This window comes from Emys orbicularis, chromosome 11 (assembly GCF_028017835.1).
Source record: "Emys orbicularis isolate rEmyOrb1 chromosome 11, rEmyOrb1.hap1, whole genome shotgun sequence".
NCBI lineage: Eukaryota > Metazoa > Chordata > Testudines > Emydidae > Emys > Emys orbicularis.
In genome coordinates, this window is record NC_088693.1 from 30,678,017 (window position 1) to 30,749,814 (window position 71,798).

The 71,798-nt window shown below is 41.6% G+C and overlaps 2 protein-coding genes across 2 annotated transcripts in view; one reads left to right on the forward strand and one right to left on the reverse strand.

Moving 5' to 3' along the window:
* Nucleotides 1-29,925: 29,925 nt before the first annotated feature.
* Nucleotides 29,926-60,060, forward strand: GALNT5 (polypeptide N-acetylgalactosaminyltransferase 5). The gene is made up of 10 exons (XM_065413724.1): nucleotides 29,926-31,436; nucleotides 38,967-39,133; nucleotides 41,478-41,597; nucleotides 43,005-43,140; nucleotides 43,514-43,633; nucleotides 45,254-45,371; nucleotides 46,597-46,920; nucleotides 52,068-52,148; nucleotides 54,959-55,120; nucleotides 59,920-60,060. The coding sequence occupies exons 1-10, from the start codon at nucleotides 29,926-29,928 to the stop codon at nucleotides 60,058-60,060; spliced, it is 2,880 nt and encodes a 959-aa protein (XP_065269796.1).
* Nucleotides 60,061-70,596: 10,536 nt separating this feature from the next.
* ERMN (ermin) overlaps nucleotides 70,597-71,798 on the reverse strand; it is a 9,201-nt gene continuing 7,999 nt past the window's right edge. The window contains exon 3 of the mRNA XM_065413843.1: nucleotides 70,597-71,087. Within this exon, the coding sequence (XP_065269915.1) occupies nucleotides 70,597-71,087 (491 nt within the window). The remainder of the gene's footprint in view (nucleotides 71,088-71,798) is intronic.

Consider the following 71,798-nt stretch of genomic DNA (forward strand, 5'->3'; position numbering starts at 1 on the left):
ACATTTTACAAGGAATTTTAAAAGTTTTTTTCACTGCCAAAGCCTGGGCTCAGAGTTCTGTGTAGAGCTGGTCAAATGATTCATTGTGAATTACAGTCATTGTGAATTTGGCAGTTCTTCGTTGAATAATTATTCACAAATTCATTTTCCTGATATTCTCTATAGCTGGTTAGATAATAATCAAATCACTCATTCACATTTATTTTTCAGTCAATCACTGAATAATTTATTTGTAAATAGTTGTTTGCACTATTTACTACTGCTACTTCTGTGTTTCTCCAGAAGGGGCTGAAAACTTCACCAACAGCTAAGGCAGTGAAAGGAACTGTTGTTGACCCATAGGTCTCAATCCTGAACCCACTGAAGACAGTGAGAGTTTTCATAGTGATTTAATGGCAGTGGGTCTGGGCCCCTGGCCACCATAATAGATAGATAGATAGCATCACAAAACACAAAAACCAGGGATCATCCAGTGAAATTAATAGGCAATAGGTTAATAGGTTTAAAACAAACATAGGGAAGTACTTCTTCACACAACTCACAGTCAACCTGTGGAATTCATTGCCAAGGGAGGTTGTGAAGGCCAAAACTATAACTGGGTTCAAAAAAGAATTTGACAAGTTCCTGGAGGATAGGATAGATAGTCAGGGATGCAACGCCACACTCCGAGTGTCCCTAAGCCTCTGATTACCAGATGTTGGGACTGGAAGACAGGGGATCATTCGATAAGAGACCTATTCTGTTACTTCCCTTTGAGGCATCTGGCATTGGCCACCGTCAGAGGACAGGATACTGAGCCAGATGGACCATTGGTTTGACTCAGTATAGCTGTTCTTATCCCTTACAGTGTTCCAGGTATTTCAGTTCACCTTTAATTCTGCTAAACCAACTTCTGTATAAGCAATGCTTGCTGTATAGTTACCACTATGTTTATAAAGAGAGAGTTTAAGAGGCACAAAGAGCACTGAGGCACCTAAATAATGGGGGATAGGTGCCTAATTGCCCTTTTGACTTTGAAAACCTCCCCATAGTTAACACCGAGAAAAAGGATAGTACTCCTGCTCAAAACAAATAAAGAAAAATTGAAAAAAAGTCTGGTACCACTATGGTAGTGCCTTTGATTCTAGTATTGCTGTGAATAAATAAACATGGTAGGTTTGAATTTAGTGGCTGCTCTTAAACAGAGCTGCACAGTTCAGCTTAACATATATGATAGCATATATTTGACAACAGATTACATTTTAAATGGAGATTTGACATTTTAATTTCAGCTGTGCCTTTAAATTTGTTCAGGTGGAAAATAGAACAAATGACCATCTCAAATAGATCATTAAACCATATGCTCTTATTCTTATTCTCCTGTAAAAAAACTAAAGCTAAAATACATGCAGAGAACTCAACTAGCTAACCTGCTTGATTTCCCATTTAGGGGACCAGTCAAATAACCTACTTATGCATAGGTACGGACCTGTGAACATCCAGGAAAGAGAGGGGCACAGGGTGAAAAGGAGGAAAACAGGGTATCTTTGAATACTGAAGTAAATTTTGTACTTATGAAATAAACAATTTGATAACCCTGGAGCCTGAAGTCCAATATTTATCCACAGAACAAGTGCAACTCAGACAGTAGCAGTACAAACTTCCTTACCTGCTCTGCCAATGTGCTGCAGTTCTGATGGAGATGGACCACATCCAGGTGAGAGGTGGCAGTGAAGTCTATGGGGTAGATTGTCTAAGGCACAAATGGCAGTTAGGCACCTAAATGCCATCTGTGCCTTTGAAAAATCTACACCTATCTTCCCACGTAGGATGAGAGTTTCAGAAACACCTAAGTGACTTAGTGGCACAAATTCCATTGACTTTCCATAGGACTTGGGCACCTAGGTCACTTAGGTACACCCATAGTCTCTGCTGAGACACATAGCATGGATAGCAATTGTGAGGGTAATCTGGTCTGTTGTCAACCGGCACAGGACTGAGGCAGGGATTTTCAAAAGCACAAGTGACTTAGGAGCACAAGTCTCATTGACTTTCAGTAGGACTTACTCTTCTAAATCCCCTAGGCATTTTTGAACATCTCCCCTGAAGGCCACTAACTCCTTTTATACCAAAGATCACCAACCATTAGTAAGAAAGTAATGACTTTTCTCACCATGAACCTCAGCAAGATTTGAATGAGTGACAAAAGTGTGAATTAAAGTCATTACCAATCCCCTGCGTCATCCAGTTCACCTAGGCAAGATGTTTTAACATCACTTTCAAAAGCACCATTTCTACAAATTGATACTTCCATCAATGACAACAACAATTCTTCATTAATTCAGTATAATGTCCTCCCAGGAAGTAGCATTTTGGGTGGTCAGGATTTTATGGAATGAGGATATTTAGCATGGTAGTACCCATTAAATGGATGGTAGCTTTTGACAGACCGAATAAATAGGAATAAAGCAATATAATTCCACATATGAAATACAGCACCTACCTTTGGATCCCAAACATCTCTTTGTTCAGCAGAAGGCAACCTTCACTAAACTGGTTTGATCCAATTCCAATATATGATAAAGTGACCACCCAAGAGCCAGAAAATCTGTTTCCTGGTAAAGTTGGGTTTTCTGTAAAATCAAACCATACTGTACTGGACACCTTGGGCATACTTTAAGGTGGTCAATATGGGGTTTATTAAAGAAGGCATTAATATAATTTTAATTGCACTGATCCACTGGTTCAGGCAAAGCAGACTGGTATGCTCTGCGCATTGTCAAACAATTTACCTTCATTGGTGAGCAGTCTTATAAAAAAATAAAAATAAAAGTAATGCAGTCTGGATTGTTAAAATGGTGATACAGCCCCTTAAAGGCCCAGTCCTTCAGTTCTTACCTTGACAAAATTTCTATTGAAGTCAATTAGAGACAGAAGGCTCAGGCTCTATGGAAACAAAACTTAGTTCCCAGATCAACACTAAAGGGTGAGTATGCAAACCAGACTCGTCTGTGACTTCATGAGGAAGCCAGGCCTTTTATTAATGCAACACAGCTCCAAAGGGGATGAGCATTTCTATGGCAAGATTGAATGCTGACCCTTACGATCCCTTACCCAAGCCAACCAAATCTGAAAAGGATAAGAACCAGTTTTGCTCCATCACCTCACAGTAATCATTTCTGCAAAAGAGCAAAACAGAATTGCTTTGTTTATGCCTTGAAACAAATACAATGTAGCACCTACACCCCTTCTGAACAAGTCCAATAAAATTTACTAGAAAATGACAACATTTCTATAGTTTTTTTTAAACCGTCATATAGAAAATGAATAGAGGATTATATCCCTGCTATAGAATTCTCTAAGATGGTTCAAAAGCATATGGCAAAAATATCATGTTTTATGGGTTTTAGAGTAATATCTCTAAACTCCTATTGGTTTTATCACCATTACATTTTATAGGACTTTCCCAAAAGAGATAGGATGTGAGATTCATTTTTAAAGATAAATTAATACATGTGTATAGCTATGTAACCCATATCTATGTATGAATATACTGCATTGCCTGTATATTCATGAATACACTTTTTAAGAAGTAAAAAGAAAATAAGCTGCCTTAATTGTAAAGTAGCAAAGCATTCATTGTTTTCACAGAGATGTATGGGAGAGAATGCTGCCATGTCGTCCCTCCCAAGCTACCCACCCAGCAGAAGCTTGATGCCAGGAGCGTGACCAGCATTTCAGATGCTTCAGGTTGGGACCTGTGATACAAGATCCTCTGCCATGTTGGGAGAGCCATATAGCGACATCCAGGTGATAGTCACAGAGAGTTACCGGCTGCTGTTCTTACTAGAATTAATGTACTCTGATAGCTGCCGTCCAGAGAGGGAAGGGAATAACATGAGGAGTCCCTGTGGATAAAAAGAAGCATTTCACTTTCACCTCTACATTAGCATTGGTTACCGCAGGGTGTAGTGGGGAGTGTTTTTGGAAATGGTATGTAACAAGTGCTTTGAACCCTAATGATTCTTCTAAAATTAAAGACTTTCGTCAACTGTTTGTGAGCTATTTTTGCAGTTCTGCCAAAAGATAAAGAGGGCAAAAGCACCACCTTGTGGCTAAAGGACAAATATATTTCTAGACAAGCAATTCAGCATTATAGTACACAACTCTTCTGAAATATTTTTCATTCTTCTTTTCAAAAAGCACATTATGGCTTTTTTTCCCAAAAGAATTGTCAGCTACAGTAAATGAACATAATTGAATTCCAGATTTAAATCAATATAACCGAATTCCAGATTTAATCTGTTTCCTCTAAGATTATGAAATCAGAGGCCAAACCATGTGAAAGAAAAATGTCATAATCTTATCATAAAACAAAATGCCATTTTAACTTTAAACTCAGATTGGGGTTCTGTTACTTACCTGTAACATTAATAAAATCATCTCTATGGATAATTTACAACAAAGGTCCCGATCCTGCAATGACTTACATACATGCCTACATAAGTGACTTTACTCACTGTAGTTCCATTGATTTAATTGGGACTGCTCATGGGCTTCAAGTTAAGCAAATGTGTATGTCTTAGCAGGATCAGGGTCTAAGGTTTCTGCCAACAATTTGTAAAAGGGGTAGGAGGGAAATCCCTGTGGATTGTTGAACTCTTATTGTTAAAACAAATTCTTCATGCCAGCCTTGTTTCAGCATCCCATAATTGCACTTATTATTTCTTAAGGGGGAAATTTCATTGGTCTCATCCTCAGCTTAACAAGACAGGGCCTGGTTCTCCTCTCACGTATACTAGCTGTACACCAGTATAAACCCATAGATGGCATTGGAGTTGCTCCTGATTTACCTCAGCATAAGAGAGAGGGAAAACAGGCCGACCCCCTCCACTTTCCAAATACAAATAAGCCTGTAAATTTACATGAGATGTTTTAATAGCAAACAAGGCAAGTTTTAAAGCAGAAAATCCACATACATTTCTGGAAGATTTGCCCTTTAGTCATAGTTTAAAAATACCAGATCTATATCTGATCACCTCTAATAGGAAGGATCAACTCATTTGTCTATTGTTCATTTCCTCTTTCTCGGGTTATTATCACTGTTATGATAAAAATTCATGAAAATCAATGGAATATGGATATTTATTTCTTCGTTCCTAAGAAACAGGATCATACATTTAAGTCTTGAATGTGACTTCTGCTTCCTATCGACACCTACATGTGGTGTGGGCAGGATTGGGTTTCTTTATGTAGACACCATACACTGGGTTATTTAAATTACTTTGAAGAACATTCTGATTGCCTTTGGACATACCAGTCAGATTCATATTACTAATTACTTTCTCCTGGTTGTAATAGATTAAAGATTGTTTTTACTTTCATAGGCATGATGCATGTGAATTGCACTGCAAGGCTGGGACATACAGTCCTATGGCTGTCACCCTGATTGCCAGACCATGACATATTGTTCCATTGTTATCAAAACTACCAACACATCATCGCTCATTCTCAGGACAGGATTGTGAAGTCGAATAACTGCCCGGTAATTCAGGATCCGATTTTTGAAAATTCACCTATTTACGTAATCATTCAGGTTAAAGAGATCAAATTATAGGTATCTCATTGTTAGTGTCAGTTACTTTAACAATCATGAGGTTTGTGATCTATTAAACCAGGATCAGATTCTGCGCCTTCATACTGAGATGGAACGCAAGAGTAACTCAAATGAAGGCAATGTCATGACTCCAGAGTTGTACTAGTGTAAGTGAGATTAGAACCAGGCTCCAGAGCTTCACTATTCCTGTCGAATTTTCTCAGGAAAACATTTTCCGCCTTGCTTCAAAAGAGGAAAAGGCAACAGAGAGTTGCCTACGTCCAGACTCTGACTCAAGTTTGAGCCCCTCTTCCATCCACATGCAAATCAATCTGACTCGGGTCAGCAAGCAATTGGGTCCCGAATCCTAGGACTCTGCCGGGGGGTAGGTCAGAGCCTGAGTCCTGCTATGATTTGGAATCTGCCCTGTCATTTTGCAGCATGAATGTAGCATAAGATGCTGAACTGAATCAGTCTGTGTAGTGCAGTATGGATACATTAGCACAGTGTGGGTATGTCTACATGGCGCAAAAAAAAAAAAAAAAAGCCATGGCAGAGACTCTCAGTGCCTGAGTCTATGGGACTCCCATTACAGCACTAAATATAGCTGTGTAGACAGTCAGGCTTGGGCTGGAGCTCGGGCTCTGAAAGTCACGCGCCTCCCCAGGCTTAAGAGCCTCAGTTCCAACCCAGGCCCGAACCTCTACATGACTATTTTTAGTGCTACAGCATGAGACCGAGTCTGTCGACCCAGATTCTGAAACTCACTGCCTTGTGTGTGGGGGGAAGGGTCATGTGTTGTGTAGACATATCCTGAGAGAGCCAGGTCAAGATTTGCAATGCACTGTAAAGGCTCAAGCATGGGCTTGGAAGCACTGAGTCCATAAACCCGGGTCCCAGAGATCCAGGTTTACAATAACTTCAAATGATTATGATATACAATAGGCCACAAATAAATGCAGTAAATGACAGATAGTTTATAGACATTTGCTTGCCTCTAGAGTGAGACAAATACTGCTAAAAATATTTCCAAAACTATTTGAGTTTTTAATGAATTCACTTTGGTTCTGTTTGTACTCCTTTCCACAAGCATTCTAGCAAAATGGGTTTACTGGCAAGAATGTTGGCTCAAACATTAAATTTTAAGTGAACATTCCATAATATTTATGATAAGCAAATTCAAAATTCAAATTCATAATTACTGAATTTGCACCCAAAACCTGAGTTTAAGGGTTATGCTCATCCAATCAGAAAGCAGAAACATATCATGAGACCAACATGTCCAACTAAACTGGCTCAAATTTCACATATCAAAGACTCACAGAAGGCTGGTCATGAACAAGCTACAGACTAAGAATTGTGCACACAAATTATCTGGCAAATGATTTCAAACAACAAGTAAATTCAGAAAAATCTTGACCCATTCACAGAAATTTGTCAAGAGAAAAAGCTTAAATTAATCAAATAAAAATTATTCTGTCTGATTTATTCACTCAGCTCTACTTTTAATACAAAAATATTAATAAATTCTGCATTAAACTGTAACAAAAGAACAAGATAAGATATAGGCGTACCTGAAACAAAAAGCCTCATGGGATGCTTAGAGCAACTCACAGATAGAAACTCTCCTATCTTGGACCCAATAGAGCCTACAATCTAGTCTTTCTTGGGGCATCAGATATTATAAGAACATGTTTTTACTAGACTTCCCAACTGAGCAATTCACCAGCATTTAGAACAATATTTGCTATATGTTATTTGTTATACCTTAAAAAAATGTTTAGTCATCCAATCAGGAGGCAGAAAATACCATGTAAGTTAGGTGACCAATCACATACCGCAAAGAGCAAATAGTTGAGCTGAACAGTTTCTGCACACCCCAATTATTACTTGAATAACAAAGACTTTTACACTTATCTAGATCAGTTTGTGTATTAATCCCAAATAGAATAAAGGGTTGACTTAATCGGATAATGTATTTACAGTGAAAAATTCAACAAACTCTAGAGACGATTATTTTTAAATTCTTATCCTCTTTTAGTGGATGATTCAAGACATTAGTATCACACATGAAGAATGGAGAAGGGGAAGTAGAATGGAGAAGGGGAAGCAGAAAAGGTAAAATTAACTGCTATTTAATATTTATCTGTTGTTAGGCAGGCAGGGGGGACATTTTGTAGGGGAGGAAGTGCAGGATAAAACATTACTTTTAAGTTAATTTCTTTCATCTGGAAATGTATTTTGGAATATTATTCAGAATCTGGCACCTCTCAGATCACAGTATATTCATTATAGTTCATACTAGATCTCACATCCTGAAGCAGTGATTTCCAATGGTCTCTAACCTTATTCTTACTCTCACTGTCTGTCTTTGCAACTGGTATATCACTTGATTCTAATCTTATTTTCTGAACCTTCTTTCAAAAGCTCACAGTCTGAGAGAGAGCTCAAGTAAATCTGAAGCAGAAGAATAAAGATGGTAAAATCATTAGAGCTTGGCCAAAGAGGTCATGTTTCCATTTTGGTTTTGGAAAATTAAAAGAGGTGGTAATATCCAGGTTCCTTTTCATCAGAACCACCAAACTTTGGAGCAGGGACTGCATATGGACAAAAGAATCTGGTTAAGGTTAATGGCCACAGCCTTTGTCCTGAGTCTTATGCCCTGAAAGCTCTGCATTCTCTGATCTAAACTTTGTTTATGAGGCAGGGTTTTGTTGCGTCTTTCAGTATGAAAGTTCATTTTGGAATTCTTCAGATGACAAACTCTCTCTTGAATAGTAGCACAATATCAATATCAAAATAGTAGCACAATATGATCTCTTCCTTCGCTGAAAGAAACATTGAAAGACTAAGTTCAATGGCCTGCCCTTGTGCTGAAAAAATTGAATTACAATGCTGAGCAAAATGTTGTGCCAAAATGGTAAAGTGTAACTTCAATCAATGCCTTTGCAAATATATGAAAGTGCATATGTGGATCTCTATGTGGCTGTGGCTTCATAAGTGAGAAAAAATGTATTTACATCAGTGCAAAGTGTAGCTCAGATACTCAGCCACAAAACACACAGGATTCCAAAGTATTCATTGTGTCCCTTCTCACAAAAGCTAGCCATTTCCAACTCCTGCCATGCACAGCTGTCAGAGAAACACAGCATTACCACTGCATTGTGTTCCCACTCCTATAATGCCTCCCACATGGAAAGAATCTCTATCAGTACATATGAAACACAGTCATCTCTCACATATGACTCCAATACATATTTTATGTTGCATCTTATTAATTGCAGATGTCACAGGAGTGTCTCAAATATTGTATAAACATATGCTTATAGCAATGCCAACCCAGAAACGGCTAATACAATTTATCCTGGCCACATGCTCACATGTATATTTGTGCAGGTAAGATTGTCTGATGTTCATAATCCCCAGTGTGAATGTGAATGTTTCATTATAGACTGTTAAGACTTCATGCTGGTAGCATCTCTCAATTAATGTAATATCAGTCCGTGCTCAAAATCAAAGCAGACAAGATAGCGGGTCAATGTGCTTCTGCACACAGTACCCCTACACATGTGCTTCTGCATTGTACCCCCTAAAGTGCTGTGTATTGTGTTGATTTTTCAGTGAACAGATTGTACTATCAAAGCAGTGACAAGTGAATGTTGGTATTTCACATTAGTGCAGAGAAATATGACAAATTATTGCTTGCTATGAGCACCCTTTATTTGGATGCTATCATTCTCTCTCTGATCTGCAATTTTCAATGGGTATCATATAGTTTAGCTAATTTGTTTATTAACCATACCTAATGTTCTGCTGCTCACACCTCTTTGGCTTATCAGTCATATGCAAGTCACTTCACCATGACAGCACCAAATGGCCACAAGATAGATTTCGTGCATAAAAGGATGTGTAAACAAAAATCAATTAAACTATAGCACACTCCTGAGATGAGTAGTGCATAGCTCATATTACCTTACAGCCCTGTGATCTGTTGTACTGATATCACAAACTTCTGGCAGGTAATGCAGGAAGAATGGTAGGGAGAGTAGTACTTGCAAGCAATAAACTTGATTAGCTCACTATAGTTGCCAGTCAGGAGATCTCTTTCTCTGGACCAAATTAAGTCTTGGCAAAGCACGTGCAACCCCAACGACTTTTAAAACACCTGACTATAAGTTCAGAATGGTTTTTTTAAAGCATTTTTAACACAGATGTATCTTTACCTGTAGAAAGGTTCAGACCAAGCCAGTCAGAACCTTTGGAACTATTTATAATATTTGATGTCAAATTTCTCATTCTTCATAAATTTATGAAGCCCCAATGATGACTAATACTGTTCAAAAATATATGGAAGGCATGGTCTGTTGCCAGAGGGGCTCACAGTCTAGCTCAGGTACTAGGCTACACCAGAAGGCAGTTGAAACACTGAATAGTGCAAACTGAGCAGCTGAAAAGCTCTCCGGAAAAGAGTTTTTATGATGGGATTTGAAGTGGGAAAGGAAGATTGTTTAGATCGTGAGAAGTTGGAGGCAGATCTGGGTGTTGGAGAAGAATGGAAGAAGGTATGATACCAATAATGGTTAAAATATACAAGGAAGGTGGCAATTAAGAGAGAACATAGGGAAGGATGGAAGAGTGAGAGGGATTTTTTGAATATTTAAGAGTGATTGTCTTTACTTGGAAGCTGGACATGAAGAAGGGTGGCTCTGGGATCTAATTAATCAGTATTACTGCATATTGGACTGAGTGTTTTTCTATACTGCATAGTAGAGATGGGGCACTTGCATTAGACATGTTTGCCTATGTGAAAATCTTATAATGAAGTTGTCTGTATAATAATGGAGTTGCTAACCAGCAGATCTGCTAGTGTTGCTCTGATCACAATGAAATTTGATTATCTTTCTCCCTAATAAGTGCCATCTTCTTTGTATTGCATGTTGGGGCATGTATGTGACTGGGAAAGCCCTGGGGAAGCAGAACAAAGGATGAGTCAACTTTCAGTTCTCCAGTTTGCTGTGATAAAATGATTTTACCTGAAACGAAAGCATTAACCACGGCAGGAAGTTGTCAGCCTGAGTTTCGCCCAGGGTTATATCTGACACACCTTGCAAAGGTATGTCAGGATTTGTATTAAGCTCAGAACCCTGAGAACTCTACCTGAAGGTGCTGCGCACAGTAAAAATGCGGAAGAGAGAGAGACGTATTCATCCTCAGGATCCTACGGTGAGGGATTTGAATATCAGGATGTGTTAACTTTTCTCCTCTCTTTTTTCCTCTATCCCCTGCCTTAGCACTATCTCCCACTCAGATTTTGCTCTGTGCCTCTCCCTCCCTTTGTAGAACGACACCGCCTCCCTCTCTCTAGCCTGCCCTCCAAGATGTATTTGAAAGCCACCCCTCTCCGGGCATGTGGAAAACCCACATTATCTCCTTGTCCAATCTCCACCTCTAGGCTGCAGGAAGCCCCCACATCCTAGTCACAGCCACTGCTGTGATTCTTCTATTTCCTAGAATCTGGCTGGATTTTGCAGCAGGGGGAAGCAGGCCAGATAGGAAGAAAAGGTACCAATAGGTTGAAATGGGGCTGGACTTTTTTTTCCTTTCAAGGGTCCTAACCTGGACCCTCCTCAAACTGGTCATAAATTTTCCCTCCTCTCCTAGCAGAGCAAATACGCAAGCACACATAAAGCTTAGGAAAATGGCCAGTCTTAATGTTATAAGATATTTCTAAACTATCCAGTATCCTAAGGGCTTTATGTATTTTCAATTCCATTTTCCCTATTACTCATCAATCTTTTTCTCCAGTTTTGGAGGAGAGAAGGCTTGGGACTCAGGAAGGAAGTATGAATATTTCAGCTAAGCTTACAGTTTTTCAACTTGTTGCAATAAATGTGCCAGAGAGACAGAAGAACGAACAAGTAGTTGGTGGATTTGAGCCTGTAACAGTTTGCTGCTTGCCCACTCCTTTGAGTTGTCACACTGTGATGATGATTCCAAAAATCTCCAGCTCCTCACCGACAACTTGACAAATTTAGTTTAACTATTTTGATGTAATAATCTAATTAGGTAAACGGGTTCAGCAACCGATTACGTTTTGCTAATTTCAACCATCTGCTTCAACATTTGTTCTTATGTGTACTAGATTTCAGAGCGCCTTTGCTCTAACAGTAATTAATGAAACTGTTAATAAGCTACATATATCATATTATGCTGCAATAATTTATCAAAGGATAATGTTACAAGACAAATTATATTTAACAATTATAGAAAATGGCTTACATCACTAAATGTTGCACACTGCTAACTAGTTTCTTACTCTCTTCTTAATGAATTCCCTAATTAATTTAATGCACACTTTATGCATAATTTGAAATTTAAAAACATTGCTGGGTCAGGTTTTACCATCCTCTTTTACATGCTGTCTGCTTCTACAAGATATATATTAGCAAAACATGACCTCTATGCAAATTACAGAGACCTGCTGTTATTTTTATTCTGAATCCTCATGAACACATTCTAAACTGTACTCGCTTTCTCTCTCTCTCTCTCTCTCACACACACACACACACTACTTAGATAATGCTCTTTGGTATTCCTAAGTTGTTTCTGTTGCTGACAGGAAGAATCTAGCATTACATAATATTGGTCCATGCTTACAAACACCAATTTAGAATTAGGTAATTATTTATACTAAAAAACATAGGTGGCTATTTTAATCCTTTCGTATATAATCATTTCCATTTTGGGCAAGGATGTTTTCAGTCTTATGTTGTACTGCCAGCTACCTACGAATGCAGCATTGCCAACCCCCACAGTTCAAAAATCATGAGTCAGGCCCCAAATAATCATGAGATTAGCTTTAAAATCATGACATTTTGAAAAAAAAAAACATTTTGCATTCTGTTTCTCTGCCTTCTCTTTTATGAGCCTTTAGGATACACTCTAGGTCACATTTTCAAGCTTTTTTTCACAACCATGAAGGCTAGATTTTTTTTATTTTATTTTTTAATGAAAGCTGATGTTCTCACCTAATCACATGGCTTCAAGAGCTGGGGCTTTAACTAGACCACCAAATATTTTGTGATTCAAGAGAAAATCAGAGGCAACCTTAATTTTGGCATTTCCTAACTTTTGAATGTTTGACTTTGCAACCTTCATGTTAACAGAATTAGAGTTGCCCATTCAACTAATCCCTTCCATAAACTATTTGACAGTTGCACACTAGGTTTAGCTAGATCCATCAATATAAATAAAGCACTTCTTTCTAATAGACATATTATGTATATAAAATGTAATATACTTATGACAAGTCTTGAGTTCTATCCCATCATTTGTAAACGTGCTCTAGGATTTATCTGTGTTTATATATTGATTTGTGTCTGTTCTTTAGTTGGGTAAACAACCTGTATTATAGAAATTATTTAATACAAATCTGTAAATTTTGGTTTTGGAAGACAACTCTGATACATTTTCACAGTTAAGTAGCAGCCAGATGTTTGTTCCTGTAACAAAAATCTCAGGTTCCTAAACATTTGTCAAAGAACTAAATTATCAGCTTTGCCCCTGACTTCATGGCTAACATTTAGCAATCTTTGCTACTTAGAAGTACAGAAGTTTCTGGAACAATATATGAATGCTGCTTACCATAGAAAATGCACATTACAGTTTTCTGCTATGCTTAAAATTACTTTGTTCCTGATAAAGACTGTGAAGGCTGAGCCACTGAAGGAAACAGTTATGTAATGCTGTGCTTAAATAAAACCTTGACTTAATGTTAAATGACAAAACTATTTCATTCCACTAAAAATAAGTATTTTGGTATGTTGAAAAGGTTTTATTTGGAAGGAAATAGTCTGAACCTTGGAGTTATCATTGCATCCAGAAGCCAGGAACTGAAGAAAACGTATTAAATTCTCTTTTCATTTTATAAATATCCATCCTAACTCAACCAGTGACACAGTTCAAACACTTAGAATGTATTCCTGGGGTGTGTATGTAAAAAGTCCACGTTGCTGAATGCTACAGGTATTTTCTGTTTCTTTTCTTACAGTGTTGACCCCAGAATTGACTACCAGGGCCCATTTTGGAACTTTGACATCTCAGTTAAGTTGCCCAGTTCCACATTTTCACTTTAATAAATAACAATAATAATTCATGCTTATCTAATGCCTTTCACCCATACATCTCAATACACTTTAGACAGGTGGGTAGAAATCCTTATTACTGATTGGGAAGCTGAGGAGCAGAGTGGCTAACTGAATTGAACAAGGTCACACACCACACATTAGTGGCAGAGCTGGAAAGATTAAGGCCTAGCTTAAAAAGCATCCCCCCGAGCGACATAAGTTTCAACAGCATAAGTGGTAGTGTGCACAGCGCTATGTCGGTGGGAGAGCTTTTCCTGCCAACATAGCTACTGCCACTCGTTGGAGGTGGTTTAATTATGTCAATGGGAGAGCTCTCTTTTGTTGGCATAGAGCAGCTACATGAGAGATCTTACAGAGGCGCAGCTGCATCGGTACAGTTGTGCTGCTATGAGGTCTGTAGTGTAGACATAGCTTTATACCCCTAAACCATGATGGTTGGGGGAATGAACAGCAGAGATGAATGACTTATAGCCTACTGGGTGAGTGCTGAGTTCAGACAATGCTGCCAAATTTGTAGCCATGGGAAACCCTAGGTCATGTGGCCCCACCCCACTCAGGACTGGTTAAAATGCTAGCATGACATCATGCTTCAATGCAACTTTGTGTGAAGTATGAGCCGTTTTGTGCTGAATGAGATCCCTAGAGTGATAACTTGTGTATCTAATTGGTATGTCTTTCTCCTCTATCATGGCATTACAAAGTCTCCTTCTCTTCTGTTTAACTGGAAACCTCCATCTACTATTTCCCTATCTTCCTCCACAAATGCATAACAAGTCTGGACACATTCCCTGTTCTCACCTCCCACCATGGGATGGACTCCCTCGCTTCCCCCTACCCCACCTCCACCTCATCTCCAGACAGCTGACATGGCAGAGCAGTTTGATGGTAGGAAGACAGAGTTGCACACTGAATTTTGAGCCTTTCTGCCAGGAGCCTAAATTGAGTGGCTTTTCAATGGGCCCCAGATTTGCCTGAATTGGCCCTGCATTGAGCTATCTCCCAGTCACTAGCCCAGCCTTCTAATCATATTTATGGCCAAAATACTTTCCACTCTTCAGGGCCATTGTCTCCCATTTACAGTACACTGGTTGATTTTAATGAAGAATAAACTATGCCAGTACTTTGATCCTTCTAGTTAATATGCCTCATTACGAGGGCACGTGATAGGAATTTTCATTCTATTAGTCACTCTTTGGAACCTTGTGCAGGTCTCCTGCCAAAATCAGCTCAGCATCTGGCAAAAAACCTATATATATATATATATATATATATATATATAATTATTCTGGCAGATTGAATTCAGCATTTTGATGGGCAATTAATTCACAAGTAAAGCTCCTCTGCAACTTACTGCTCCCAACACACACTCACATTAATATGAAAGACATGAGCACATCTCAGATATAAAACCAAGACATTTTCTTAGGAGAAATTCTCTGAATCTACAGATGATCAGAACAAGGTGGAAAAGAACTAGGACACCTCAAACCCCTTAATGTTTTAGGTGCCTAGAGGTCCCCAGAATGGAGTAAAGGGGAGAATTTCTGACTACCTGCCATATGTGCCACTATTGGAAAGAAGATACTGCTCTGGTAACACTGACAAGGGCCCAATCCTGCAAGTGCAGAGCACCTCCTGAAAAGGTCTGAATACCCTCAACACCCATTAATGTCCACCTTGCCTTAATTTGCCTTCACAAATTAACTGTCATTATTCTAATAGGATCTCAGCTTTTGAAGGTGGTGCTCCTGGTGATAACATCAGAGCACAACTGTTCAGGTAGGCAAGGGTACCTGCAGAAAAAACTGGAATGTTTGAATCTATTCCAAATTACTCTTCATATAGTGTTTTATAACCACACTGCTTTAAAAATCTATCTTCTCTCTCTGTTTGTGTCCTCTCTTCTCTTTCTCACTTGCCTTTCCCGCAAGACTTCCCAGTTTTAAAATCTCTTGTTTTTAATAGCTCATTAAGGATCACTTGCCAGATTTTTCTGAATAGCACAACAGGCTGTGGAAAGCTTGGGTGTTCTGTGCTCCTAATGAAAACATAATAAAGTCAGTGAGAATTAAAACAGAGATTTTAGTTACTGAGACAATGTTTTGATATTACAAGCAACCTGAGAAAATTTTAGGGTACAAGAGTACCCCAGCTCTAGAGCAGTCCATAGAGTTTGGGATTCCTAGAATAGCATGAGTCATTGCTGAAAGGAGAATTAGGCCTGGTCTACACTAGTCGGTTATTTCGGAATTAGCCAACTTAATTCTAAAAAAAAATTATTCCATCTACATGACCAAACCGTTTTTTTCTATTTAAAGGGCTTTTTAATCCGATTTCTGTACGCCACCTCGGCAAGTGGAGTAGCGCTTAAATCAAGATCACAATCCCGGGTTAAAGGTATTGTGGACACAATTCAACGTTATTGGCCTCTGGGAGGATGCTCCCTTGTGACAGCTCTGGACAACACTCTCAACTCCAATGCACTAGCCAGGTGGGCAGGAAAAGCCCCGGGAACTTTTGAATTTTATTTCCTGTTTGGTCACCATCAGCACAGGTGACCATCAGCACAGTCCACCATCACAGGCGAACATGCAGAGTCCACCATCACAAGAGATCACGCAGTCCCCGATTCGCAGACGAGCTCCAGCATGGTCCGAACGGGAGGTACTGGATCTCATCGCATGTTGGGAAGACAAATCTGTTATGGCAGAACTACGTTCCAAAAAAAGGAACGCAAATACGTACGCTAAAGTCTCCAGGGCCATGACGGAAAGAGGCTACTCCAGGGACACAGAGCAGTGTCGTACAAAAATCAAGGCGCTCAGGCAAGCATACCAAAAAGCCAGGGAGGTGAATGGGCGCTCTGGGTCACAGCCCCATACATTCCACTTTTACCGTGAGCTGCATGCAATTATGGGGGGTGACGCCACCACTACCCCACCACTGTCCGTGGACACCTGCAAGGGGGGAGTTGCATGGAGCAAGGAGGATGAGTCATTGGAGGACGAGGAGGAGGACAGTGCACAGGCAGCAAGTGGGGAATCCATTTTCCCCCCTAGCCAGGAACTATTCTTAACGCTGGAGCCAATAGCCTCCCCCCACTCACAAGGCAGGCTCCCGGACCATGAACCTTGAAAAGGTACTTCTGGTGAGTGAGAGCCTGATCGGAGCCACACGGTGGGGGGAAAACCCAGCTGCACTGGGCTGTTCGTGTTTAGTTTAAAGGGCTCATCCCTGCTCAGAGCCTCATTGGAGCCACGCGGTGGGTGCGGGGGAGGTGGGTGTTGTGTGAAGCGATCATCCCAGAGAGCCCGCAGGCCCTCCTTTTATATGGCAAACCCACCAGGCATTGCTTGCTATGGGAAAGGGGGCCCAGCAGTTTGAAAGCACTGAAATGAATGTGGAAGAAGCAGAACCCCGCATGCCCCTAGGCTGCCTGCAAGCTGAATTCTGTTGCCCATGTGTGATGGCTTACTCACACCAAAGTGGCAGGCACTTCAGTATAAGGGGCAAAATGCTAACTTGTACAGAAAGAACATGTGCTATGTACTATGAATTGCCTGTTTCACTGAGAAAGAGTGTCCCCTTTGTTCTCTGAAATGTATCTTTTAAAATACTACCCTCCCTTTTTCTCCTCCAGCAGGTGCAAATGTTTCAGCGTGGCCCCTATCTACTCCGTCCCAGAAGCTGGTCCCGATTAGAAGGCGGAAAAAACGAACTCGGGACGACATGTTCGCCGAGTACAGGCAGTCCTCCCGTACTGATAGGGCCCAGATGAATGCGTGGAGGCAAACAATTGCAGAGTCCCGTAAAGCATTACAGGAACACGATGAGAGCAGGCAGGACGCTATGGTCAAGCTCATGGGGGAGCAAACTGACATGCTCCGCTGTGTGGTGGATCTAATGCGGGAAAGGCAGCAAGACCATAGCCTGCCGCTGCAGCCCCTGTATAACCGCCCTCCCTCCTCCCCAAGTTCCATAGCCTCCTCACCCAGATGCCCAAGAACACGAGGGGGGAGGCTATGGGGACCCACACACACAACCCCAGAGGATCACCCAAGTAGCAGAAAGTTGGCATATGCAAATTTTTGATTTGGTTTCTGGACTTGTCCTTCCCTCCTCCTCCACCCCCCTAACCCAATACCCCCCCCCCCCTCCCCTGGTCTACCTTCTGATTTCTCTCAATGTGTTGTGCAACAAATAATAAAGAAGGGTTTTTAAACAATTGTGACTTTATTTCCTTTCAGGACCAACAACATGGAAAAATTAGCTAGCGCTGCAAGAGCAGGAGAGCAGAGTTTGCGGCGGAAGCTGTGCGGCTCAGTTCACGATGGCCGAAAAACGGCGGGGAATTGTTGCCTTCTGTAGCTTCCATGGGAGCCCAGGAACGACAACATGGAAAAATTAGCTAGTGATGCAAGAGCGGGAGAGCAGAGTTTGCAGCGGAAGCTGTGCTGTTCGGTTCACGGTGGCCGAAAAAAGGTAGGAAATGGTTAGATAAAAGAGTAGATAGAAAGACTAGAGGACATGCGAGGTGGCTTCATAGTACCAGGAGACAGGCGGTGCACCGTACTGCACTGTCTGCTGGCAGTATGGCGTCTGCCATAGCTTTCACAGAGGGAGGAGCGAGTGACAACACACACCCAGAAACACCCGCGAGAATGTTTTTGCCCCATCATGCACTGGCGGGGACTGCGGGAACTGTGGGATAGTTTCCAACAGTGCACCGCTTCAACATTCGATGCTAGCCTCGGTACTGTGGACTCACTCTGCCGAATTCACGCGCTTTAGTGGGGACACACAACACCAAATGTATAAAATCGCTTCCGAACATTCGAATAGAATAAGTTCTAATTAATTTCGTACTGTAGACATACCCTTAGTGACACAGAAACTCAGGATTTTCCTTCTACTCTATTTGTACAGAATTCCTGTTCACCTTGAACAAAGAGGGCAAAGACACAGCTATGTCCCAACTCCTTAGCTCTCAATAGCTACACTCAGACTCTTTCTCAAGCACACAGTGCCAATTCCAGTTTGTCCTTTGTGTGTTATCCCAGCTACAAACACTAAGACCATGATACATTTCTAACTGAAGTCACTCTGAGTCTTTCCTCAGTTCCTCCATGTGAGTTAAAGGTGCAACTCAGGGTTGCTCTTCAACCAGGTCACCAGATGTCCACCCAAAACTCATACTGAGCTGGAGGCACCGTGTCTGCTATTGTCGTTGTATACAAAAGAGAATGCCCACAATCAGCCAACATGTATGAAAAGAACACCAGCAGGCTGCAGAGTAAGGCCAGTACTTGGATAGATGGCTGGGCAGGATGTGACTGCAGTAGCTAGCCCATTCTTGTGCTTTGTCACATTAGTATTGAAATGAAACATCAACTTAATTTCATTATCATCTTTGTTATAACAACTGTTTTAAATCATATATATGCATATAACATTTGTTTTAATAACACCATCAAGTACAGAGTGTTGTTACCTTTCAAATATATTCCTATTTCCTTCTATAGATGAGGCCACTTTCCTTAAACGCATTTGGCTTTTCAATATAAATTGGAACTGATTAAAGACCTTGATGTCAACATCCATTCCTTGGCTCATGTAGTTGTACCATGGAATATTGTAATCCTCTGTGAGAGAGAATTCAAGCCAACAGGTGATCTTGTTTACCCTGTAGAATAATGGGATTAGGCAGTGTATGTCAGTCATTCCTGTAGGCCAGGATGCTGCCTCCAGCAGTGTTTGAGACCTGGTGCTTCAGAGAAAAATATAATTAATCAAGCCAGGGTAATTTCTTCTTGACCTATAGGCAATCACCTTGACCCTGAATTTTGCCTTACCTTACTGAGATGCAATACCTTAGATACCATGGGAGTTCCTGTAAGGTCACCTCCTCTCTTGAGGCCCTTCTGACAGAAAAATCACTGTGTCTTTAACTCCAAATTTAGTTCCCTGCATGGGTTTAAATCTGATCCTTAACACTATTTTAATGTACCAATGATCTGGATTTAATTACTTAATTTGTCCCTACAATGGCAGCTGTCTCACATCAAGGAATGCTGTGCAAATACCTGGAACATTTGTATTGCCAATCAGGAAAACCAGAGGATAGAGTTTACAGTGGGAATGTTTGACCACACCAACACCAGCAGTGCATTTGTCATGACACACAATGTGAAGGCAAAGTTTAAAAAAATGCAGAGGGTATACCACCATTCACAGTGAATGAGTCATTCATTGCCCGACTGGAATGTGCAAGTGAAGTGCCCAATTATTGGAAAACACACGTACTGTTCTAGATTACAATGGTAAACATTTCCTCTTGAGTTACAGTAATTAAGCCCCTAGTCTTGCCAGGTGCTGAGTGCCCCCTGAGAGGTGCTGGGAACTGAGGGTCTCCAGCACTTCAGACAATTCCGTGCCAAAACAGTAACAAAATTATAACTACCATCTAAGGCCCCAACCGGGCAAACAGATCCACTAGCATGTACCCTCCAGCTTTGTGGAGCGTGGCTGAGATGCATGGGTCTCCTGTAGTGGAGCTAATGACAGAAGCAGGACCTAGATCTGCAGTGTGCACTGTAATTCTCAGAGATCATTTGTTTTTTCTATCTTTATGTTGTGTATCACTTTTCAAATGTCTGTGTTATTGTCCCAAATCTGAACAGTTGCAGAGCCCTAGTACCTCTGGCTTTGGAATATTAATGTAGAGCTCATGCAGTGCCTGATTCAGAAAAGTGCTACGCACCTGCAACTCACTTTAATTTTAGTGGGATCATTTAGTACTTCTCGGAATAAGTCTCAAAAAGAAAGTGGACGGACAGTCCTCAAAAATCAGATCATCTATATTATTTATCCACAAAACAAGATGCAAAGAGGCCAATATCACATTTTCCCGCCAGTGTTTCTCACACTCCCTGTGCTCAAGGGCCCTCCCTTCACTTGCTGGATTTTTCCATTTACAACAGCAACACTGGGGGGAAACGTCCCTTTTTGTTTTTATTTCCATGTCCCTGAGAGAAGGCAAATAAACAGCATTGTACGGCGCTGCAGCTCTTAATGCCGGTTTCACTGCTTAAATGTGATTTTTCTTGCCAATATTTTCTCTCTTTACTTTACCTCCAAGGAATAAAATGCCCGTGTGAGCCATCTCCCTCTCCAAATTTCACCCTTTGTGAGTTCGAATGCTGCTGATCATGTGGATATGACTCACCCAACAAAGATGTGACCTTGTAAACAGAATTCACCCCCTGACCTTTGCAATATCTGCACCCCACCGTGATGTCCAGTTTCTGTAAGTACAAAGATAGCTTTTTCACAGTGGAAATGGCAAATATTAGCCCTTTGAGCAAAATTATGAATTTTCACAATTTTGACTCAGAGCAATTTTTTTGGAAGGGGGAGAAGAGGGGAAAAGACCAGGTTTGGAGTGAAATCAAATTTGCATGTGTGCTCGTGTGTGGGATGAGTGGGATGGGGAGCATATGGAAGTTTATCCATGTGTGAAAAACCTGTTTTTTCATCTGTATCTGTGATACACGTTTTTATATTCCAGCTGCGAGCTCTACAAGTATAGTGCCTTCTCCAAATTGCACTATGGATTTCTAAAAATGTTCTTATGAAAAAATGTTGATGAAAGAAAAATAGAAGAAGTGGCAATATGGTCACTCAATGAGTGCAGCGAATATTCCACATTTAAGATGTGCACAGCCATAATCTATGCACTTCTGAAATCTCTTTGAAGTCCTGATCCAAAAATAATACAAAGTAGGTATGAAAGAAACACAAAATGGAAGATGAGGACTAGTGTCACTATGAGGACTGAGTTAAGGCTGTTTGGTTGATCTTAACTGTGCATTTCCATGCAGAAAATATTTGTATATTGCTTCCTCTGTTTCTAAAGGTTGTTTTTTGCTAACTACAATGATCTTTGATGGGTTTTTTATAACTTTTTAAAAACTGATAGGTACTCTTAGCCTTGCTTCCATTTTAACTATAGGGGCCAGTCCTGAAAACTCTTAAGAATATGTATAGCTTTACTCATATGAGGTAGTCCCATTGAAATCAAGATAGGCCAGGCAGATCTGAGAAAAAGTTTTCCCTTAAAAAGGAAAGGGTTGGGAAAATATCAGAACTGCAGCATCTTGAAAGCTCATTCTAGTCTTCAAAAGGTAAACACAGACATTTGGGATTATTAACCCTCAAAAAGAGATTGATTTGATTCCATCTTGGTTTTTCTGGTTTCTGTTACTTCCCACGTGCATTTTTACTGTGTTTGGCTGCCCCCCCCCACACACCCTTTTTTTCCCCCTCGTGTGTTTCTTTTTCATTTCCTTCTTTGTTGCTACTGAATCTTGTTGGGTTTCCAGAAATGTATTGCTTTTAAATTATTTGTTAATACCAGTATTCGAAGGATCTACAAATATTGGCCAATGCAAGATTTTCACTTTTTCACTTTAATAACTGTATCCTGAATTTCCTAAATGATAAGTAGCATTTTTGTGTTGGATGGTAAATTTTCATGAGAATTTTGCAAGGCTGTATGATTAGCTTTTTACAGAGGAACTTTAGAGGGGACTAGAAAGCCATTCTGTTGCTCCATTGCTTGTTGTCAAGGGGCCACATTCTACATGCCTCCCAACACCCAAAGTCTGAGTAAGCAGGTTTTGTTCAGGATGTATAATCAAGACTGCACACAAGGATTACACCAAATCCAGAAGCCGCACCACTGCTCTGCTGCCACTAGTATAACAAGTGTACTGTAGTAGGTAGTCGCTGAAACCCCTGTATGTCCTTATTGGGAGGACAGGGTTAAGTGTGGAAAACCAAGTAGCAGTGAGTAGATCCATTGGTAGATCCATTTTAAAAAATTCAATACATCATGACCAAAGGTAGGAGCAACTTAGTCATCCACCACCTTTTAATATATGATGGCCTATAGCAACTTTTTACACAAAAATACTGGGACCAAATATTAATGATTCTACTTACTGCAACATTCACTTGCACCTTAAAGCAAATGAGAAAAAGAAAATAAGTGTATCCCTTTCTGCTAATTCCTGGCAAACCTTTCCTTGCATTTAGCTTCTGCAGATTAATGAATGTCAAAACTGTATCATTTATTCTATATTGGTGGCTAACCAAATCATATCGAGAAGGACCCTGGACTTCAGAAAATCAGACTTTGACTCCCTCAGAGAACTGATGGGCAGGATTCCCTGGGAGGATAACATGAGGGGGAAAGGAGTCCAGGAGAGCTGGCTGTATTTTAAAGAATCCTTATTGAGGTTGAAGGAACAAACCACGCAGATGTGTAGAAAGAATAGTAAATATGGCAGGCGACCAGCTTGGCTTAATGGTGAAATCCTTGCTGATCTTAAACACAAAAAAGAAGCTTACAAGAAGTGGAATATTGGACAAATGACCTGGGAGGAGTATAAAAATATTGCTCAGGCATGCCAATCAGGAAAGGCCAAATCACACTTGGAGTTGCAGCTAGCAAGAGATGTTAAGACTAACAAGAAGGGTTTCTTCAGGTATGTTAGCAACAAGAAGGTCAAGGAAAGTGTGGGCCCCTTACTGAATGGGGGAGGCAACCTAGTGACAGAGGATGTGGAAAAAGCTAATGTACTCAATGCTTTTTTTGCCTCTGTCTTCACGAACAAGGTTAGCTCCCAGACTACTGCACGGGGCAGCACAGCATGGGGAGGAGGTGACCAGCTCTCCGTAGAGAAAGAAGTGGTTCAGGACTATTTAGAAAAGCTGGACGAGCACAAGTCCATGGGGCCGGACGCACTGCATCCAAGGGTGCTAAAGGAGTTGGTGGATGTGATTGCAGAGCCATTGGCCATTATCTTTGAAAACTCCTGGAGATCGGGGGAGGTCCCAGATGACTGGAAAAGGGCTAATGTAGTGCCCATCTTTAAAAAAGGGAAGGAGGAGGATCCGGGGAACTACAGGCCAGTCAGCCTCACCTCAGTCCCTGGAAAAATCATGGAGCAGGTCCTCAAGGAATCAACTCTGAAGCACTTAGAGGAGAGGAAAGTGATCAGGAACAGTCAGCATGGATTCACCAAGGGCAAGTCATGCCTGACTAACCTAATTGCCTTCTATGACTAGATAACTGGCTCTGTGAATGAGGGGAAAGCAGAGGACGTCTTATTCCTTGACTTTAGCAAAGCTTTTGATACGGTCTCCCACAGTATTCTTGCCAGCAAGTTAAAGAAGTATGGGCTGAATGAATGGACTATAAGGTGGATAGAAAACTGGCTAGATCGTCGGGCTCAACGGGTAGTGATCAATGGCTCCATATCTAGTTGGCAGCCGGTATCAAGCGGAGTGCCCCAAGGGTCGGTCCTGGGGCTGGTTTTGTTCAATATCTTCATTAATGATCTGGAGGATGGCATGGATTGCACCCTCAGCAAGTTTGCAGATGACACTAAACTGGGAGGAGTGGTAGATACGCTGGAGGGTAGGGATAGGATACAGAGGGACCTAGACAAATTAGAGGATTGGGCCAAAAGAAATCAACAAGGACAAATGCAGAGTCCTGCACTTAGAATGGAAGAATCCCATGCACTGATACAGACTAGGGACCGAATGGCTAGGCAGCAGTTCTGCAGAAAAGGACCTACAGTGTGGATAAGAAGTTACAGTGGACGAAAAGCTGGATAGGAGTCAACAGTGTGCCCTTGTTGCCAAGAAGACTAACAGCATTTTGGGCTGTATAAGTAGGGGCATTGCCAGAAGATCAAGGGACGTGATCATTCCCCTCTATTTGACATTGGTGAGGCCTCATCTGGAGTACCGTGTTCAGTTTTGGGCCCCACGCTACAAGAAGGATGTGAAAAAATTGGAAAGAGTCCAGCGGAGGGCAACAAAAATGATTAGGAGGCTGGAGCACATGACTTATGAGGAGAGGCTGAGGGAACTGAGATTGTTTAGTCTGCAGAAGAGAAGAATGAGGGGGGATTTGATAGCTGCTTTCAACTACCTGAAAGGGGGTTCCAAAGAGGATGGATCTAGACTGTTCTCAGTGGTACCAGATGACAGAAGAAGGAGTAATGATCTCAAGTTGCAGTGGGGGAGGTTTAGCTTGGATATTAGGAAAAACTTTTTCACTAGGGGGGTGGTGAAGCACTGGAATGGGTTACCTAGGGAGGTGGTGGAATCTCCTTCCTTAGAGGTTTTTAAGGTCAGGCTTGACAAAGCCCTAGCTGGGATGATTTAGTTGGGGATTGGTCCTGCTTTGAGCAGGGGGTTGGACTAGATGACCACCTGAGGTCCCTTCCAATCCTGATATTTTATGATTCTATGAAATCTGAGATGACTCCTTCAATCAATGGTTGGGCTAATAAGATTTCCAGATTGTTATTAGTTCTGTTAGTGCCAATCTGAAAATAGAAACAAGTGCAAGGAATACAGTGGAACATGGTCACCACACAGTAACACCATAAATACAGGATTTCCCTCTCCCTCCTGTCAGATTGTTGGTATATCTGCCTGCACTTGGAAGAAGTCAGTTTGCAGAGTTTTCTTAGAGTCGGGCCTCCTGTTAAGAGTTTTTAGCTTGACTGGTTAGAGTCATGAGTAGGGTTACCATGATTGAAATCATAGGTGCCGACTCCTTGGGTGCTCCGGGGCTGGAGCACCCACAGGGGAAAAATGGTGGGTGCTGATCACCCACCAGCAGCCTCCCTATGAGCTCCCCCCAGCCCACACCCAGAGCCTCCTGCCCACCGGCAGGCCCCGTGGATCAGTGCCTCCCCCTCCCTACTCGTGCCTGCCACCCGCCACAATCAACTGTTTCGCGGCATGCAGGAGGCTGGAAGGGAGGGGGGAGGAGCAAGGATGCAGCGTGCTTGGGGGAGGGGTGGAACTGGGTGGGAAGAGATGGAACGGGGTGGGGATGCGGTCTTGGGGGAAGGGGGGTTGTGGGGGCGGGGCCTGGGACAGAGCCAGAGGTCAAGCACCTCCCCAAGCCTGTAATTGAAATGCAAAAAAAAAAAAGGCACCCCTCTGCAAGCAAGCCTGCCATAACCCCAACCACAAGGCAACTCTTTAACCCTCCCACAAAAGCCACTTATAGTATCTAGAGAGATAACAACAGATAGATAAGATTGATAACATCGCACATCTCCTCACTTTCGCATTACTCAAAACCTCTCACACAGACACATACACGGTGTGCTTGTGTGTCAGTGGGCAGACAGCTGCTGTATTTTCCACAGTTTTGATCTGTTATCGCTTAAACTGCAGAAGTGGGAACACTTCAGCGTCTTTAGCTGCACACAGAAAGTTTTAACAGTAGATATCCCAGTGTGTTGTGATAATAACGCAAATCTTTAGATGCACGTAAAAAAGATTAAATTATTTTCCTGGCAACTGGTAAATACATAAAAAAAACCTGCCCAGGCCAGTCAAATACCAGGCAGGTAGTAACCCTGGTCACTAGTGAATGTGTATTATAAGTGCCAACACCTCAGAGGCCAAAGGGGACATTTCCCTCTCTCCCCAAGTTTGCCCCAAGTTTGAACCATTGCTGGCTGGGAGACATTGTCATTCCGGCCCCAAAAGCAAGCTCCCTCTCTTCCTCCCCGGGCCCCCTAACAGATGATGAACAGAGATTAGAGCTCCTCCTACTACCTGAAAGGTAATGTAGTGCCACATCCAGCCAGGAGAGGGAACCGGAGGTACAAGACCAGCATCCTTGTTTCTTGCAGCACTAGCAGGAACGTGGGAGCAGGCGCATCCTCTCCTCACAGGCCTGGAGCACATGGAAGGAGGCGGAGGGCAAATATTAGCCCTTCCTCCCTCCATGGTATGGCGGGGTAGGGAAAAAGTTACTAGTGGGAGAGAGTCAAACATATCCTACTGGAGGGACTGGATGCGAAGTGGAGTGGGGAAGACATAGCATGGTAGTGACACAGATAGAGGATACAGAATGCTGTGGAGGAGACCAGGGGTTCCAGACCATGTGAATGAGGGGTGACACAGCACTGGGGGAACAGGACAGAGCACTAGGGGGACACAGCACAGTTGCACCAATGGGATCTGCGTTCTAGTATGTGGATATGTTTGTGTTCAGGTGCTTTTGCTCATCTTTTTTCTTCTCTTGCTGTGTTATTTATAGTGCCCTACCAAATTCACGGCCATGAAAAACATGTCACGGACCGTGAAATCTAGTCTTTTGTGTGTTTTTATCCCATACACCTCTATCCCAATATAACGCTGTCCTCAGGAGCCAAAAAATCTTACCGCGTTATAGGTGAAACCGTGTTATATCGAACTTGCTTTGATCCGCCGGAGTGCGCAGCCTCGCCCTCCCGGAGCACTGCTTTACCGCGTTATATCTGAATTCGTGTTATATTGGGTCACGTTATATCAGGGTAGAGGTGTACAATACAGATTTCTCCAGGGAAACCAGTGTTTCTCAAACTGGGGTCCTGACCCAAAAGGGAATTGCAGGGCGGTCACAAGGTTATTTTGGGTGGGGGGTTCACAGTATTGCAACCCTTACTTCTGCGCTGCCTTCAGAGCTGGGCAGCCAGAGAGCGGCAGCTGTTGCCCAGGCACCCAGCTCTGAAGGCAGCGCCCGCCAGCAGCAGTGCAGAAGTAAGGGTGGCAATACCATAGCATGCCACACTTACTTCTGCACTGATACCTTCAGAGCTGGGCAGCCGGAGAGTGGCAGCTGCTGACTGAGGGCCCAGCTCTGCAGGCAGCAGCGCACAAGGAAGGGTGGCAACACCATGCCCTGCCATCCTTCCCTCTGCGGTGCTGCTGGTAGCGGCTCTGCATTCAGAGCTGGGCTCCCAGCCAGCAGCCGCCACTCTCCAGCTGCCCAACTCTGAAGGCAGCACCACCTCTAGCAGCAGGTCAGAAGTAAGGGTAGGAGTAGTGCAACATCCCCTCCCCCCGCCCAATAACCTTGTGACCCACCCACCCCCACAGCTCCTTTTTGGGTCAGGATCCCTACAATTACAACATGGTGAAATTTCAGATTTAAATAACTGAAATCATGAAATTTACAATTTTTTAAATCCTATGACTGTGAAATAGACCAAAATGGACCGTGAATTTGGTAGGGCCCTAGTTATTTAGGATTCCTTGTTTATGCAAAAGTAAAAAAAAAAAAAAGCCATTTTTAAACCACATGTTCCCATGTCTACAGTTAGAGAACTTTAAATGCTCCTCCGCTCCCTTCGGCTTTTCCTTATAGAACTATACCATACCAAATCAAGACCCTGTATGCTGTCATGGCACAGAACTCCAAGGGACAAATTCTGCTCTCAGTCCACCTCATTAAGCCCTATTGATTACAGTGAGGTTGCCTCCCTGTAACTGATGTTGGTATTGTAAAATTGGAACAAACAGCCAAATGCGCTCCTCTAATATGTACTGCAAAGAAGAGCAAATGTGTGCTAAATATGTGAAATCTAGCCAAATATAGTAACAAAAGATGAACAGTTGCCCCTCCCGGTGTTGTCATCTCCTCCTTTGTTCTCTTTTAAATTTAGATCCTGATTCAGCATGTGCAGTAGTGTTCTTCCTCATCTACAGGGATGCTTTCCTGAATTGAGCCTTTGATCATAGGCTTTTTGGGGCAGTGAATCCAACTTCTGCACCGTAAAGTGTAATGTACATTTATGGTGCTCTATAGGTATTAATGGATAGCGCTGTGGGGTGGGGAGTTCCTGGGGTATTATGGGATAGTCTCCAGGGTGAGCAGACCTACAGAGCAGCTTCTTTGCATGACTTGGTTCCTTGGGAACCTGGCAGTGAATTCACCAATATTTATGCTGTTCAGAACAAGAAGTTTATGCTGGTGTAAACCACAGCACTGCACCTCCTACTTCACCCTCAACCCTAGTCTGGCTAAAGGGTCTGGGAGAGTACAGTCCTAGGGTGGAAGCTAGTGGCAGCCTGGCTGTGGTGTGAGCTATGCTGCTGTACAGTGACAGCATTGGGCGCAGCATGGAGTGGAAAGCACAATGCATGGATGTCCTGAGATCTATGGATCCTTGACCAGTCTGAAGTTAGTGGGACACACGCCCAGTCCCCCCAAACGACCACTAGCTTTTCCCCCACACTGACCCCCAAGAAAAGAATGTGATGGGTTTTCAGTGGTATGAAAGCTGTGGAGCTTTTGTCTTTGTTTTCCCCTGGATGCATCTTTGTGCAGGGACAAGGAAAATTTGGCTCATTCTGCTTAAAGTGCATGTCCATTTTTTCCCCTTCACTTCCTTGGACCCTATATAGAACAGCTCTGTTCACTCTGCAGCTAGCTACACCCCACAATTCAAGTATATGAACAAGAAGTTTCCAAGTTTTAAGCTAATCCATTTACTTTAAGTATATCTGCCATCTGCAGTGTAGCAGGAGAAATACAAATACTCACCAAAACACTTCAGTTATACTTCTAATTATTATCCTTTTGTTATCTATTCCTAATTAAGATAGACTGTGGTCAGATGCTGAATTTTTCCTACATTATCTAAACGAGACACTGAGCTATATTTATCCATTGATTTAGAGTTACACTGGAGATAAATTTTGTCCTTTTATTATTTACTTAAGGTGAGCCAGTGCAGTATTAACAGTACCTTAGACAAGAAGAGTTAATGAAGGGTTAACTTTCAATACTCTAAGAAAGTGTTACGAAACAGGAACTAAAGTATTGCCTCTGGACAGGTTGCTGTATAAATGGTTAATAAACAGAAGAACTCGGAAGGTAAGAGCTGCACAAAAAGTTTTCTGGGTAATGGACTGAAGTAGTTTCCTTATGTGAGGAGGTGTTGAGTTACAGCAGGACGAATGAGAGCTGGGTGGAGAGAAAAAAACATCTGATCTGCAACCTTTCCCTTCTCGTAGGGCAACGTGTATAATAGTTAAACAAGAAAAGCAATGGGAATATAACGTGGAACTTGTACTTGTTGTTTCTTCAGTGACCTAACGCCTGTGTTTACCGTCGATGAAATTAAATGCTGCTGGATTAATCATGAAAAGCTGAGGAGACGCAGATGCCCCGCTGTAAAATGCCACGCAGGCAACGACTGACAGGCAGCAGGATCTGAGGTTTCCCCTGGATCACTAGTCAGACGTGTTCCAGGGAGCGGGGACTGCTGGCTCACTAAGGTAAGAGGCCCAGGGGGGGCAAGCACAATAAAGAAGACAAACAAACTTTTAAAGATGAACAAGATCCGGAAGCTTTTCCGAGGTAGTGGGAGAGCTCTCGCGTTTATATTTGTTGCCTCTGTCATTTGGTTGATCTTTGACATGGCAGCTCTCAAGCTTTCATTCAGTGAGATCAACACCAAGGTTCTGAAAGATGAGATGATCAGGAGGGAAAGGGAAAGATTCAAAGTTTGGCGAAACCTAGAAAAGACCCCTGAAAGCTCCAGAAGGGAACCAAAACCTCCCCCGAAAGGCTTTGAAAGGGGGAGATTTAGTAAAGAGAAATATAGAAATATAGAAGAGAAAGTGGTAGAGGCTGAAAATGAAATTGACAAACAGAATGAAAAGAGAACAGCAAAACCAACAGAAAAGAGAAGCATGGCCTATAAGAAAATGATTGTGCCACTTGGGACATTCTCAGTGAAACTGCTGAGCCCCTATCCCTCTGTTCCCATGGAAAAGAGAGAGAGAAAAAAGCATGTAAAGACTGTAAACTCCACTGACCTGCTGAGAACAAAGCAAACTGTTCCCAAAAGGCTTCAGCAGACCCCATTAGCTGCAGCAACAGGGAGATCAGTTGTCAAATTAACACACAGCACAGCTACTGTAAGAAACAAAGTTGAACAGAAAGAGAACCAACCTGTAACTAAGGCATCAAAGGGCATTGAGGGAAATTTAAAAATTGGGATTACAGAGAAAATCCCTTTGGCTGGATTAAAACAGGAATTGCAAACGGAGGCAAACCCCAAGGAACCTCAGAACAAACCCCCAGTACCAGATTTGCCAATTCCTAGGCAAATCATCTCTGTAAAGCAAAACAGGATTGGGGTGAAAGCAATAGATGGCACCGAACACAAAACAAACAGGAGTTTGGATGTACCTGTCAGCAAGCTGGCTGCTGCAAACAGTGCCGAGAAAAAGGGATTGTCCACAAAGCCAACAGGACTGGGAAAGCTGCCAAAGGAAGACGAAACAACAGCTGCTCATGAAAAGAAACTAACTTTCTCTGAAAATCAGTTTGTCATTATTAGTAAAGAAGGGATAAAAATCAACATCCCAGCAACCCAGAATCTGGTAGCTGATTCTAATGGAAATTTTACAATGAGATTGAACATGAGAAAAGAACAGCAATTTATTAGCAGCAAAAGTGAGGATGCCCCTAACATGAACTCTGTAACCAAGACTGCTGAGCTTAATGGTCTAACTAAGAAAGCAATTTTGACGGAAGGTCCAGAGCTAACAAAAGTTCACGTCAGGTTAGATGATAAGGAGCAATTAAGGAAAAGAAATCGAAGCAGCTATACGGTCCACTTTACAAGGGACACTGGAATGCACAAAGTCTTAACAATTGATGTAACACTTTCCCCAAGAGATCCCAAAGCTCCCGGTCAGTTTGGGCATCCTGCTGCAGTCCCTGATGATAAGCAAGAAGAGGCAAAAAGTAGATGGAAGGAAGGAAACTTCAATGTCTATCTGAGTGATTTGATCCCTGTAGACCGAGCCATTGATGACACAAGGCCTGCCGGGTAAGATCTGTTTCCCCCTGCATAAATTATCTCAGAAAAGTTTGAATTATATATTGATCAAAAGGATTTGATCATGATATGCGTTCTGGAATGCTTTTAACCTGTACATAAATGGCCCATAACTTCAAATAGTCAAGTGCTCTTTCAAAACTGCATTGCACTGTCATTAGCCCCATGAAAAGTATCAATGAAATATCTCTATATTTTCAGCTAATGGACTAATCACAGAGTAGATAAAATTTTCAGAGGCACCTAAGGGAGTTAGGAGACTCTATCCTATTTTAAAAAGAGACTTAGGCACAAAGAAACATGCATCCTATTGACTTTCAGTATGTTTAAGTCACTTTTAAAAATAGGACTTAAGCTCCTAAGTCACTTGAGCACATTGGAAAATTTTACCCAGTTTATCTGGTGTAATATCCAACATTTAAAGGCATCATAAGCAAAATGAAATACTTTTGGCATATGGATGTTTGGTTCCCAAGTGAATTCTGTCACATAATTGGTCTAAGCATAGGCTGGTAACTGGTCGCTCATGAGGGCTCATCCTTGCTCTGATATTGCCTCCTGTCTGATTTTTTTTATTTTCCTCAGTTCTCCAACATATATGATGGAGGTAATATTTTATGCTCAGCTATTACAAGCGCCTTGTAAGGATTAGTTAGCTGATATTTCTACCATGCTTTGAAGATGAAAACTAATATGTAAGTGCTAACTAGTATGATTATTAAATAGCATTGTGCATACTGTACTTGACATATTGTTTGAGATATCCACTAGGTAATGCACCCTTGCCTAGGATTAATCTAAACGACCACTGAGTGGCACTCTTAGTTTCGTGAAGGACCCCTTGGAGCTCACTTTCTTGGTTATAGCCCGGGGCAGTTCTGAAAGACAGAAGTTTGTGCATTTCAGGTTTAAATGCCTGCACAGTGTGAAAATATAGATTTTTGTTTTTAAAATTGTTGGCGGTGAAACCAAACACTTCCTTGAAATTTGCAGATGCTCCTGTAAATTTAATTTTTGTGCTCCAGATGCAAAAGTCCATGGTCCAAATACAGATGTGGTGTGTAAGATATTCATATGCTGGTCAGTAGGTGTGACAGAGTCTAACTCAGTATAAGGGAGCCTGACTTAGTGAATTGTAATATACACATAGAGGACCTGGAAGAAGGTGCAAATTAAAGTTGGGGACTTAATTTAATCTGCTGTATACTTTTTTACATCTCCCTATTAGCTGCTTTTCTCACTGCAACCTTCTCGCCTAGTCTCTTGGTTATTGTACGTTACATTTCATACTCCTGGGGGAATTCTGTGCCACTGCGCAAGTGGAGAATTACATAATGTCCTTTGCAGCTTTTCCCCCCTGCGGAATAATTGATTCTGAGGGTGAGGTGAAGGGAAGGTGCAATTATACCTTTTGCCCACCAGGGGCTGATGTGGCACCAGAAGAGAGGGCTGTTGGCTCAGGCTGGAGCAGCCAGCTGTGGAGAGGGAGGGGGCAAAGGCTGCTTTCATCACAATTCCCTGCCCACAGGGCTGCTGGAGGGGTCACACATACTGGGGTTCAGAAGGGCTAGCAGGGGGACAGACTGGGGCAGGGGCACAGGAGCTAGTGGGGTAGCAACATTGAGCCTGGGGATGAATGGGTGTGGGGATACAGGGCCACATGGGGACAGGGGCAGCTATGCTTGGCTGAGTGAGGGTGCAGGGACACAAAGACAGAGGGAAGTTGGGTACAGGGCCACATGGGGACATGTGCTTATATGCATGGCTGAATGGGGGTGCAGGGATACACGGGGACTGGGCAGATGTGCCTGACTAGGAGAGGCTAGTGGTCAGCCAGGGTCTACATAGGGGAGGCTCCCCAACTCCCTAACAATCCCTCCCCCCCCCAAAAAAAACTGTTCTATACTTCTCTGTCCCCCTTCCAAGAACCCTCCAGGTTCACTCCCAGGTTCCTTCCCTCTCCCTCAGCTTCTCCATTACCCCTGACTCCCCCAAGCCTTTGAACTGCTTCTGAGGGGTGCAGGAAACACATTTCTGTATTGTAGTTTTAAATGAATTATTACTCAAAATCCTGTATTAATATGCCTAGTAAGGAATCTATTTGTCAAAAAACATTTCCTGAATCTTTTTTGTTGTCTGTATTGTTACAGACATACTTGCTGAAAGGTATTCTGAAATAAATTACCAAAATAATTGAAACTGGCATGATTATATTGTGTTATTTTGACAAATAAAATATGCAGAATTTTAAAATATTGTGCACAGGATTTTTAACTTTTTGGTGTAAAATTTTAGGCGCAGAATTCCCCCAGAAGTAAAACTGCATTACATTTAGACTCCCTGAGCTCTAGCCTGCTGCAACTTCATGTGCTCACTGATTTCAGTGGCAGTTGCATGCATTTATAGCAGGATTCACTACCCCTCCCAAGTGTTACTTACAGCACTTTACACATCAGTTCTGAAGTTGGCTCCATGATCAAAGGTGAATTACTACAATGTGTAACGTACCTTTGAAGTGATGAGACATTGGGAAAAACTATGATTGTTCTCCACTATGTATTCCACAGCAAGGCAGAGAAACTAAGTGATATGAGGCAAACAAAGAGCAAAGAGGCAACACTCATGTTTCATAGAACAAAGTTTTGTCTTGAAATAGTAGAGTGTCACCTGAAGGAAACAAAAGACCCACAGAGACCAAAGGATATTCTCCTTCCAGTATTATCAGTGCATGTAACCGGTATACTATAGAACTGTAAGATACTTAGGTGACGTGTCAGAGCTCCCGGTAAGGCTAGAAAATGGGCATCTACCTTGTTATCACAGAAAACACCATAGCTAAACATGGGAGTGTTGTAGGCAACATAGCACCTAGGCAAACTGCCCATCTGATATTACAGCGTAGTACGCTATCTGAAAAGATAAAAAAAAAACCATACTTGGCTACATAGAAAGTTGGCTGGAATATTTTCACTGTGCTGGTAGCTTTTTCATTGGGCAAAGATTTCTTCTTTGTTTAACTCATGGAGTATGCAGTTCCCAAGTTAAAATTTCCCATCAACAGACCCTGTATTCTGCAAAGCTTTCTAACTAGTGGTGTCTGATGTTGGGATAATAATTTGTGTGGAAAAAGAAGATGCAACCAAGCGCAAAAGTGTGTACCAACTGGGATAGGCCAGTTGCTAATTAAAAATCCATAACCACTTAAGTGGATGCCTTTTTTCGATCCACATCAGCCAGAGCCAATCCAAATTCTTTGCTCACTGTCCATTGGCAAGGAAGCAATACTGCATATCCAGTTTTCAAACAGCTCGCAGTGCAATTAATGTATTAGAGAATCTGTTTGATAAAATTGCCATTTTTTCTCTCACATCTCCTAATCTTTCCCATGTACACCTCAGCTCCCCTTTTAAGCCGTGCCTCAGTACTAAGCTAGTGAACTGAACCCCAGTAACCAGGCAGGCTTTAGGAACTTGTTCCATCAGTATCTTATGCCTTTCTAGCCCTTAACACAAAAATAAAAACTCACTGAGGACCAAATTCACCCAGGTGCAGAAGTACAGGACCAGCACAGGAATGGGAAAGATCCCAAGAATCTATGCAAAGAGATCTGGAATACACACAGTGGGATGGCCAGTGGATTTGCAAATGAAGTCCTGGACAAAACCCATTTGTGGGATTTGGCTAGCAGACAATGGATGCTACTGCACACAGGGGTCATGGAAGGACTGCAAAACGGGTCTCCATCTTCTCTGAACCTGGTGGGCATGATTCCAATCCCCTTCCCCTAACTACCATTGTAGTTCCTCTGTGCACAGCTATTTACCTGGGCTTTGCTCATTAACCTGGATTTGATCCTGAGCATGCCCGACCCATAACAACCTCGCTTGGTAGAAGAGCATTATTTCCTACATGCCACTCTGCATCTTGGCAACCAGGTATCCGTGCTAGCAAAGTCATGCATCTCAGCCACCATTCTAGCAGCAAAAGAAGATATTTTAGGGCACCAACAGCCTTTAATCATCTGGAGGTGTCACTAGACACTCTTTTGTCAATGCAGATTGCGTGCTCTGACTCCATTGTACTCTCAAACTCATGAATCAAGAGAACTGAGGTAACATTTTCAGAAGTGCCCAAGTGACTTAGGCTGCTAAAGCCTACTGACTTTGAATGTGTCTTAGGCTTCTAACTCACTTAGACACTTTAGAAAATTTTACCCCAAGCTAGGAAGCAGACGCAGGTCACCCTCATGGAAATGCAGAGACTTATCACTAGGGTGTCAGACCTTGGAGCCATGTTGATTAAAACTGTCGTTTAAGGTGGGTTGTTCAGAAGTGTTCACAGTTGGCTTCTCTCTGTTGCTATCTAAGTCAATGGTGAGCTGACTTCAAGGAAAGCAGAGTCAGTTCAACGCTGAGCACTTTTGAAAGTCCCACCTTTAAGCAACATCGTTTGGCTCCTTTCATTTAGTTGTCATGTTACATACACATTAATTTCAAAATTTCCCTCAGCTAGTGTATCAATAGAAGGAAGAATGGACCCACCGGTCCCTGTGCAGGGAACGTATCCCTTTTCCTTCAGGCAAGGAAAGAGACACTGATGCCATTCCTTAATTTAAGGTTGCTTCTAAGGGTTGCTTTAAGTCCTTAGGGGCTGTTGCATCATCTATGGATTCATCTTTGCTAGAGGAATCCCCCACTACTTTCAAGATGCTTTGTGCTCCCTAAGAGGCTAGAAGAAGGCCCAGAGATCTGGACTAGTGATCATAAAATTAAGTAGTTAAATATGGATTTAATATGCTTTTTTATATGTTACTCTCCTATTACCACGACTTGCAGTCCATTGAGTCTTGCTTGTGTCTTCATTGTAGGGCTACTTTTTCACCCCTTAAATCCCTCTTTATAGTGAAAGCTGTCACTCTCAGCATCTACCTTCTGCCTCTGCTGAGGTCACCAACAAAATCATCCATGTCAAAGTTTTTTAAGAGCAGGGAAGGATTGCAAATTCTCTCCTCTCTGCCTGTGATAAATGCCTCTCCTGTGGTACATTCAGTAAGTGTTTTCCAGTGACTTTGAGAGTCCTGAACTCACTTCCAATCCAAAATCTCCTGCACTGCAGCAAGCTGTGTCATTGCTATGGGCCAATGTGTTGATGGTTTCCAACTAAAACATATCAAATATCAATATTCCCTTCTGGCTGATCCAGTGATGATTGGTGTCCTAAGATGAACCCCCTGTAAGTCGATTACAAAATCATTCTCATGCTATAAAAGGGGGAGGGAAGATATACTTAAAGGAATGCTAGAGAGGCTGATCTGGATTTTTCAAATAGCCAGTGCTAGAAAAGAAATCAAAACTGCACTTGCAATTAGCGAGATACTTCTTTTTTATGGTCCACACTTCACTTTCTTTCTGAGATATGCAGATATGAGAGCTGTATCTGAGCCAATACAAGTATAATCTGATGGCTTATATTTCCAAATAAAAGAAAAAATATGACTTTTCAAAATTATTCTGGCATGTAGTGCTCTGGTGCCTGCTTGTTTTTAAAGGGAAAGTATAAAAACAAATGGTGCTCTCTGCTTTATGTTCACCAAGAAGAGCATTATTCCTGTAGGATTCTCAATTAGCAGGTGGGTTGGTTGCTCTTCCTACATGTAAGAGGCCTATCCTGGAAGAAAAGAGATCAAACCTTTGTCAGGCTACATTTTATCAATAATAGAGAGCAAGCAAGCCCCAATAATGCTAAGGTATTCTAGGTGAAAAATAATATAATTCTGGGAAGAAGAGTTTGTCAGTAAGATGCTCTGTACTCCTCAAGATCCACTTGAAGATACCAGCGCTTAGGGAGTGAATGTCCCCTTAAGGCACATATCAAAGCAGTAGTTGAATTGCAAATAGAAGATGAGAAAAGCTGCTCATCGACCTTTTGTTCAAGCACTGAAGACCCAGACTTGACCCAGCCATCACATTTTGACTGTCATGGAATAAGATGACAAATTCATAGAAATTGGAGAAATTTTATCACTCCCTCAAATCTGCTGATTTTCATCTTTCCCTGTTTGCTAGGCGAGTAGGCTACATTCAGACCCTCTGGATGGAGTCTGTTGATGAGCATTCAGCATTCACAGGCTGAGCCGGCCGGGGGGGGGGGGGGCGGGGGGAGGGGGAATGAAGTTCATGTGAAAAGGAAAGGCCTACATATTTTGACAAAAGACAGCAAATGCTTGATGGTTTTAGATTCTGAGATTGTTTGAGAAATGGAACCTCAAAGATAGTTTTGTGTGTGTTGTGTGTGTACAGATTTAATTACAATATACCTCACGTCAATGCAATGTCATCCCACCCCCTTTGCACCCTCAAGATTAATCCATTTTGGTCCCCTTAATACAGTTACATTGGGTAAGTTTTCTTCTGCAGTTTTGTGTATTGTTACTGTACTATGAATAGTCCTTTTTGGAAGTGATTATTTCCCTGTACCATTACATGTACCGTTGGACTTTTTTTTCTATACAGCTGATTTACATGCCATTTGGAATGTCAAGTAATTCAGACGCTCTGTGAATCCTCAGCATTTCTCTCAGTCTCTCTCTTCCAGTTCAGTACAGCATTGTGCAAGTGCCAAGAAACTGATGCGCTGGAGAAATAGCAAGGCCACTGTGCCCACCCTGCTTGTTCTGACCAGGCAGCACTTTCTTAAACAGAAAAGTGGTGATACCAGTTCAGGCTGTAGACTGCATTTCTTTATGAGCAACTGGGGACTGTGCTCAGGGGAGAGACACAGCAAGAGAGAAATGAAGGCATGCCAGCAATAAGGCAGCTTGAGCTATAAGACAAGACATGCCAGAAACAGGGCAGCATAAGCTATACAATACCATGAGCAATAGAGGAAACATTAGGAACAAACACTGTAATACTGAGTACATTATTCTTGTTCTTAGGCCCTGATCCTGCAAAACCTGTAAGCACATATGAAACTTTGCTCACACGAGAAGTCAATTGCAATCAATAGGAACACTCCCATGAATAAAACTATGTATCTGCTTATTTGGGGGATCAGGGCCTTAGAGGATGTTTGTTCGTGAAAATGAGATAATGGAACAGTGGCTACTTTGCAGTAGATGCAGCAGTAGATGTGAGGTGTTAAAACAGGCGTGGCACTCTGTAGGTGGGTAAGAAGTAGGGCTGTATGTGTGTGTGCACGCATGTGAGTGAGAGAGAGGATATCCTTGGCCTCTCTGCTGAGACTGCCCCCACTACAAGTAGTGATATATACATTATAAAAATCATCTAATGCACCTGAACGCTCATCTTTGTATCACTGGAATTTCCTTATTGGTGTTGTATCTTTATTATTCAGAATACTTCTACCCTCCCCCCCCCCTTATAAATCTCCAAGCTAAACACAAAACAAGCAGCCTTTCAAAGTTTTACAGAAACTTACAGAAAATTAAATCCTCTGGCCTCGTGTACATTGAAAACATCACCTGCTGGATGCTGTTCATTTGTATTGTTGACATTTTAGGTGTTCAGAACAACTGGTTCACAATGACCTTCCAACTACCACGATTATCATATGTTTTGTGGATGAAGTGTGGTCCACTCTTCTACGCTCCGTTCACAGTGTCCTCAATCGATCTCCTCCTCACCTGATTAAAGAGATTATTCTGGTGGATGACTTCAGCACAAAAGGTAGGTGAAGCTTCCTTTAAATTCAGGAAATGAATGTGTCCCAAGGCTAAACAGCAATTTGCTTCTCTGTACTTAAATTCGGTATAGGAGAAGAAATAATTTTCTTCATTAATTTCAATTTGACCCCATGTTTTAATCATGAAGTTATGCCACCTTATGCTGTAATCACAGTTTGAATCGATTCCCCCAGCCAGGATGAGGCCAATGTAGTGTTTGGATAGGAGACTTCCAAAAACACTTCCAAAGGAAGTAGCGTGGTTTATGACGAATCAGGAGATGGCATGCTTCCTTCTGAATCAATATGAAGCCAATGCCCCATTGTGTTGTGAATACTCTGATGCTTGAGGCTCCAGCTTTCATATGAGATGTAAAATAGGTGCCCCAACCCAAGGTACTAAAACACTTTCATGACAGTTGGAGTGATAATCACAGAGTCCTGGCCAAATTCAATTACATTTGGCCTACTTCAGTGGCTGTGGAATCTCAGCTAGATAAACGAACTGTTCTTCATCTCTTAAGCGATTGTGTAGTCTGAAAGCATCTAAATGGTCACTGTTATGTACAGTCAAGTTACATTCACAGTCATAGTAACTGCAATGCCACTGAGTCTCTGCTTTTTAATTAGGGTGACCAGATGTCCCGATTTTATAGGGACAGTCCTGATTTTTGGGTCTTTTTCTTATATAGGCTCCTATTACCTCCCACCCCCGTCCTGATTTTTCACACTTGCTGTCTGGTCATCCTATTTTTAATACTTTGGTTCTCAATACTCCACAACAGAGTTCAGCCTTGAATAATTTAACAATGGGATAATTCTTAGATTTTTAGCTCCTCATGGCAAGCCCTGTACCAAATCAAGATCATGACCCAATTGTGCTAGGTGCTGTAGCACCAAGACAGGATCCCTGTCCCAAAGAGTTTACAATCTAAAAAGAGAACTGACATAAGGAGGATGAGAGGAAAACGATTTAATTCAGTATATAAATGTTAGACATTTGCATTTTTTTAGGCAAATAAATAGATGTGTACTCTATTTTCTAGCAAACTTTCCTTCACTTTTGCACTTTCCTTTGTATGGACTAACCAGCCAGTGGCATAATGAAAATACTGGGCATCTTGCAATAGAAATGTCATGGGTGGTGGTAAAGTAATGAGAGAACTGTGTTTTATGTGGTATTGTATTTCTAGGAGTGGCAGAAAAAGCAGAACTTCTAGTGTGTCCACAAAGTTTAAAAAATGCAGGCCAAGATTTTCACTTGGCTTTTGAAATGTAAACAATTGTTTCCTTTGGAAAAGCAAAAAAGGACATGTAAAATTCAGGAGCCAAATCCTAAGGCTCTTTCTCAGGCAAACTTATATAAACACGAATTGCCACAGTGAATTACTTCAGTGGTCAATTTAGTGCAATACCTATCTGTGACAGTGGCCAGCTCTAGATGCTTCAGAGGAAGGTGTCAAACTCCACTGCAGAAACTCTCACTGAAGCTCTCACTCAGATTTCACTCTGTCTTTACTGAGGCAAAGATCTGTCCCAATATATTTAACCCACATACGCTTGGGATTGCTGCTAACTCATACAGCTTTCTTTCTCACATTTTATTCTGAGAATTTTATATAATAAAACCCACTCCTACAACAAAGTCAAACAAATATAAAGTGCCACATGAGAAATAATGACCTGCAATGCTGCATTCCTCACTCAATTTAAGACCAGATAGATTGTTTAACTGTAACAGTTAATATTAGCTGTTGGAATTCAACAGAAAATTTGCAAAGCACAGCAAAACACAGTCACCCTACGAAAACCAACTTGAGAGCCAGTTTTTAATGGGAATTATGGTGTTTTAAAGGAGAAAATTCTGATTTTATAAGTTCTAAAGGAAATGTTAAGTATAAATTTCAATGGGGAATGCCAGAGGTTGGCAGGGGACCAATGTCACACAGGCTGGGATTTTCAAACTGTGCAGCAATAACCTAATTCTGCTGTCATTGACATTAATGAGAGTTTTACCATTCACCTGCATAGGAGCAGAGTTTGGCTAATGCTGAATGCTTTCGAAAATCCTATCCATAGCATACATATTTTTGCCCTGTCCCTTCTGATTGGCTGTGTTCCAAACACATGATTCATACAAAGAGGCTTCCAAATAGTTTGGGGAGGGAGGAAACAGTGCTGTTAAAGGGCCTAAGCCAATTCTTGGGAATGTCTCCAAGTGAAAAAAACTAGTGTGTTTCATAGATGGTTTAAAACTTAGTGAGAAGGAACTTTTTTCACTGCTTTGTTATGGCTTTAAAAAGACAAGCCAATCATTTGTAAGAATTTGCTAATTTCTCTCCTGTTTAGAATACCTCAAGGATAGCTTGGACAAATATATGTCACAGTTTCCAAAGGTTCGGCTCCTTCACCTCAAAGAAAGACATGGTTTAATACGAGCCAGACTAGCAGGGTCAGAGATTGCTAAAGGTAAGAGGAAAGTTATTCTTATTTGCCATTTTGGGCTTGTCTGAATAGGAGATTTATATTACAAAAATGTAACCGTTTATTACTGTGCTGTATATCATAGCATCTTGAACTAATATTAGAGAGAGCTGAATATTATTTGGCAAGTTTTGTCATTGTTTGGCAAAGAATTTAGCTAGTATTTGACCAGCTTGCTATGTTGTACTACTCAGCCCATCACATATTTGGAAAATAAAGGCAAAATTTGCAGGATACATTTATTGAACTTTTTTTCTACCAGCTCTAAGTAGCCGGGTGATTTGAAATTAGGCAGTAACAAGATAAAGGATTTGAGTAGGATTTGTGAAGTAAAACAACAATTTTACTGAGCAGCCAAAAAGCTGGCTCCTTTGAGCTATAGTGCGTTACTGTGAGGCTCTGTATTTTAGAAATGCTAACATCCTCTGTCTTTCCCTCACCTCACTTCTTGATGCTTACAGACCCATATCATTTTGTCATTAAAATGTCTGTATTGTCCTGCACCAATGATGTCATATACTGAATTTTCTACTAACAACCAGTTTTGTCTTGTATGTCTTAAGCTTGCCTTCATTGTTTTGTTGGCTGGGAACTTGTTTGGGTGGTAAGCAGAAAGAGGTGCATGTTTTTCTGAGGCTGTTTGAAGGGAACGTGTATTTGGGGTCATGGGTCCTACCTTTTCTTCCACTTTGCCCAGGAAGCATTTTCCCCCTTATATTGTGCATTGAGTTAGGGAAGAGTGCCCCTTTCCAGACTTACATTCTAGTTTTGCCTTCTCTACTAGGAGGTGCACTTTTGAGTCCAAGATTCTGTCCAAGTGCTCATACCCACTCTGGAGGAAGCATGGAGGGGACATGTTGCAGTTGGAACCCACAGGAGAGATTATACCTCACTTAGCAAGAATTCCTCCTAGAGGCTTCTGGGAAGCACTCACTAAAGCAGCAGGGGCAGTTTGCTCCATATTCTGCATCTGACCAGCTCTGTCTGCCAGTTAAGATATCGAGCATGCTCCACCCACCTCTGTCTCTTACCACTCATCTCAGATGATTAGCATCTACAAGGGTTTTAGGAGAGAGTAGGAAGAAGGGAGAGTCCTTCCCTGGGATTCTGGCTACCACCCTGGCACACATTCCCCTCCTGTCTATGCACGTGTGCAAAGGTGGCCAGAATGTGGCATTTTGTGAGCAGGCAACACTCTTTGCAAAACAGTTGTCTGGAAATCATAACTGAGATCAAAATGTGTTCAGAATGAGGGCCATACTTGGTCTCTTCCTAGGTGGGTTCATGGGAGTAGAGTATTTTTGTTAGGGGTAGTAGTTGCTGGACATGGACTTTACTGAACGTATTTCATTCTCAGAAATGAAATAATCCCCTCTTGGTTCTGCCCTCTAGGTGATGTATTGACATTCTTAGATTCTCATGTGGAATGTAATGTAGGATGGTTGGAACCACTTCTGGAAAGAGTCCGTTTAAACAGAAAGAAAGTAGCATGCCCAGTTATTGAAGTAATCAGTGACAAGGACATGAGGTAATTTCATTCTATGCCATATTGTACTTCCAGATCATAATACAAGCAACTTTCACACAAAAAAACCATTTACAAATTAAAAGTTTCAAAAATATTAATTATGGGAAGGCAAACTACTTAACCTGCTAATTATTTCACTCAAAGAAGAAAAAATTTACATGAACAAATATTAAAATACATACAACTACCTCAGTTACCACAATTTGCATTTACTGTTTGGTAGGTCATGAATGTTTAGTGCTCAAAGAAGATACATGAAGAAATCTTTGGGATTTTTGCTTTAATTATATAGACAAGTTCATTTTCACTTATTCCTTTTGATTATGAGTCTGCTTAAAAACTTGATATTATAGCTTTCTTTTTCTGTGTTTAGTTACATGACAGTGGATAACTTTCAGCGTGGGATTTTTACCTGGCCAATGAATTTTGGATGGAGGCAGATTCCTCCAGAGGTCATTGAGAAAGATAAAATCAAGGAAACAGATATAATAAGGTAAGAGTATAAAATTAAGCATTTTGTGAGCAGAAATGCTCCTTCATCAGAGCTTCAAACTAGTCTTTTTTGGGCCAAAAGTTCCCCTTTTACATAAATGGGCACAGAAAGGCCAACATCCAGAAAAATCTGTGCAATTAAGTTGTGTAGGAAGTTGCGCCACCTGATGTGTGCCAACCTGAGTCACAGAGAGCACAGCAGGCATTGCTCAAAATCCCATGAGCCGTAAATATTCTGCTGGACGCTGCATGGCCTCAAGGGCTTCAGCATAACAGGCAAGGGATTCCAGTCCTGGCATAGCCAGAGATAAAGGTCATGTACTAGAACAATCACACTGCAGCAGCAAATGGTCCCTTTATGTCAGAAGCCACACAAGCTTTTGCAATTAGGTGCACTTAAAATCAAAAGAACTGGGCTGACTTTGCACTTATCAGCCATAAATCTTGTTGGGTTTGTTGTCAGCACTTGAAGTTAGGGGGTGGGATTCCTCAGCCAGCAAAGTCCACTTTGTGCCACTCGCTTTTTCCTTTGGTGTAGGAGGAGGGAGGTGATGAATCAGGGTTGCAGCAGAGTGGGCTGAGAGGTGATTAGGGGCATGATAGAATGGACCTCCACTCTACCCAATCCCCCACTGGCGTAAGGACACAGAGGGACCTCACACCAGCAAATAGACTAGATCAGCTCCCAGCAGCTCTGACTTGTACCAGGGCTGGACAGTGCAGGATCAGAGAGCCATAACTGGTTCCTACATCTCATTCCCCTTGACTGTGTTCAAAACTAAATGGGTGATGTGGAGAATCCAGCCCAGACTGTTTTAGGAGATACCATACGGAGTAAGTGGTCTTTGTCTCTGATTCCTTCCATCTTCCTAGTGACTGTCTCTCCTATACAATGTTGTTTGCATAGGATGAGAATCATCTGTATGGTGGCCTTTCTGGTTTATATCCATTCTTTTTGTATTACCTTGCTACTTATCTCATGACTCTACTTTGCACCACTGATTAAAGCATTTGGCTTCTAGTCTCTAACAGGAAAAAAAAACCTCTAGAAATTTAATCTAAAATTTGAGCCCAAGATGATATTTCAGTTCCTCTGGCACCAACCTGGACAGACAGACAAACAGACAGACAAAACTGATATCAGAAAATTATCTTAGTGGTTCATTAAAATTTTCAGCTTCTGTTCAGCCACTTTGCCAAAGCGTACTGTACTTTCTTCTAACCAAGGCTTTGCCCCGTGTTTACTTTCCATCACATGCTTTTTTAAACATTAGTATCCATTTTGTTAGTGTGCTTGCCTGTCTACAGCGAGGTAACACATATGGTGCTCTCACTGTCACTTGGTTAACTTCAGATTTTAAACAGTGTGGTTTTGCTTATTTTCATATCCAATGGGTCTCTCCATTTCTTCAAACTGATCTGTTTGCTCTCTCTGTTCATTAACTATCTAGTGTCTGCTTAGTTTCCATTTCTATATGTGCAAATTAACATAGGGTGTTACACTTAGCACCTGTCACAGGGAGTCCAGGATTTCCAGGCTATTCCTGTGTAGGGGTGCTGTTGCAGGTGCATTTGTATTGTCCCACAGAATAACAATGTAAGGTCTGTGGTTCATTCCTAGGTGTCCCGTAATGGCAGGTGGATTATTTTCTATTGATAAGAAGTATTTTTTTGAACTTGGAACGTATGATCCTGGCCTGGATGTTTGGGGAGGTGAAAATATGGAGCTTTCATTCAAGGTATGCTGCTTTCCTAAATAGTAATAATGTTACTGAATGTTTCTTTCAGTCAATTTGAATTCTTGTAGCCTTTAAATGCTATTATCTCTGAATTTCATTGAGGCCCCAATTCATATTCTTCAGTGCTTTGCTGAATCAGGGCCTCTACTAGCAGTTAAAGATTAACTTTGAACCCTCCTGATTTAAACAGTAACTCTTGCATTCACGTATGTTGCAAAAAGGAACGGCTTTGAAACCCGAGGCTCTCCTCCCCTTTCTAAAGATCGTTGTGGAAATTACTTCCTTTTTGGCCTGGAACATGGGCCACAAGCTATGCTCATCATTTATTTATGATTTTTTGCTAATACAAGCCAGGTGTAGAATTATTGTTCAACTCAGCAATGCTCGGAGGATTGTTTATCAGTATTTTCAAGTTAGTCTGCGTGAATAACACATTTGACTTGATTTTTAACAAGATCTCTCCCTGACATCCATTTTTGTGGCTACAGTTTTTTCCCTGAAAATAATTCCATCTATAACTCATGGGTGAGTGTATTACAGATCCCCCTGTGTACTGACCTGCAAAGGAAAGGAGTTGTTAGCGCCAGTCATGATAAAGGCTTGGCTCTTCAGCTCAAGCTGTAGCAGTTCACGATTTTATCTCGGGAAGTCTCTGGTTCAATTCCTGGTCTATCAGCCCAAGAGGCATTTCTCATATACCGCCAATTAATTGCTCATGCAAACACTGTCATTAAGGCATCTAAGTATTTGAATTGCAGAGATACTCAGGTATTATACATAGACAAAGGCCCAAGAAACCTTCATTTTCATCCCAGAACAGGGACCAGATACACCAAGTACACAGTCTCTGCTAGGCAAACCTCTCTAAATGGGTCAGGAAGAAGCAGGGCTTTGGCTGTGTGCCTCCTCCACACCAGCCTAGAAGTTGGTGAGATAGGCATATGCTGCTCCTCCCTAATGGATGGAGGAGTGGGTGTGGCCTGGGGAGCTCTGAAGGGATTGTACCTGATTGAGAGGGTTCCCCCTAGGGTAATACTGCTCCACAGTGCACCCAACACAGACCATTTCCCATTGGGCTCTCTTCATTTGAGCCTACACATAAGTGCAAGTTACACCCACAAAATTGTGCCTACAAAAATTGAGGCCACTTTTCAAAATCAGATCTATTGTATACCAGAAGGTACCATTGACCAACATTTTTATCAAATCATACTCTGTTTGCCAGGTCTGGATGTGTGGAGGAGAAATTGAGATCATCCCATGCTCCAGAGTTGGACATATTTTCAGGAATGACAACCCGTACTCCTTCCCTAAAGACCGGATAAAAACAGTGGAGCGGAATTTGGCACGTGTTGCCGAGGTCTGGTTAGATGAGTACAAAGAATTGTTCTATGGACATGGTTACCACTTAATCCAGAAAAACCTGGATGTTGGAGACTTGACTCAACAAATAGAACTGCGGAAGAAGCTTAAGTGCAAAAACTTCAAGTGGTATCTGGAGAACATCTACCCAGACCTGGAAGCTCCTCTTGTTAAAGCCAGTGGGCTGGTATGTGAACTTTACAAGGGCAAATTGCACTTCAAATGCATGTTTACATTTCTGTGTTAACGAGTCACTTTTCATTTAAACTTACTTTCTATGGTTGGGCTGTGACACACAAGCTCAATGACTCCTAGAGGTGCAGAGGGCCTCATACTGTCTCCCTCAGCCATGGTGAATTTCACCTTTACTGCAGATCATGGTTTAGGACAAAATGGTTTCATTATGTTGTAGTAATTTTCTTTGCTCTATGACAGGTGACAAATCTGAAGATATAGCCTATTGGTTGGTATTTCTGTGTTTCTCTTCGCATTTTCTATTGGGTGACATTTCTGATAATGAAGAGTCCATGTTTTTTGCACTTCCCTCTTCCCCCCGCCCCCAGACAAAATTTTACATTAAAAAGCCTCTTCAGTGATAACTGACATGATAAATTACCCCATAGTAGTCAAGATAATAGTGAAACATCTGAGCAATTTACCTCATTTCCGGAGTTTATATTTCAGAAAACTTGTGGCTACAGAGATATGGTGGATGCAGAGATATATTATCTATAATCTCCAGGATTTTTAGGGGTTCAATAATTTATTAATGGAATCGATATAGTACATGAACAATAATTATTGTTTTGTACTGAGAGCCTGACACCACTAGAGTGCACTAGAAATCTATTTTTCTCTTCTACAATAAAAACAGCCTCATTTCTATTTTCAAACAAAAAATTAGAAGTATCCTCCCAAATATAGTCATATCTAGGGTGACCACATGTCCTGATTTTATAGGGACAGTCCCAATTTTTGGGTCTTTTTCTTCTATGGTTTTCTATTACCCCCCACCCCCGTCCCGATTTTTCACATTTGTTGTCTGGTCACCCTAGTCATATCACATATCAAAGTGCAGCTAAAACCCAGTCTCCGGTACTTATACAAATGCAACAAAGGTATAGTGGACAGAATACTTTTTCAGAAATATTTTGTGTTCAGTCCTGCTTTCCCTACCCACCCCAAATTCCCATTGATTTTAATGGAAGTTGTGGTTGTGTAAGGAATGTAGCAGGATCAGGTTGTGTGTATTCTCTGAAATTACTTCCCTTTAACTTCCTCTGGTGTTACATTCACACCATTCTGTGAACTTCAATGTCAGGTGAGTCTCATTTTCACAATGTGCTAATTATTCACATATTCAGCATCTCTTTACGTGTGTGTGTGTGTGTGTGTGTGTGTGTGTGTGTGTGTGTGTGTGTGTGTGTGTGTGTGTGTGTGTGTGTGTGTGTGAACAAAATGTAGATTCTGATCTTGGTCCATATTTCTTCACCAAAGTTCAGGGCTGTTGGAAACATTTCTAAAAATACAAAAGCATAAAATAGTCCCTCCTGAGGCATCATGGACATGCTACTTCATTTATAATTTCAGCATAAATTTAAATTAAAAAATCTGAATGTTAAGAACAAGTGACAGTGATCCCAGGTCACAAAAGTAAGGCGCTTTGTTACCATATGTAGTTCTGTCAGCTTCTGAAAGTCTTTCTAGTTTTAGAGTTCTAGTTTAGCAAGAGTAGCACTCCTGAAAGTAATCGGTCAGATCCTCAGCTGTGCTTGTGCTGTCCTGCTGAGGGCAGGAGCATAAGTAGTGTTATACCTGTTGGCACGGATGCTGGCTGTGGGGCAGTTCAGCCCCCCAGCACTGCTTCGATTTACCTCCTAGGTTATTCCAGCAGCCAGGAGCAGACATGGCCATACTCTGCCACACCTCAGACATGCCTCCCAGGCCAAGGGCAGTGCCAGGGGTGGTAAAGAGCTGCTCTGCTGGCTATAAACTCCCAGATATTTCTCTACCCCAGGGAATCCCCAGGGAGTCAGTGAAGCTGAGTTAAGGTTGCTTTACTTTAGCTGCGATGTGGACCGTATTTTCCAGTAGAGCTGATCAAATAGCACAACACAAATAAATACTGATTACTGAAATAATCATTCAGAAGCTACCAGTAGGATGAATATTATTAATCAAAGCTACTTGGAAAATATTTTATTAACCGCAGATTTACTCTCAGAAATCAGGATTAGTTCATAAAAGGTTCAGTAATCTAAAAAGGGAGGAAAGCGGCTACATTTTTTAATAATAGCTCAACCAGCTATAATTTTCAAATATTGCCATGATTATCTTAAAATACAATAAATATACCTCAATTAGAATCATAGAATATCAGGGTTGGAAGGGACCTCAGGAGGTCATCTAGTCCAACCCCCTGCTCAAAGCAGGGCCTAATCCCCAACTAAATCATCCCAGCCAGGGCTTTGTCAAGCCTGACCTTAAAAACCTCTAAGGAAGGAGATTCCACCACCTCCCTAGGCAACCCATTCCAGTGCTTCACCACCCTCCTAGTGAAAAGGTTTTTCCTAATATCCAACCTAAACCTCCCCCACTGCAATTTGAGGCCATTACTCCTTGTTCTATCATCTGGTACCACTGAGAACAGTCTAGATCCATCCTCTTTGGAACCCCCTTTCAGGTAGTTGAAAGCAGCTATCAAATCCCCCTCATTCTTTTCTTCTGCAGACTAAATAATCCCAGTTCCCTCAGGCTCTCTTCATAAGTCATGTGCTCCAGCCCCCTAATCATTTTTGTTGCCCTCCATTGGACTCTTTCCAATTTTTCCACATCCTTCTTATAGTGTGGGACCCAAAACTGGACACAGTACTCCAGATGAGGCCTCACCAATGCCGAATAGAGGGGAATGACCACATCCCTCGATCTGCTGGCAATGCTCCTACTTATATAGCCCAAAATGCCGTTAGCCTTCTTGGCAACAAGGGCACACTGTTGACTCATATCCAGCTTCTCATCCACCATAACCCCTAGGTCCTTTTCTGCAGAACTGCTGCCTAGCCACTTGGTCCCTAGTCTGTAGCAATGCTTGGGATTCTTCCTTCCTAAGTGCAGGACTCTGCACTTGTCCTTGTTGAACCTCATCCAACTTCTTTTGGCCCAATCCTCTAATTTGTCTATGTCCCTCTGTATCCTATCTCTACCCTCCAGGGTATCTACCACTCCTCCCAGTTTAGTGTCATCTCAAACTTGCTGAGAGTGCAGTCCACACCATCCTCCAGATCATTAATGAAGATATTGAACAAAACCAGCCCCAGGACCGACCGTTGGGACACTCCGCTTGATAATGGCTGCCAACTAGACATGGAGCCATTGATCACTACTCATTGAGCCTGACGATCTAGCCAACTCCTCATCTGTTATAAATCAATATTGTTCCATTGACTTCCTTGTGTGTGAACTGAGGGCAATTGGTACCTGGCAGAATTCAGCCCAGTATAAGCAGCATTCTGATATGAACTTCAGAATGCATAAATGCCCTTAGAATGCATTTGTCTGGTCATTCAAACAGCAGTACAAGAAAGCTTAGTGCAAGCCATAACTTCTCCAGATGGTCATGCTAACAAGGTATCATGATGATGACTCCCTGATGTAATGGCAATTGTAGGGAAAATAGAGCAAAAGAGGCAGAATGAAGAGATACAAGACACCTGAGAGACCTGAGGCCACCTGTATCGCAACAAAAACAAAGGAACATCTGGAAAGAGAAAATATTTAGACACTTTAAAAAAAAAATTCTCATTCGCATCTGCACTTTCTAACTAGCTATTTCCTGCCAGACAATGTTCTGTCACTCATTCTTTTTTCCCACCAATATGATGCAAACATTTAAAAAGATAATCATAAACCTTTTGGCTAAGTTACAATTGAAATTCCTTCTTTCCAAAGTGTAGTATGTACACAACTGCTGCTGGCTCTTGTATTACCATAAGTACCAATACTACCCTTTCACTGACTGGATCAAGGGCAGCCAACCCTATCTGCGAGGGCTGAAGAGTTATCTTAGCGACATGACACAGATCACATTATATATAATAAAATTAAATAGATATAAAAATCCACAAACAGTTTTCCCCTTGGGGAAGGAGAACGAAAGAAAAGGATACATGACAGATACTAGTGATGTAATTTAATCCCCTGCGGGGAGATGCTCAGATGCAGCAGTGAAAGGCGCAGTATAATAGCCTGAATAGAATAGAAATGTATCCCACCACTTGTGTCCTAAATCCATCACCAGTCAGAGGTCTGATGACAGCAGGTAGGCTTTGCCAGCTATTATGGTTTTGGGTTTTGTTTTTTTGACCTTCTAGTTAACAAAGTGTAGCTGCATGACTAGCTCCGAGCACCTTTTAACTCTGAATTAGCTTTGGTTGGCCAAGTTAACTGGAGATATCTGATTTCTGATTTGATTGGCCAGGCAATCAAATTGTCTGCATAAGGTCAATTTAAGAGGATTTTTCTCCTAACCTGCTGCTCATTTGGGTTGGTTAGACTGTTCTGCAGGAATGTGAGGGGATTTATAAATCGCTTTTCAATAACCGTTACAGCATATGAAGCAGCAATAGGAAAGCTAGCTGTGCCTAATGAAAAACTTACTCTTGCTGCCTCCTGTGTTCCAGAAAAAGGCTAATGTAAAGCATCTCTTGGCAGACAAAAGAGTTCAAGCAGATATTATGGGCACCACTGACACCAGCAGAGAATATGTTCTGTTATCTTTAGTTTGCCTAGATTACACTATGTTTCTCTTATAGAGAGCATCCAGTAAAAGAGATAATGCTAACCAATTACTTCAGGAATAACTCCATGTGTAGACAAGCCCTAAAAGATTCCTGAATAGCTATTCCTGGCTAAATCCATGCGTGGATGCTCTTATTCTCTTATGCTCTTGTCCACACATGGAGTTAATCAGTAATAGTTAATCTGCTTTCAGTTCACCCCCATCTTATTCCAGATTAATTTTCATGTAGAGACAAACTCTTATGCTAACCAGAACTCCTTGTTGTTTTTATGCTAATTAGAATGTAATACTCTTATATATTAATATATTGGGTGACCTTGGGCAAGTCACTTCCCCACTCTGTGCCTCAGTTACCCCAACTGTAAAATGGGAAGAATGATACTGACCGCTTTGAGATCTGCTAATGAAAAGCACTATATAAGAACTAGGTATTATTATAAAATTGTTCTGTTTGCGGTGTTCTGTCTCTTGCGTTTTTGTGCCTCACTTTGATGTTATTCCCTTTTCTGAATTTCCATTTTTAATTTTGTTCCCAGATTGTTAACATAGCTATGGCTAGATGCATTACTGTGGAAAACTCCACTCTGGCCTTTGAGACTTGTAACATTAGCAACAAGGTAAGATGTATTTGGGATTGCTGGTTTGTATATTGGATGTCAAATATTGTCAGTTTTATTGCTTATGCTAAAGAATCTCCCTACCCACCACCTCACTGACTTGAAGTCCATCTTGGAAGTTCATGTAATCCTTACTGCCAGGACACATTGCCAAAAGATGCCATCTTGTAAAACAAGAAATGAGTACTGGGCTGTGTTTGTAGAGGCAATAGCTAAGCAATGGAGCCTGCACCATTTCATGAAAGCTCCGAGACCCTCCAAACCAAACAGAAGTCTGAAATACAACTCAAATGCAAAATTCCATACATGCCTATAGTGGAGAGAAAACTTTAAATACAACAGGCCCACTAGTGTACTCTACCACAGTAACAAAGCCAGCATAGAAGGGAGGGTACATGGACCCGGGTAACTACAGGCCTGTTAGTTTAACATCTGTAGTATGCAAGGTCTTGGAAAAAATTTTGAAGGAGAAAGTAGTTAAGGACCTTGAGGCGAATGGCAATTGGGACAAATTACAACATGGGTTTACGAAAGGCAGATCGTGCCAAACCAACCTGATCTCCTTCTTTGAGAAAGTAACAGACCTTCTAGATAAAGGAAATGCGGTGGATCTAATATACCTCGATTTTAGTAAAGCGTTTGATACTGTGCCGCATGAGGAATTATTGGTTAAATTGGAAAAAATGGGGATCGATATGAAAATCCAGAGGTGGATAAAGAACTGGTTAAAGGGTAGACTGCAGCGGGTAGTACTGAAAGGTGAACTGTCAGGTTGGAAGGAGGTCACCAGTGGGGTTCCTCAAGGTTCGGTTTTGGGTCCGATTTTATTTAATCTATTCATTACTGACCTCGGAACCGAATGTAGGAGTGGGCTGATAAAGTTTGCGGATGACACAAAGTTGGGAGGTATTGCCAATTCGGAGAAGGATCGGGATATTCTGCAGGGAGACTTGGATGACCTTGTAAATTGGAGTAATAATAATAGGATGAGATTTAATAGTGAGAAGTGTAAGGTGATGCATTTAGGGATGACTAACAAGAATTTTAGTTATAAGCTGGGGACGCATAGGTTGGAAGTAACGGAGGAGGAGAAGGACCTCGGAGTCCTGGTTGATCGCAGGATGACTATGAGTCGGCAATGTGACGTGGCTGTGAAAAAAGCTAATGCGATCTTGGGATGCGTAAGGCGAGGTATTTCTAGTAGGGACAAGGAGGTGCTGCTTCCGTTATACAAGGCGCTGGTGAGACCTCATTTGGAGTACTGTGTGCAGTTCTGGTCTCCTATGTTTAAAAAGGACGAACTCAAACTGGAACGGGTACAGAGAAGGGCCACTAGGATGATCCGAGGAATGGAAAACCTTTCCTATGAAAGGAGACTCGAGGAGCTCGGTTTGTTTAGCCTAACCAAAAGAAGGCTGAGGGGGGATATGATTGCTCTCTTTAAATATATCAAAGGGATAAATACCAAGGAGGGAGAGGAATTATTTCAGCTCAGCACTAATGTGGACACGAGAACGAATGGATATAAACTGGCCGTGGGGAAGTTTAGGCTTGAAATTAGACGAAGGTTTCTAACCGTCAGAGGGGTGAAATTTTGGAACAGCCTTCCGAGGGAAACGGTGGGGGCGAAAGACCTCCCTGGCTTCAAGATTAGGCTAGATAAGTTCATGGAGGGAATGGTTTGATGGGATAACGTGATTTTAGTCAATTAGGCAATAACGTGCCATCGCTGGGAAAATGAGGGTCCGGCTGGAGATTCTTGCCTGTATGCTCGGGGTTCTACTGATCGCCATATTTGGGGTCGGGAAGGAATTTTCCTCCAGGGTAGATTGGCAGAGGCCCTGGAGGTTTTTCGCCTTCCTCCGCAGCATAGGGCAGGGGTCGCAAGCTGGAGGATTCTCTGCGACTTGAAGTCTTTAAATCACGATCTGGAGACTTCAACAGCTGAGTTAAGGGAAAGTGGGTGGGTCAGCTTTTGTGGCCTGCATCATGCGGGAGGTCAGACTAGATGACCACAATGGTCCCTTCTGACCTTAAAATCTATGAGTCTATGAGTCTATGGAAGTTTCTGCAGGAACGGGGCTACTTTCCTCTGTTGTCTTTTATAGGAAGTGCCTCCTGATGGGTAATACCCTACTGATTACTAGCCAATATAGACATCAGGGCACCTGCTAGGATTGATCAAGAGTAACTGTCCTAAAGGGGGCAGGGTTGGCCTTTTGTCACTGGGCGCTGTTCTGCCATCGTGGGAGGCCAGTCCTGAAGCCCCACCATTGCAATCTGGTGTTGGTAGTAGTAGACAAATCCCCTTTTCAGAATTTGTTCTGGTGCTGTCTCCAACTCTTCATTTCTACAGTCCAGTTTATAAAAGATCCTCTCCTCTCCCACCCTCACAACTACCCTGTACTCCGTTCTGCTCTGTGGGCCACCAGGAAATGCTTTGTTGACCATAGTTTGAGAATCCCTGTAATAGTACATTGTTAATGCAAACATTAGAAAACTTTGAGTTATTGGGCTATGTTCTGATCTCAGCTACAGCAGTTTGAGTGACAGATTGTTTTCTAATCAAAGTTGGAAGTAGTCTGGTTACTGAGGTCACCGAGAGCACTATCAGGCCTTAGACCAGAACTTTATTCTGTGAATTTGCTCCAGATTCACACTAACAGAACAGAACCTGGCATATCTGGAACAATTATACAAAACCTAGACTTATGTGGCTGGATTTTTTAGACGTGTAAGATAGAGAAATAAAGGGAAATAGCTCACAAAACCCAAACTGAAATCAGTCTGCTATTGTTTCTCCTCCACAGAACCAGAAGTTCAACTACACTTGGCTGAGACTAATAAAACATGGGGACTTCTGCGTAGCACCAGTAGATGCAAAGAGAACACTGGGCCTGTACCCTTGCGATAACAGAAACAATAGCCTGAAATGGTTGCATAAATCATTGGTGGCCTTTCAACCAGAACTGGTAAGTAGAGCATTTGTAATGATTTCCCCTCCACTACCACCGTAGTTACACCTGAAATAAAACTAAACAAAGGAAAACAATACTTATTGCCGGTGTTGTATGATTTTCACGTGTTTGGCAGTGAGAGAGACTATACCAAATTCACAAAGATATAAAGAGAAACAAACACACACATTTAGTTTGTCTCTTTGTGAATTTCTGAATAGATATGAGGAAAAAAGGTTGACAAAAATCGCCTTTTTCCTAAGGTACACATTACTTCAAATTATTTCAGGCACTCTGATCATTAGTCTGCTAACGCAGTTTTCAATCCTCAAGATTATTTCCTCCAAGTTACATTGAAAGCTAACCAGCTGCCAGTGTGATTTCACTCCCATGGCCCCATTTACCTTTCAGGGTGGTGTATATCAGTGTGCTGCATTAGCATTGCATCAAGCAAAATGTAATATAGTGAAACTAACCACACACACACACACACACACACAATTATTCAAATGACATTTTGTTCTCTTTTTTCCTACCTCTGCAAAGTCAAAGATTCAGGCTTGTAGATAACTCTAAGCATTAAAAAGTTCCATGAATAATTAGAAATGATTTTTCCCCCTCTGAAATGACATGCTTTTAGAGAAGCCTTCAATTTAGGAAACAAAAGTCTAGCTGTTGTGTTACCTGATCGATATTCAATAACACATTCCATTATTGACTCTCCTTCCATTTGTTCTTTTTAGCCAATCTAAAACAACAACAAAAAACCCTCCTCAAACCAAAAAAAAAAAAAAATCACTCCTTACAAAAGCCAGGATATTTTGTAAAAATAAAAGAAAATTGTCAGCCATTTATGAGACCAGATTGCACAGTAGGTACAGTGACAATTTTTGATGGTCAGCAACTCTTCCAGGCTGAACTTCAAGCCTTAAACTAGATACATTTGATGGTTCCTGCTAGGATACAGAAAGTCATGTTTCATTTTACAAAGCCACAATACCCAATTCAACACAATTGGACACAGATGATTGTACCTGCACAGGACTGAACTAGTGACAAGCCTGAACTATATCATTTAGTTCACTGAAGTAGATCAGATTAGTTTTTAGGAAAGCCCTGGACACTGGAAGCTTGTAGTACCAGCCCTGTGGGGAGAAAGACAGTCGAAAGTTATCACTGTCAGTCCCCCTCCTTTGAAAACAGCCATAAAAACTCACAAGCCAAAAAGACTTGAATGCCTTTCTCCCCCACCCCCCACTGATGAAATATTATCCTTTCTGGGCCGTCTGAAGAGCATAAGAACGGCCACACTGGGTCAGACCAAAGATCCATCTAGCCCAGTATCCTGTCTTCTGACAGTGGCCAACGCCAGGTGCCCCAGAGGGAATGAACAGAACAGGTAATCATCAAGTGATCCATCCCCTGTTGCCCATTCCCAGCTTCTGGCAAACAGAGGCTAGGGACTTGTCATTGTACAAAGAAAAACAAAACATTACCCAATATGTTACTATTAACATCTCCTGAGTTTGGGTGTTTTATTTTATTTATTTTGTTTTGAATATTAATGAGGGTGACTATTATTCATTATTTGTATTACTGTGGCATGTAGGGGTCCCAGACATGATGAGGGCTATTTGCACTAGGCACTGTACATACACATAATAAGAGCCAGCCTATGCCCTGAAGAGCTTTTAATCTAAATAGACAAGACAGGGTGGAAGAGAGGAAGTATTATTATTACCTCTATTTACAGGTAGGAAATTGAGGCACAGTGAGAGTAAGTTACTTGCTCAATATTAAGGTTTATTGTATCTACTATTTTTAAAAGTCTTGGAGAGAAAAACAAAAGTTTATATATTGAATATAGTAATTGGATTTGTAACACAGGATTAAAACTGATATTTTTTTGGTAGCATAAAATATAACTCCAGAATTTGAGAATGAGACAGGCTGAGTGATTCTTATTTTGCTGAGAAATGTGGAAATTGCTTTATCGTTAAGGTTGCATTTGAGTTTCCATTTTAATCCAAATTTGGCCACCACCTAAAATCCACAAAATGTTAATCTCAGAATTAGTAGATTAGTTCTGAGGCAAGGTAGAAATTTTCCACAAAAATTGAAATTAATTGAACAAGGAGCTCTGGAATTATGACATCCTAACAACAGATAGTCAAAGTTCAAAATGTCTAACTCTTCAACCACTTTGCAGCAAAAGCCAGACAGAAAACACACAGAGAAAAAACCAGAAAGATGGAGAGAAATAAGACTTAGTTTTTGACACCAAAACTTTCTAGATTAGATTAAAGTTCAATTTCAAAAGTTATTACTTTTTAAATCAGGAACATCACTGGGGACCTTCTGCACCACTGAGCTTAATACAGCAAGTGAAAGAACTCTAGAGACATTTAAATAAAAAAATAAGTCACTAGCACATTTCCTTGCAGAAACAGAATTTAGAATGTAAATTGCTCACTGGGGATGTGAGGTAATGGAGAGAAAACATCTTCCACCAAAAGGCTTATAAGTGGAGCTAAGGAGCACCCTTAGTTCTCCCCTCCTGCAGGTCTGAGGAAGTCCACACAAAAGGGATTGAATCTTAATCTTGTCCTCTCAAACCCAGGGTTCAAATCTGGGGTTGTGGTTAGGGTTCATTTCTAACTAAAAATAAACGGCTTTTTTGGTTTACTTCTGTGTGTGTGCAATGGAGTCAGCACTGCTCTGGGAATGGAAGACTGTCATGGGGTTTACTCACCGTTGGTGGCACTCCTCCAGGCCATCCTGGGGATTAGCTCCAGCCGGTGTCACGCCATCCCCTGGAAGTGTCTCTCCCATTGTCCTCTCATTCTACAGACCCCTCTCACTCTACGAATCACAGCTTCCTCTGACTTAGCCCTCCAGCCAGATCACTCCATGGTTCCCCCTTCCAGGTTTTTCCAGGATGCCCAGGCAGTCTGCTGTCCTCTGCCTGTGCCATATCCCCAGTGGCTGGTAGGAGAACCCAGGCCTACCCACTACTCTGGGTTCCAGTCCAGGGACCCTATACCTGCAACTATGGCCTGCTTTCCTGCAGCCCTTGTTGCTCCTTCCCTGGACTCCTTCCTACCACTCCTGGTTCCCCTCCTTTCTCTGGGTATACTAACTCCAAATCCTCCTCCCTCTTCTCAGGGAGTGGCTACAGCCTTTCTCAGCAGCCTTTGTCTGTTGTCAGCTTCCTGGCATTATAGGCCTCACCTGTTCCTGCCCAGCAGAGCCTGGTTTCAATCAATTCCCTGCTCCCTGGCTCCCCCTCCAGGCACAGCCTGTGCAGTTAATTGGCCTGCCGGGCCATCTTAATCCATTTCAGTCTTGTGTGGGAGTAGACACCACATCACAAGGGCTACTTAACTCTTAGCACAGAGTCAGCTGGTGGAACACAACATCGCTGTTGTCCAAGTCCTACAAAAACAATGGCTATTGTTAGTTTTGTTTGGAATTGTTCAGGAATGATAGAGTGTAATGTTAGAAGTCAGAGACATTTAGAGTCCAGGGGGCATTAGGACAATCCTAAAGGTGATTAAATTTGGAGCCTAACAGAACTGAAGCATTTTGTGGGGTTCTGGCAAATGCTATTTCTGCAACAAAAACAAACAAACAAAAAATTGTCATTCCTGAAAAGGATACAATTTGGAAAGGGCACCTAATATAACCAAATCTCTAACTTTCTAATGTGCGTGTCACCGTACTGTCTGCAAGAAAAAGGAGTATTATTGTAATCCAGTTAGGTTCACATTCACCGGCTTTCCATATGGTACTTGATGCTGTTTTGCTGAAAGATCATTTGGAAGCTGATTACAAAGGAGACTAGTTTGAGTTACTATATAACAAGGGTTAAAAACTAGTCACTCCAGCAACTGAATATTGCAAACCAGAAAACAAGGGGGGAAATGGGTTAATGCTGGCCACAGGAATAGTGAAGTCCTTACCCCTCATTGGGTATCATAATTCTCATCAGAACAAAGGCATGTTCAATGAATTTGTCATACACCTACAAAGCCCCAATACTTGTTCAAATAAAATAGTCGGTTAGTGATTTCACTAATATTTCACTAAGATACATGACTGAAATTATGCTATCAAATATTATACAGAGTAAAGCAATAATGTAAAAATGTCCCTACCACTGAGGATACTTGTAGTATTGCAAAAATAACAGGAGTACTTGTGGCACCTTAGAGACTAACAAATTTATTGCAATAAGTATAAGTAGGTTAAAAAATGCACACATACGTGCAAAAGGATAAGAATAAGGCCCCTAATCATTCAAACTCCTCACGATTTCATAATCCAATTTAGCATCCCAGCTCTTGGACTTAATTAACAAAATACCTAACACACTTTTCATCATAGTAAGTGTGCTTTTACTTCGTCAGTTGCGAAATACCACAGTATGAAAACCAAAGTCTTCTGCCATACGTTATCCTATATTGCAAATGCCATCTGGAGTTATTTCCTTTGCATGATAATTACCATTTAGACAGCAAGCAAACTAATCCGTTAATTTCCAAAGAATTAAAATCCCATGAAGCACAGAAGGTTTAATATAGTTCTAGTTCAACAACAGGTGTAAACTTTGGATCCCACCCAAAATTCCCTTTAAGCCTATGAATGAATCATTACATAATGCAGAAATGCAAAAATGGGCGCATTCTTGGGGATCAAAAATCTCCACTGGGGAAAACTGAGTATAATTTCTGAAGCTTTTTTTTTCCAGTTGCAAATAATAACAATTGCTGTATGAGTCCTGTTACCTATTGTCCTGTGCTGTTTCTCTTTAGATGGATCACATGGTTTTAGAACACCTTCAGCAGCCAACATGTTTGGAAGTGGATCAGTCTCACAAAATCCTGAGGGTTAATGCCTGTGATGCCTCAAATCCTTATCAGAAATGGCAGTTTGGCAATTATTATGCTGACTGAAGAGAACACGATCAAAACAGAAGCAGAGAATTCAAATCGTGTGAATTCAAGAATGACATCTGTGAGACTTGTGACAGCAATTACAAAATTGGAGGTTCATTTCCTAATGGTAATTTAAATCCATCATTTTAAATCACCATATTGAGAGATCAAAATATCAAGCAACAGCACATCTGGTTTGATATGGTTTAAAACATTCAGGCATATTTTCCACTCACTGTGGGGCACTTGGGGAAGGTTGAGTGAAAGTTTTTTCAGTAAATGGAAATACTTTCTAAAGTTCCTCATTCCCACCTTAAGCAGACCTTCACTGACTGGCTTCAGAGAGATTAATGCAAGCTACCAGAAATAGTTCCAGGGTTCAATCCCTATGACTGCACATAGCACTTGTGCTGCTGTTTGGAAGATCCACATTTGCTCATTTATCCCTCAACAAGCCAACAAAATGAAAGTACCTAGGCCCAGTACCTAAAAATCCATCCAGGATCACAGGAATCTGCTCCTACCAAATTGGATTCACTGATTCCGAAAGGTAGGTGCCTGGAGCCACTTTTGAAGCTTGGTTTCCCATGACAAAAGCCCGTCTTTAATCACAAAAAATATAAATCTTTCAGCACTTCTAACCTAGCAGCAGGCAAGGCCCTATAAGTGCTGTATTTGCATACAGGCACCGTGAATTTGCTACCTTGGTTTGACCTCCTGCTTCCTAGATGGGCAAGGAGTGGTTAGGCTGCAAAGCAGTGGGATGTGCCTTATCTAGCACTACAGCTAACCCTCTGGGCCAGTGCAAGAACAGTATGAATGCAGTAGACTTTAAAGAGACTCTCCATTCAGCCCTTCTCAGCCAGAAAGAAGTGCCTCAGCACAGAGCCATGAAAAGGGAAAATAAACCAAAGGGTGTGGGAACCGTGTGGTGATGGGGGTGAAGATCCTCAGAAAGGGCCTGCTTAACCTGAAAAAAAGAGACCTGCAGGGACTTGCTTCTCGCTACTAGTGAATCCAAGATGGCAGCCACACACTGTTGGGCATGATTTCATGGTTCCTGAGTTGGCCACATGTTATGCGATAGTACTGTATATGCATTCAATGCAAAGCAAACCAGAAAAGCTTAAATAATGTTAAACTTTTAACACAAGGGGACAAAAGCTGAGAAACTCTGAGTCTATGCTAATTGCCTGTTCCTTTCTCATGCCACTATGGAAAAAATGGAATCTTTGTTTTTCTTAGAATAGAAAATGATCTGTCATGGAAGCTTTGAATGTTTTTGTACCTAAGATATCTCCTTCTGCTCTTCCAGATGAATGAGAAGGTGGGCAGTTTGTTAAAAGTATGTAATAGCAGATTAGGCTTTTGCTGAATACATTCCTGTCTGTTGAGTATAGACATCCATATATTTTTTTAAATCCATTTGATTGGCTGAACTGTAGCTGGTCTGTGATGCAAACACATAGCGAGGGCACGTTCTGCACTTCACTGGAGGAGCCGTGCATTGGTGGGAGCAGAGTGGCGGTGGCAGCTGGGTACCAGGTAGAAGCGCAGGACAAGGATGTCTCAGGGTGGGCAGAACGCAGCATGTGCACTAGCTGACTGCAGAGGGGAGACGTCTCCTAACCGACTTTGCCCACTTGAAGCCCCAGCATTTCGGATGGCATAATAGCTGGTGCTATCTCCTTCTGCTCCCCTCAGCACTAAATAGTTCCTACCTTGCTGCTAGTAGGGAGAGAGGATGGAAGTGACTCCCTGTGTCTGCTTATGCCCCAGTGCAACCATATAGCAGAGGGCAGGAGCTAGCCTTGGTATTGTATCGATTAATGATAAAGAGCATGTGATGTTACACTTTGACGGGCAAAGTAGTTGTGATAAGAATTGGCTAAAACGTTTGCTTTCTACAAACCAAGCTTGAACCTTTTGGAAAGTGTAGGATTGGTTTACTAAAAGAGCACCCCCAGCAGGGCTCTGGAGCCCCTCTCATAGCCTCACCATCCAACTCCTTTCTGATGGATCTCTTTGCCTGGCCTACACTAGCACCTATCCACAGTCCTTCAACTCCCCTCTTATCCTCTTATGACTACCCATTACCTCCTTCAAATGACCACCGGCTATGCTGACCAGTTCAATAGGCATGGCAGGGTCATGAGCCTTTGGACTGGCTAATACCACTAGCAGCAGTAGCTCCTTGCAGGCCCTGTGCCCAGCTGAACACACGGACTCGTACCCTCCTGAGTCCCTTGTACACTCCCCCAGAGCCAGAGCACAATCGAGCCTTATATTTGTTATTTTGCTTTGCAGTCTCTTCACTGGAAAGCAACCAAAGGGAACACTGATAAAAGTTGCTCCCAGAGAAAGGGTATAATGGTGGCTCTTTGCTCTGATCTGCCCTTTTTGTGTGTATAGAACCCGCCAGACTTGATTTAGAATATTCATAGGAGGGGGAGACGGCGAGTAGGAGCTCCACATGTCCAGGAACAGGAGTTATTCTGTGCATGAAGATAGGGTAGAAGCTCTGAGTGAAGATCCACCCTGCAGAATTGAAGGCAAATTTGTCCTCTAAGACTATGTGTCCCATATTTCCATTTCAGACTTTCCAGATAAGTTTTAAGCCTATGAACATAGAAGCTGAGGACACATAAGTGCTGACCCTTCTCTCATGAAGAGTTGATTTGGAAGATGGGTTTCCATGTTTACTCTCTTAGATCAAAGTGCTACAATTGTTAAGTCAGTGGGACATATAGGGCTAGATTCTCCCCTGCATCTGAACTCCACCCAACACAGAGGAATTGGGGGAGCTGTTAGGGAGCAAGTTAGAGCCCCTGAATCTGGCCTGATCCTAGCCAGTCTGCAATGGCTCAGCTCAGGGGCAGGTCTGATTTACATCTCTGACCTAGGATCCCTAGGGGACCCTACACCAGTGGAGGATTTGTTCAGTGCAGCAGACCTCTGCTAGCCTCCTTATCCACCCCAATACTCCCTTGTGCCATGGGTGGGAGGCTGATGCAGGAGCCAGCTCTGCCAGCTTTATTGTAGCAGAGAGTTTCCTTACACCAGGGGAATTCTTCACTGGCTGTTTGCATAATATTAAAATCCCCATTAAAGTAACTAAGAGTTTTGTCTGAAAAAGGGCTGCAGAATTTAGTGCTTCCTGTTCTTGACCTTATTCATGTACCTCACATGGAAGATAGAATTAGATGTAGTGCAGTAAAAATGAGAACTCACCTTTACTCTTACAGTTATTTGGAATCAATACACTCAGTTGACAAAACTCAACATACTGAATACAACTATGAATTCATCCTCATGTACATTTTTCATACTGTGAAACTTTTTAAAAGCTCTTTTATGTCTGTTGTGTGGGAAGGGGGGAATCGTACTGGAATAACTGTCATCATTTAGTGAAAGAACATTTAGTTACTTTTTTGATAGGGTCAAATTCAGCTGCGACATGATATCTACATCCAGGGTATCGTAATGTTTTGCACATGGGACTTTCTTCTCGAGCTTTTTATTATGCCTTTTTCATGTTTTTGTTATGTTTTGACACAAACTGGAGACTCGTGTAAGTGTGAATGGTCCATAATAGAAATGTAATTCTTACACTCCTTGGCCATTGCCTTGTATGTTGAAAAATTGGTTTATCCAAATATGAGCACATTGCCTTATTTCTCTACATACATAGGACTGAACTTTCAACTCAGTTCGTATCTTGTTGTTCATGACAGCCAAGCCTTCGCCATCTCTAATGTTTACAGGCGGTTACACAATAACTCGTCTTTTCTCTTTGATTTTTCAAAAGGGCCTCTGTATAATTTTACCTTTCACATCAAGGTGCAACACTGACAGTATTTGACAGGCTGAGCCTGCCAAAATATTGATTTGCCTAACAGACTTTCACAGTTGGCTTCTATCCTAACTGTCTTCCTGATTTTTTTCCCCTTTCGTAATACAACTAGCCTGCAGTCACTATCAGAAAAATTACACAGATGTTGTTTGTGCAGTCATGTTTTATCAGGAGCATGAATTTCATTAAATTCTGCTTGCTGACATTCAATCATTTGTCACTTAACATGCACCAAATGGTCATATGTCATGGTCACTTCACATTTCCAGTCTTGTCACTTGTACTGTTATTCCTGATTTGTGTAAATGTTCACTTCAGTGTTGGTATCTCTTACTTAACGTCTCTAGCATGTCCCTAGGGACTACTGGTAATAATACTGTTGCTGTTCTGTTACACAATATTAAGAAACACTCAGATTATACCAATCAACGTTGTCTGAGAACATTTTTCTGGCATACTCAGTAAATATTCAAAGAAGAAGCCTGCATATGTTTTTCTTGGTTTCATGGAACCACTCACAATTATATTTGTCCAAGAGGGCCTTCCAGAGCCCACGAGACAGTGAAGAACACCTTTATCCCTGCTCACCCATTGACATTTCCATGTAAGAGATCAGATTACCATTACCACCTCCAGCGTCCTTAGTTCACAGATGCAAATGAAAATCACTTCTAATTAGAAAAATGTGAGACCATTTACTAGAATGAGCCTTACTCCCTTTGGCAACTCTTCTACAAGCGTGCATATGTTACCAGCTCTTCTGTAGCCATGAGTGGCTCTGACTTGCTTGGCTGGGATACAGACAGATGATTATCATGCTCATCTTTTCAAAAATAAAATAAACAATTTTAACACTTTCCAGTGATGTCATTCACAACCTGAGTACCAAACACTGCACTCTGATACCTTTCGTGTCTTTGAATCATAGACATTAGAGATGCACAAGACCTCTTAAATCATATTCCATCCCCGGCCTGTCGATCAGGGATTATCATCTATTATACATATATTAGAGCTTTGATCCAGGCTGTAGTCATTTAAGGGTAGAAATTAGCACAGTCTCATTCCTATGAGGATGATGAAAAAGGACGAAAACACTGAAGTTCACATCAATCTTTTCCAGAGATTTTGCCAAAGACAGCAAAAATTAGGATCACTCCAAAACAATAGAAATATTTACCTACATCATCTAACTTTTCTAATGAGTCATAAAAGATGCTACACTAGAAGCTTGGGACCAGAGCTTTGGGACCAAGTGTTTGGCACTTGGGAAGGTAGGTGCTGCAAAGGCTGTTGGCAAACTTGGTAAGTCCTTGATTCTTGAGCCGCTGCATGTTGGTCCAGTCCTCAGGAGCAACTTACTGCAGCAACAGCCCTGTTCAAAGCAATAACAGCCACCAACAGGTCATTCCAGCAGCCAGGGAATGCCAAACCACAGTAGTGCTTGTCATTCCTCCTTTTCCCCCTTGGCCAACTGCCCTATGATGGAATCCCCGATTAGCCAGTTAGGGTCTGTCTACACTGCAACCAAGAGGTGTGATTGCAGCATGTATAGGCAGACCTAAACTGGCTTTGATCAAGCCAGCTCACTAAAAATAGCATTGAAGCTGTGGCAGCACAAGTGGAGGTCCCATGCAGGATTGGACATGGGCTGCAGGCTGTGGTGACACCATGTCTACAGTGCTATTCTGAATAAGCTTGCTTGATCAAAGCTAGGTTGGGTGTGTCTATACCTGCTGCAATCGCATTACCCCATTGCAGTGTAGCGCTACTCTTAAATCAACTTTAGGCCTGCTTTGGGAATGTGAGCTGTGCAAACCAGCCATCCAGCAGTGGCCAGAATCTGACCCTTGGTCATTGTCCACTTGCAGCTCAACTGTTTAATTTGTATTACAAATGGTGCTAGGTACTTTTTATGTTTTAAGCAATGAATTGTCCTATGTAGGTATCATTCCACGAATAACTGCTCTTCCTGAACTTAACTCTTTTATTTTAGTTTCCATTTGTACCTATTCAAAACATTGAGACTATTTCTGACTAAAAGCATTTTTTGTGAATTTTAAATATGTACCCAGGGACACTATGCAATGTAAATATCTCAAATGTAAAAGAAATTTTAAGAGTGGTAGCTTCGTTCATTACTATGTGGATGAGAAAGGTGTACATGTTTTTAAAATGTGAACAAATGTCTTTTATTAAATGTGATTTATGGGGAGTTTTAACAGTCTGTAAGATAACAGGCCTTCACCATGTTAATTTATCTAAGTAGTCTGGATCCAAAAGGCTGAAGTTGAAAACCTGGTTTGATTTGTATACAAAAAAAGTTAGAAAACATGGAAATAAAGGACTGTACATGAATATCCTGTTTTGGAGTGTCTCTATGGTTACTGTGTCACTAGCTTTCCTGAATTCCATGGAATGTTTCCTTCCCTGGGTTACTGTTGGGTAACACTGTAGATCAGTGGCGGTCAACCTGCGGCCCGTCAGGGTAATCTGCTGGCAGGCCACGAGACAGTTTGTTTACGTTGACCGTTCACAGGCACGGCTGCCAGCAGCTCCCAGTGGCCGCAGTTTGCCATTCCCAGCCAATGGGAGCTGTGGGAAGTGGCAGCCAGCACGTCCCTACGGCCTGTGCCACTTCCCACAGCTCCCATTGACCAGGAACGGTGAACCACGGCCACTGGAAGCTGCAGGTGGCCATGCCTGCGGATGGTCAATGTAAATACTGTCTCGCGGCCCGCCAACGGATTACCCTGATGGGCCATGTCCGAACCTCGGACCGCAGGTTGCCTATCACTGCTATAAATTATTAAAATGTAAAGCACTTTTAAATCTCCAATTCACTTTGTACTAATTATGCTGTTTATTTGCATTTTGCATTTCACTGAGCTTAGCTAATGAAAATAGACCTTCCTCTATTGAATCTGGTTGTTGTACATGGTAATTGTTGCTGACAGCAGGAAGATGTTGAAATCCAAATTAAAATGTTGCCATTTAAATAGTTAAAATTTAAAAAACATATCCATCGGTATCAGCTTTTCTAAAACCCTTAAAAAAAACCTCAAGTGTGAGCCAACATAACATGACAGGGTACCTCCACTGTGGAAAGGAATCAAGTCTTTGAGATATGTCTGAGCTATGCGAGTTGGTCATCTATCATGGAGCCTGATCCTGCACCATTTAAGTGAATGGGAGTTTTGTCATTGGCTTCAATGGGAATAGGATCAGGTCCATAGATCCTTCCTTCCTAATAAGTATTCCCTTCCCTTTGTTCTACTCCTGAGATGGTGGATTTCACAGACCATCACCTGCTGAAGACTGCCTAAAGTCACAACTTAGCCTCTAGCTGCGCTCACTCCTCCCAAGACTAAGCTTATTTGACCTACAAGTAATAAAAACTAACCCACCCCATTCCACTCCACTCAGAAACATGTGTGCGTGTGTATTTACACACACACACACACACACACACACTTGCAGATAATTGGCTGCTTCTCTGAGGTAAATTAGTCCATTTTTTTCTGTACAGAATATTTTTAGCCATATTGGCCTTTGACAGAAAGAGAATAAATTCCATGACTTTTATTCAAAGGCAAGTGTCAAGGAGATTGAATGGCGAGGTAGGGAACTGTTAAGATCAAGGGGACAGATTTCAAAGGCACTTAGGCCTCTAAAGGTGTAGGTAGTTGCCTAGTGGGATTTTCAAAACCATCTCAGTAGGTAAGGCACCTAAATCCCATTGACTTCAGTGAGACCTAGGTACCTAACCTCATTATGTGCTTTTGAAAATCCTACTATGTGCCTATCTGCATCTTTAGCCTCCAAAGTGCCTTTGAAAATCTGGCCTTTAAGTGACTGATTTCAAATAAGGCTCAAGCAATTCGAGTACTGATCATCAAAATCACATTGCAGCCAGTGTTTCCCACCCTCCACACTCATCCTCATCCCAAGAAGAGTCCACCTTTCACTTTTAGGCTACCCATTCTAATCCAGCCCCAGATTGACAATCGTTGAAATTCATGACTATTTTGATGGCTGTTTGGTGGCCACATGAAATGAATTGTGTTCTCGTTCCAGCTTCTGGTCAAGAAGTATCTAGGTCATAAAATCACCAGCACAATTGGTTCTAATTGTCACCTTTATGATTGTTTCAACAGCAATTTCTAGTTTGAATGGTCCTGAAGCTGGAATTACCTTCCCAACAGTAGAGACAGTCCCTCCAGGACAGGATTGAGACACATTGGTGAGGCAATGTGGGGAAACTTGCATTGCTTATGTCCATGCTGTACCTGTTCAGTGGATAATCAGCTTCATTCTCCAGGGGTGTTTATCTAGCATCTTTCATACGCCAGTTAATTAACTCTCAATTGGTGAACTTGATGGGGTCTGATTCTTCAGAAATGCTTTTCAACCACAACTTCAGAAGTCAATGGAAGTTACAGGTGCTCAGCACCACTGCAAGTCAGGCCCACAAATGAAATACTTTTTAAAGAAAATAAGTAATTCTCACTTGAATGTCCAGGAATGGAGTCTGGTTTATTTTATTTTTTTAATAAAACAGCAATACAACTTCATAAGAGCTAACCACTTGGGTTTTCACAAATCAACGAGCAAATAAACAAGGCTGAATAATACAATGAGCACTGTGTTTTGTTTGTACAATGAAGAATTGTCTTTTTTTTTGTTGTTGTTGCATATAGCCAATACATAATTGCCTTTTATGTAGGACAAAAAATTCAAAACAATATTTGGTGCTGCTGAAAACGTAAAACTAGTTATTAAAAGAGCCATTATTCTAGCAGGTATGGTAGATTCCCCTGTCTAACACTGAGTTCCAACTTCCTTTCTAACCTCTTCTCTCACTCTTGTTCTGTTGCTGACCACTTTCCCAAACAAATTCCTTCTGGGATGAAATTTGCCAAGCCTGTTTCAGCCCAAGATGAATTTTTCTTTAAAACATTTGAACAGTGTCAGCTCATGCATACTGTAGTTATTCAAGAGTTTACAAATATACTGAAATGTGCTCAGGCAACTTAAAACAGCTGATGCTTCAAATGTGCCTGGTTTTGAAAATCTCACTAAGATCTGAGATTTAAGCTGCGTTTAAAGAATATTGAGTATTTTTAAAACTGATAAGAAATGTTGTGAGAAAAACTTGGATCCAAAATGGCAGCATTTGAAGAGTACTGACTTTCAGTGTTGTGGGTTTTATCAGGTAGACAGACAGACACAAACACATGATATGTGCCATATATATGTATGTGTATAAAATGCTGACCTCTAATTTGTATGGTACAGTATCTATGCAATTATCTAATTTACCAGTAACTGATGGAAGATTCACAAAAGATACATATGAGCTGTCTGGATATTAATTGCCACAGCTGCTCATGGATAAATTAACCATTCACGTCATGTTTAGCCAGCATGCTTTCTTTTCTCCCCCCCCCTCCCCCCCCCCCCTTTTTTTTTTTTTTTTTTTTTTTTGGAGAGAGAGAGAGAGAGAGAATTCACGTAAGCTCTGAATTGAAAACAATTACATCTCCTCCCACAGTAGCTGATGATACTCTGGCTACAGCTGACACAGGCTACTAAGGAAGGAATTTTATTACGAAGTGATGCTCTGGGAAAGGGGAAAAGATACTTGCCAAAAAGCGGCTGCTTTTAGTTACTGGAGATATTCTCATATAGCGTAAAATTATGTTAACTTTTTTTGTATTCATTTTATATTTAACTTAATCATATTAACTAAAATATATGGACTGAAACAAAAATATCTATTACTGTAATGAAACCATTTAGTGCAGATCTGAAGTAATATATTATTCTCTATTTCCTAAAGATTCAGAATATATCAACCCAAGAATGAGTTTAATTGAAACATGAACATTTTAACAGCAAATGCCAACATTTACAAAATGAATTATATATGGTGCCAGCCATTCAGACTCAAAAATTAAGAGGTGCCCTCAGATGATACTAATGGTATTAGATACTGGATGTAACTGTTTGTAATTACACCAGTGCATTCCAGATTAAATATATATATTAAGGAGCACTACCAGGGTGTGGGCCAGAGGAGGAACCTTTGTGGATTTATTGCTTTGTCAAATGAAACATTATGTGCTTATTTTCTGTTAATCTATATTTACATGTTTATGCAATTAGCCCTTTATTCCATCAGCACAAAGTGGAAATGGACTGGTGACAGCACAAGGCGGCTTTAGTGCACCGTAAGACACCAACATAAACAGATTTCAAAACAGAGAGCATTGCTGTTGCAAACAGTTGTCTCTTTTATTATCGTTACTGCACTCTCTAGTTTTACTGGAACTGTTCTGCTGCCAACTAATTACCAGAATGGCAAATAGCATGGGTCATTTTCTGCTGTGTGCAGCTACAGAATTTCCAATTAGTTCAAAAATTTCTATTGCCTGAATCTTGTTACAAGAAAAGGATGGGGGAGATGGGGATGGATAAACTTTAAATCAGGTTGTATTATATTTAGCAAACTGTTGTTTTTATTTTTCTCCTGTGGATGCTTCTGTATGATTTCAAAATGAAATACAGAGGTTAAATTTTCACAGTGTATTATGAAATTACATACAAAAAGGATATAATGATGACTTGATATGACATGAAGCGATACGTCTTGAAAAAACAAAATGAACTCTCAGCTTAGGCAAATTCCCCACCTCAGTTTATAAATGCATCATGGACTCAAATTCATCAATTCTTTGTTTAGTGTTTCCTTTTCTGATCTTGCGATAGGAGATTGTATTGTATCTAGAATAACTATGTCTGGAGATATCATTTTTTTTCCCTGAGCCTGGCTGCTCCTCAGGTTTCTCCGCCTGGAAGTTAAAACTGGGGCTGGTAGGAGGGCATTCCTCCCTGTCATTTTCTTGCTTCTTTAAAGGAGACTCCCCACCATTTTCTTTCTTGCTTTCTATCAGCTGCACTTCCTCCTCCTCCTCCTCTTCCACATTCTCTCTTTCTAATTGTGTATCAGCTTTAATTTGCTCCTTGGGTTCAAGCATCCGCGCTTCTTCCTGGGCTCCTGCTGTTTGGAACTCCTTGGCCTCATTAGCATGAGTAGCTGTTTCTTCCTGAGGTTGCTCTGTGTTCCTTTCCTCCTGTCTAGTTATTTCACATTCTTTGGTGCTTACAGGTATAATCTCCTCACAGGGCCCTGTAGCAAAAACCAATTAGTTTCGGATAAAGTATGGGACGGGGGATTTCTTATGCTGCAATATGTTAAAGTTGCATTTGAATTTTAGTCTGGATTCCATAGCTCACATATGCAGATCCCCACCACCATGAAAGTACAGGATAAACTGAGCAACCATTTTCCAGAACAGGACTATGCGTCAGGAGCTAACTATATCTTGAGGCTGGATTTTCTATCACCATGAACACTCAGATATGCCGCCACGCCTTCTTTGTTTATACCAACCTGCCCATTGGTGGATTTTGTATCTAGAATAACTATTTGTACCAATTTGTGTTTTTTACCAGTAGCCTCCTCTATACCATCTATCACACATCCACCATCTGTCCTTGAAAAGGAGAGGGAGTGTGGTAGCACATGGGCCTGGGAGTCAGGGAGACCTAGAATCTATTCCTGGACCTGCTCTGTGATGTTAGGTGAGTCGCTGTGCCACTGCTGCCCTTCCAATCCTTTGTCTGTTTAAACTGGAAACTTTTGGGGCAGGAACTGTCGCTCTCATCATGTGTTTTTACAACACCTAAGCAGCATGGGGCTCTGATAATGGTTGGGGTCTCAGTACTGTAATGCAAATCATAACAACTTCCTTCTTCAAGGAGTGGTGTTTGTTTGTACACACCTGAGTACTACTATCTAGTTAAAATAAATAAACCACAAGGTTCAACCCCCCAACTG

Bases quoted from the DNA above. Each gene is read 5' to 3' on its own strand.
- GALNT5 (XM_065413724.1), top strand. From the start codon at position 29,926: ATGAACAAGATCCGGAAGCTTTTCCGAGGTAGTGGGAGAGCTCTCGCG. The intron at 39,134-41,477 runs GTAGGTGAAGCT...TCTCCTGTTTAG, and splicing joins GGATGACTTCAGCACAAAAG to AATACCTCAAGGATAGCTTG. The intron at 52,149-54,958 runs GTAAGATGTATT...TCTCCTCCACAG, and splicing joins CTTGTAACATTAGCAACAAG to AACCAGAAGTTCAACTACAC.